The 50,943-nt window shown below is 45.0% G+C and overlaps 2 protein-coding genes across 10 annotated transcripts; one reads left to right on the top strand and one right to left on the bottom strand.

Moving 5' to 3' along the window:
* Positions 1-6,157: 6,157 nt before the first annotated feature.
* LOC119919730 lies at positions 6,158-27,330 on the top strand. Of its 9 annotated transcripts, none has more exons than XM_038740391.1 (4): positions 6,158-6,197; positions 25,741-25,802; positions 26,126-26,226; positions 26,479-27,330. In XM_038740391.1, exons 2-4 carry the CDS (start codon positions 25,784-25,786, stop codon positions 26,926-26,928), a joined length of 570 nt encoding a protein of 189 aa, XP_038596319.1. In that variant the 5' UTR covers positions 6,158-6,197; positions 25,741-25,783; the 3' UTR covers positions 26,929-27,330. The 9 variants fall into 9 exon arrangements, with proteins under 9 accessions (XP_038596319.1, XP_038596318.1, XP_038596316.1 ...); XM_038740390.1 differs by lacking the exon at positions 6,158-6,197 and adding an exon at positions 6,743-6,827; XM_038740388.1 differs by lacking the exon at positions 6,158-6,197 and adding an exon at positions 15,166-15,209.
* Positions 27,331-30,631: 3,301 nt separating this feature from the next.
* Positions 30,632-44,751, bottom strand: LOC119919816 (nuclear pore complex protein Nup214-like). Its single transcript, XM_038740560.1, has 5 exons — positions 44,732-44,751; positions 38,985-40,451; positions 38,739-38,794; positions 31,761-31,825; positions 30,632-31,324 (listed from the first exon to the last, which is right to left on the bottom strand). The coding sequence occupies exons 1-5, from the start codon at positions 44,749-44,751 to the stop codon at positions 30,956-30,958; spliced, it is 1,977 nt and encodes a 658-aa protein (XP_038596488.1). The 3' UTR covers positions 30,632-30,955.
* Positions 44,752-50,943: the final 6,192 nt, after the last annotated feature.

Below are 50,943 nucleotides of genomic sequence, written 5' to 3'. Positions count from 1 at the left end.
TTTGCCCAGAGTGGCTTGCCCAAGGTCCCACAGCTTGACGAGTGGCGGAGCCAGGATTCAAACCCATGACCTCTGACTCCAAAACCCGTGCTCTTTCCACTGAGCCACGCTGCTTCTCGATAGTCGATAGAGCACGGGCCTTGGAGTCAGAAGGATCTGGGTTATAATCTCTGCTCTGCCACCTGTCCGTTGTGTGACTTTGGGTGAATCACTTAACTTTTCTGTGCCTCAGTTACCTCATCTGTAAAATGGGGATTAAGACTGTGAGTCCCATGTGGAACAAGGACTGTTTCCAACCTGATTAACTTGTATCTATCCCAGCGCTTAGTACAGTGCCTGGTACATAGTAAGCATTTAACAAATGCCATAAAAAAGAGTGCAAAGGTGACACAGAAGGGAGTAGGAGAAGATAAAATGAGGGTTTAGAAGGAGAAGGCCTCTTGGGGAAGATGTCATTTTTAATAAGGCTTTGAAGGTGGGGAGTTGATATGAAGAGAGGGTGTTCCAGGCCAGAGGCAAGATGTGCGTGAGACAGACAAGATCAAGGTATCCCATCCCTCCATCACTCACACATTTCCAACTCCCACTGTCCACTTCAGTCCTGCATTTATGCAACTGAGTTTTGCTGGCAGAAATCCAGAACCAGACCAACTTCTGACACTTCAAATTCAGCCCTCACTTTGATTCAGCAACAGTACCAAGCCTTCTTCATTGATTCTCATGACTGCAGTTCACATCAACTCTTCTTGGCTTGTTAACTCCTCCTGAAGCCTCTGAAGTCTTTACTTCCTCTCACTAATTTCTGCCAACCTCACATACGACTGTGTTGGAAACATAGAAACAATCATCTTTCTCTTTCCTGCTTATCCTCTCTCTTCTTCCACTACACCTCAGCTCATACTCTTCATTCCTCTCAAACTAGTCTATTTACCATGTCCCATTCTTGTCTCTCCTACTTCCAACCTCATTGCTTCCCCCGGAACCAGGCCTGGAGCTCCCATCCTCTTATATTCAACAGTCTACAGTTCTCTCCATCTTCAAAGTTCTTCTGAAATCATATCTCCTCCAGGAGGCCTTCCCTGATTAATCAGTCAATCAATGGCATTTACTGAGTGCTTACTGTGTGCAGAGCACTGAACTAAGAATTTGGGAGCATACAATATCACAGAATAGGTGGTCACAATCCCTGCCCTGAAGGATCTAACAATCTAGCAAGGGAGATAGACATTTAAATAAATTACAGGTAGAGGAAGCAACAGAATATAAGGATGTAAGCAGCGTGGCTCAGTGGAAATAGCACGGGCTTTGGAGTCAGAGGTCAGGGGTTCAAATTCCGGCTCTGCCAATTGTCAGCTGTGTGACTTTGGGCAAGTCACTTAACTTCTCTGTGCCTCAGTTACCTCATCTGTAAAATGGGGATTAAGACTGTGAGCCCCCTGTGGGACAACCTGATCACCTTGTAACCACCCCAGTGCTTAGAACAGTGCTTTGCGCATAGTAAGTGCTTAATAAATTCCATTATTATTATTATTATTATGTGTACTTAAGTGTTGTGGGAGTGGGACAGGGTGGGTATCAAATAATTTAGAGGGTATGGACTTAATTTGATTAATCAGTCAATCATGCTTATTTAGTGCTTACTGTGTGCACAGCACTGCACTACGTGCTTGGAAGAGTACAATATAACAGAGTTGGTAGACACTTCCTTGGCCAAAACGAATTTACAGTCTATGGGGATTAATTTCAAATCTCCCTACTTAACACTTCCCCCCGACACAAGTCACTCCAGCTATTCTGCAACTCTTAGGTACTTTCAAACTCTAGTAGTACTTGTATACATACTTTACACACCCCATTACTTAAACACTAATTCATGCAGCTATCCCCTTTCCTTTCTTCCTCCTATCGGTAGTTTATTATGTGTCTGTGTCATCCACCAAATTGTAAACTTCTAGAGGGCAGGGATTATGTTTACCAGTTCTATTATACTCTGTCAAATGTACAATAAGCTCTCAATAAATACCAGTCTTTGAATGAAGTACCACACTCACCTCCTCACCTAGCTACTGCTTCCATATCCACTTTCTTCTTCCTTCCCAGGTGTTTTTGAAGAGATCTCCTACCTGCCCTTAAAGTCGGACCCCATCCCTCTCACCTCTTAAAAACACTTGTTTACCACCCACCCTTCCCTCCACACTTTCATTCTGCACTGCCTCCTTCCCCATGTATTCAAGACTCTCTGTACTAAAAACAAAAAAATCCACAGTCATTTCTACTATAACTCGTTTTTTCATCAGGAAGACTAGGTTAGGCTAATTGGTTATAATGAGGTGGGGCTAAGCCAGAAATATTGTTTCAGGTTGAATTGTGGAAGCCCTATTACCCGTCATTAGCGTTTCAAAGGTATCCAATTGCTAGCATTTAAAACTCATTGTTCACTAGTAAATTGAGCTGCTAATGACGACCGATAAGCATCAGAAAAGTGGTAAAGTACAATAGCTCACTTTAAGTGATATTAGCCATGCACTAGTTCACTTGTTTTCCACCCTTCTAATGCCAACCTCTTATTTCCTACGGAAACAATTGTTTGACAATACGATTTGGGGATAACAGGGAACCCAGCTACTTTATGGAAGTAGACGGTTTGGAATATTGGTCTATGATGGCCAAAGAGGCAGCAGCACCCTGGCTATCTTGGTAGCCCTAGTTAGGGGAGTGCACTGTTCTCCTTACGTGGAAGATGGGACTAGAAAAGATGTCCCTAAAACTTGCCTGTGTCATCCAAAATGATCTGGCTCACTGGGCTCGCCATTCATCCCCAATTCATTTCTATTTTTTCTAACTTTATTGTCTCCCCCTTTTAGACTGTGAGCCCACTGTTGAGTAGGGACTGTCTCTATATGTTGCCAACTAGTACTTCCCAAGCGCTTAGTACAGTGCTCTGCACACAGTAAGCGCTCAATAAATACGATTGATTGATTGATTGATTCCAACTCTTATGTCAGTACATCGATCAATCAGTGGAATTTATTGAGCACTTACTGTGAGCAGCGCACTGTACCAAGCGCTTCAGAGAATTCAAAAGAGTTGGTAGACATGTTCCTTGTCCACAAGCGGCTCACTTCTATTTTTTCTAACTTTATTCCTCCAACTCTTATGTCAGTACACCGATCAATCAATGGGATTTATTGAGCACTTACTGTGAGCAGAGCACTGTACCAAGCGCTTCAGAGAATGCAAAAGAGTTGGTAGACATGATCCTTGTCCACAAGCAGCTCACTGCCGTCCATACTTCTTTCTGCTGCCCGGATCACTTTTCTGAAAAAACATCCAGTCCACACCTCCCCAGTCCGCCCATCCACCTCCACATCAAACAGAAGCTCCTCACCATTGGCTTGAAAGCACTCAATCACCTTGCAGCCTCCTACCTCACCTCCACATCAAACAGAAGCTCCTCACCATTGGCTTGAAAGCACTCAATCACCTTGCAGCCTCCTACCTCATCTCACTACTCTCCTACTACAACCTGCAGCCCACACGCTTCTCTCCTCAAGCGCCATCTTGCTCACTGTACCGCAATCTCATCTATCTCGCCGCCAACCCCTCGCTCACATCTTCCTTCTGGCCTGGAACTCCCCCCACACTCATATACGACAGACCACCACTCTCCCCACCTCCAAAGCCTTATTAAAATCACATCTCCTCCAAGAGGCCTGCTCGATTCCCTCGTTTCCCTTACTCCCTCTCTCCCTTCTGCCTCTCCTATGCACTTGGATCTCTGACTTTTTAGCGCTCGCTATTCACCCCACCCTCAGCCCCATAGCACTTACATCCATATCCGTAATTTACTCATTTATATTAATGTTTTTCTCATTCATTCATTCAATCGTATTAAGTGCTTACTTTGTGCAGAGCACTGTACTAAGCGCTTGGGAAAGTACAATGCACCAATAAAAAGTGACAATTCCTGCCCACAATGAGCTCACAGTCTAGAGGGGAGAGAGAGAGACACCAGGAATATGTTTACCAACTTTATTGTACTTTCCCAAGTGCTAAGTATGGTGCTCTGCATACAGTGAGCACTCAATAAATATCATTGATTGATTGATCGGTTGAGCACTTACTGTGGGCAGAGCATTAGACTAATAATTAAGTGTTTACTATGTGCAAAGCACTGTTCTAAGCGCTGGGGAGGTAACAAGGTGTCCCGTGGGGCAACCTTCCCAGACTGAGCCTCCTTTTTCCTCTCCTCCTCCCCATCCCCCCTGCCCTACCTCCTTCCCCTTCCCACAGCACCTGTATATATGTTTGTACAGATTTATTACTCTATTTTACTTGTACATATTTACTTTTCTATTTATTTTGTTAATAATGTGCATTTAGCTTTAATTCTATTTGTTCTGACGACTTGAAACCTGTCCACATGTTTTGTTCTGTTGCCTGTCTCCCCCTTCTAGACTGTGAGCCCGTTGTTAGGTAGGGACCATCTTTATATGTTGCCAACTTGTACTTCCCAAGCGCTTAGTACAGTGCTCTGCACACAGTAAATGCTCAATAAATACGATTGAATGAATGACTATGGAACACAGATGCCACAAAAACTTGAAAATGCTACCATCATCACGAAAAGAGATTGCGGCTGGCAATTACTGAAGCATCTCACTGCCATTTTTTTAATGGTATTTGTTAAGCATTTACTATGTACCAGGCACTGTACTAAATGCCAGGATAATACAAGCTAATCAGGTTGGACACAATCCGTGTCTCATGCGGGGCTCACAATCTTAATCCCCATTTTAGAGATGAGGTTACTGAGGCACAAAGAAGTTAAGTGACTTGCCCAAGGTTACACAGCAGACAAGAGGCAGAGGCAGGATTAGAACCCAGGTCCTTCTGGCTCCCAAGCCTCTGCTCTATCTACTAGGCCATGCTACACTTCTGGTAAGATTCTAGCCAGGGTTCTCTTGGATCGACTACTGAAGAGTATCACTGAGTGAAAGCTTTTGGAATCACAGCGTGGTGCGGTGGTTGTGAACTTTGCAGCATGTCAGATCCAGGAAAACCACAAGGGAGTAGCACCAAGACTTGTGAACTTTACGGCATGTCAGATACAGGAAAACCACAAGGGAGTAGCACCAAGACTTGTGAACTTTCCAGCATGTCAGATACAGGAAAACCACAAGGGAGTAGCACCAAGACTTGTGAACTTTACGGCATGTCAGATACAGGAAAACCACAAGGGAGTAGCACCAAGACTTGTGAACTTTCCAGCATGTCAGATACAGGAAAACCACAAGGGAGTAGCACTAAGACTTGTGAACTTTAGGGCATGTCAGATACAGGAAAACCACAAGGGAGTAGCACCAAGACTTGTGAACTTTCCAGCATGTCAGATACAGGGAAACCACAAGGGAGTAGCAACAAGACCTCAATACCCTACTACCCTGGAAATTGCTTAGAATATTTAATAATAATGATGATGGCATTTGTTAAGCACTTACTATGTGCAAAGCACTGTTCTAAGTGCTGGGGAGGATACAAGGTGATCAGGTTGTCCCACGTGGGGCGCTCAGTCTTCATCCCTGTTTTACAGATGAGGTAACTGAGGCACACAGAAGCTAAGTGACTTGCCCAAGGTCACACAGCTGACAATTGGCGGAGCAGGAATTTGAACCCATGACCTCTGACTCCCAAGCCCGTGCTCTTTCCACCGAGCCACACTGCCTCTCTAGAATATTTGTCTGCCCTGGAAAGTTAATTAAGATTCTGGGCTATCTCATGGTGGCATGTCTTGGCTGTGTTGAAGCAAGGTTTGTGTGGCGGCGGGGGTGTGGGGGGAGGAATTCCTGTTTAAATATGTTTCCATTGCCAATAGGGTAAAGCAGGGATGGGGAGGGAGCCTGATCCTCTCCAATTTCTTCTCTGTTGCCATGGTGGAAGACGCAACAAGAGCTCTGGATTCAGGTGCTGGAATGCACTTCTCTTCCGAGAAACCTCCAACTCAACAGACATCGACCATCAACCTGACAAAGTCTGAGAGACATTCAAGTTATTCAAGAATGGTTTTACACATATGAGTGTTCCCCAGGAACACGCAGCCAAGAAGACCACTTTCCTGCTCCCGACAGTTTTACCAATTTCAAAGAGAACCATTCAATCAAAAAGTGTTTATTGGGCACCTAGGAAAACCATTAGATGTAAGAGAACTGAGCCGCGTTAACCACAACCCCCTACCGCTCATTTTTGTTGACCACATCCGTCTTTCTCTTCTACTTTGTTTGGGTGCTTTTGTTGTTTCTTGTCTACTTGGGTGAACTTGTTTCCTGTCTCAGATGTCTGTGGTCAGGCCCTCCATTACCGCCAGGGACCGAGAGAGAGAGGGGAAGGGAAGTTAGCCGAGTAGCTGATGAGGGTCCGGGGGGAGTTGGAAAGTCAAAGAGGAGGGACAAAAAATGAGATCAATAATGGCATTTATTACCATGATGCATTTATTATCATATTATCATAATATCATAATTTATAATAATTATTTATTATTTATTATGGAGATCAATCCATCAATCGTATTTATTGAGCGCTTCCTGTGTGCAGAACACTGGACTAAGCGCGTGGGAAGTACCAGTTGGCAACACATGGACATAGAGAGAGTGCGCGCGAGACAGCGCGAGGGCTCCACCCTATCGCCATCACGGGGTGCCAGCCCCGCCTCCTACAGGTGAAAAGGAGCCATTACAAGCGCCTCAGTGCCAAGTGCCATAGACAGCGGGCCGGTCGTTGTGCCGCTTCGACACCAGCTCGGCGCGGGGCCTGAGAAGAATTACTCTGAGGTATCTTTTTAGAATTCTGAGGGGAATTATCTCCTAGCCCCCATCGATTTTTGTCCCCTTCTCTTTCTACTCGTCCATCCGCCCTCCCTTCCTTGACCCGCAGGCTGTAAGGGCCCGCGGACTGGATCTGACCTAAGTTTGTTTATTTTTCTTCGACATTTCGAGGGAAATGGGTTTATTTTTCCATTCTGAGGGGCTTATCTCCTAGCTCCCATCGATTTTTGTCCCCTTCTCCTTCTACTCGCCCATCCGCCCTCCCTTCCATGGCGTGGGGACTGTAACGGGCCGCGGACTGGATCTGAGGTAATTTTTTTTATTTTTCTTCTATATTTCTGAGGGAAATGGGTTTTTTTTAATTCTGAGGGGTTTATCTCCTAGCTCCCATCGACTTTTTGTCCCCTTCTCTTTCTACTGGGCCATCCGTCCTCCCTTTCTTGGTGCGCGAACTGTGTAATGGTACACGGGCTGAATCTGAGGTAATATTTTTTATTTTTCTTGTATATTTCTGAGGGAAATGGTTTTTTTTTTATAAATTCTGAGGGGTGTATCTCCTAGCTCCCATCGATTTTTGTCCCCTTCTCCTTCTACTTGGCCATCCGTCCTCCCTTTCTTGATGCGCGAACTGTGTAATGGTACACGGACTGAATCTGAGGTAATATTTTTTTATTTTTCTTCTATATTTCTGAGGGAAATATTTTTTTTATAAATTCTAAGGGGTTTATTTCCTAGCTCCCATCGATTTTTGTCCCCTTCTCTTTCTTCTTTGCCATCCGTCCTCCCTTTCTTGGTGCGCGGACTGTGTAATGGTACACGGACTGAATCTGAGGTAATATTTTTTATTTTTCTTCTATATTTCTAAGGGAAATGGTTTTTTTTAAATTCTGCGGGGTTTATCTCTTAGCTCGCATCGATTTTTGTCCCCTTCTCTTTCTACTTCGCCATCCGTCCTCCCTTTCTTGGTGCGCGGACCGTGTAACGGTACACGGACTGAATCTGAGGTAATTTTTTTTATTTTTCTTCTATATTTTTGAGGAAAACTTTTTTTTTTAAATTCTGAGGGGTTTATCTCCTAGCTCCCATCGATTTTTGTCCCCTTCTCTTTCTACTTTCACATCCCTCCTCCCTTTTGTGGTGCACGAACTGTGTAATTGTACACGGCCTGGATCTGAGGTAATATTTTTTATTTTTCTTATATATTTCTGAGGGAAATGGGTTTTTTTTTATTCTGAGGGGTTTATCTCCTAGCTCCCATCGATTTTTGTCCCCTTCTCTTTCTACTTGGCCATCCGTCCTCCCTTTCTTGGTGCGCGGACTGTGTAATGGTACACGGACTGAATCTGAGGTAATTTTTTTAATTTTTCTTCTATATTTCTGAGGGAAATGGGGTTTTTTTTAATTCTGAAGGGTTTATCTCCTAGCTCCCATCGATTTTTGTCGCCTTCTCCTTCTACTTGGACATGCGTCCTCCCTTTCTTGGTGCGCGGACTGTGTAATGGTACACGGACTGAATCTGAGGTAATTTTTTTTATTTTTCTTCTATATTTCTGAGGGAAATGGTTTTTTTTTTAATTCTGAGGGGTTTATCTCCTAACTCCCATCGATTTTTGTCGCCTTCTCCTTCTACTTGGCCATCCGTCCTCCCTTTCTTGGTGCGTGGACTGTGTAAAGGTACACGGACTGAATCTGAGGTAATTTTTTTAATTTTTCTTCTATATTTCTGAGGGAAATGGGGTTTTTTTTAATTCTGAGGGGTTTATCTCCTAGCTCCCATCGACTTTTGTCCTCTTCTCCTTCTACTTAGCCATCAGTCCTCCCTTTCTTGGTGCACGGACTGTGTAATGGTACACGGACTGAATCTGAGGTAATATTTTTTATTTTTCTTCCATATTTCTGAGGGAAATGGTTTTTTTTTTTAATTCTGAGGGGTTTATCTCCTAGCTCCCATCGAGATTTGCCCCCTTCTCTTTCTACATGGCCATCTGTCCTCCCTTTCTTGGTGTGCGGACTGTGTAATGGTACATGGACTGAATCTGAGGTATTTTTTTTATTTTTCTTCTATATTTCTGAGGGAAATGGGTTTTTTTAATTCTGAGGGGTTTATCTCCTAGCTCCCATCGATTTTTGTCACCTTCTCCTTCTACTTGGCCATGCGGCCTCCCTTTCTTGGTGCGCGGACTGTGTAATGGTACACAGACTGAATCTGAGGTAATTTTTTTAATTTTTCTTCTATATTTCTGAGGGAAATGGTTTTTTTTTTTATTCTGAGGGGTTTATCTCCTAGCTCCCATCGATTTTTGTCGCCTTCTCCTTCTACTTGGCCATGTGTCCTCCCTTTTTTGGTGCGTGGACTGTGTAATGGTACACGGACTGAATCTGAGGTAATTTTTTTTTATTTTTCTTCTATGTTTCTGAGGGAAATGTTTTTTTTAAAAAAATTCTGAGGGGTTTATCTCCTAGCCCCCATCGAGTTTTGTCCCCTTCTCATTCTACTTGGCCATCTGTCCTCCCTTTGTTGGTGCGCAGACTGTGTACTGGTATACAGACTGAATCTGAGGTAATTTTTTAAATTTTTCTTCTATATTTCTGAGGGAAATGTTTTTTTTTTTTATTCTGAGGGGTTTATCTCTTAGGTCCCATCGATTTTTGTCCCCTTCTCCTTCTACTTGGCCATCAGTCCTCCCTTTCTTGGTGTGCAGACTGTGTAATGGTACACGGACTTAATCTGAGGAAATTTTTTTTAGTTTTCTGCTATATTTCTGAGGGAAATGGTTTTTTTTTAATTCTGAGGGGTTTATCTCCTAGCTCTCATTGAATTTTGTCCCCTTCTCTTTCTACTTGGCCATCCATCCTCCCTTTCTTGGTGCACGGACTGTGTAATGGTACATGGACTGAATCTGAGGTAATATTTTTTATTTTTCTTCTATATTTCTGAGGGAAATGTTTTTTTAAAAAAATTCTGAGGGGTTTATCTCCTAGCCCCCATCGAGTTTTGTCCCCTTCTCCTTCTACTTGGCCATGCGTCCTCCCTTTCTTGGTGCGCAGACTGTGTACTGGTATACAGACTGAATCTGAGGTAATTTTTTAAATTTTTCTTCTATATTTCTGAGGGAAATGGTTTTTTTTTTTAATTCTGAGGGGTTTATCTCCTAGCTCCCATCGATTTTTGTCCCCTTCTCTTTCTATTTGGCCATCCATCCTCCCTTTTGTGGTGCGCGAACTGTGTAATTGTACACGGACTGGACCTGAGGTAATATTTTATATTTTTCTTGTATATTTCTGAGGGAAATGGGTTTTTTTTAAGAAATTCTGAGGGGTTTATCTCCTAGATCCCAAAGATTTTTGTCCCCTCTTTCTACTTGACCATGCGGCCTCCCTTTCTTGGTGCGCGGACTCTGTAATGGTACATGGACTGAATCTGAGGTAATATTTTTTATTTTTCTTCTATATTTCTGAGGGAAATGGGTTTTTTTTTAATTCTGAGGGGTTTATCCCCTAGCTCACATCGAGTTTTGTCCCCTTCTCTTTGTACTTGGCCATCCTGCCTCCCTTTCTTGGTGCGCGGACTGTGTAATGGTACACGGACTGAATCTGAGGTAATATTTTTTATTTTTCTTCCATATTTCTGAGGGAAATGGTTTTTTTTTAATTCTGAGGGGATTATCTCCTAGCTCCCATTGAGTTTTGTCCCCTTCTTTTTCTACTTGGCCATCCGTCCTCCCTTTCTTGGTGCGCGAACAGTGTAATGGTACTCGAACTAAATCTGAGGAAATTTTTTTTATTTTTCTTCTCTATTTGTGAGGGAAATGGGTTTTTTAAAAAATTCTGAGGGGTTTATCTCCTAGCCCCCATCGAGTTTTGTCCCCTTGTCTTTCTCCTTGGCCATCCGTCCTCCCTTTCTTGGTGTGCAGACTGTGTACTGGTATACAGACTGAATCTGAGGTAATTTTTTTTAACTTTTCTTCTATATTTCTGAGGGAAATGGGTTTTTTTTAATTCTGAGGGGATTATCTCCTAGCTCCCATCGATTTTTGTCCCCTTCTCTTTCTACTTGGCCCTCCATCCTCCCTTTTGTGGTGCGCGAACTGTGTAATTGTACACGGACTGGATCTGAGGTAATATTTTTTATTTTTCTTCTATATTTCTGAGGGAAATGGGTTTTTTTAATTCTGAGGGCATTATCTCCTAGCTCCCATCGATTTTTGTCCCCTTCTCCTTCTACTTGGCCATCAGTATTCCCTTTCTTGATGCGCGGACTGTGTAATGGTACACGGACTGAATCTGAGGTAATTTTTTTAATTTTTCTTCTATATTTCTGAGGGAAATGGGTTTTTTTAATTCTGAGGGGTTTATCTCCTGGCTCCCATCAAATTTTTGTCCCCTTCTCTTTCTACTTGGCCATCCGTCCTCCCTTTCGTGGTGCGCGAACTGTGTAATGGTACATGGACTGAATCTGAGGTAATTTTTTTTATTTTTCTTCTATATTTATGAGGGAAATGGTTTTTTTTTTTAATTCTGAGGGGTTTATTTCCTAGCTCCCATCTATTTTTGTCCCCTTCTCTTTCTACTTGGCCATCCGTCCTCCCTTTCTTGGTGCGCGGACTGTACACGGACTGAATCTGAGGTAATATTTTTTATTTTTCTTCTATATTTCTGAAGGAAATGGGTTTTTTCTTTAATTCTGAGGGGTTTATCTCCTAGCTCCCATCGTTTTTTGTCCCCTTCTCCTTCTACTTGGCCATCAGTCCTCCCTTTCTTGGTGCGCGGACTGTGTAATGGTACATGGACTGAATCTGAGGTAAGTTTTTTTATTTTTCTTCTATATTTCTGAGGGAAATGGGTTTTTTTAATTCTGAGGGGTTTATCTCCTGGCTCCCATCAAATTTTTGTCCCCTTCTCTTTCTACTTGGCCATCCGTCCTCCCTTTCGTGGTGCGCGAACTGTGTAATGGTACATGGACTGAATCTGAGGTAATTTTTTTTATTTTTCTTCTATATTTATGAGGGAAATTGTTTTTTTTTTAATTCTGAGGGGTTTATTTCCTAGCTCCCATCTATTTTTGTCCCCTTCTCTTTCTACTTGGCCATCCGTCCTCCCTTTCTTGGTGCGCGGACTGTACACGGACTGAATCTGAGGTAATATTTTTTATTTTTCTTCTATATTTCTGAAGGAAATGGGTTTTTTCTTTAATTCTGAGGGGTTTATCTCCTAGCTCCCATCGTTTTTTGTCCCCTTCTCCTTCTACTTGGCCATCAGTCCTCCCTTTCTTGGTGCGCGGACTGTGTAATGGTACATGGACTGAATCTGAGGTAAGTTTTTTTAATTTTTCTTCTATATTTCTGAGGGAAATGTTTTTTTTTATTCTGAGGGGTTTATCTCCTAGCTCCCATCAATTTTTGTCCCCTTCTCCTTCTACTTGGCCATCAGTCCTCCCTTTCTTGGTGTACGGACTGAATCTGAGGTACTTTTTTAAATTTTTCTTCTATATTTCTGAGGGAAATGGGCTTTTTAATTCTGAGGGGTTTATCTCCTAGCTCCCATCGATTTTTGTCGCCTTCTCCTTCTTCTCGGCCATCCGTCCTCCCTTTCTTGGTGCGCGGACTGTGTAATGGTACACGGACTGAATCTGAGGTAATTTTTTTTATTTTTCTTCTATATTTATGAGGTAAATGGTTTTTTTTTTAATTCTGAGGGGTTTATCTCCTAGCTCCCATCGATTTTTGTCCCCTTCTCTTTCTACTTGGCCATTGGTCCTCCCTTTCTTGGTGCGCTGACTGTGTAATGGTTCACGGACTGAATCTGAGGTAATATTTTTTATTTTTCTTCTATATTTCTGAGGGAAATTGGTTTTTTTTAATTCTGAGGGGTTTATCTCCTAGCTCCCATCGATTTTTGTCCCCTTCTCCTTCTACTTGGCCATCCGTCCTCCCTTTCTTGGTGCGCGGACTGTGTAATGGTACATGGACTGAATCTGAGGTAAGTTTTTTTAATTTTTCTTCTATATTTCTGGGGGAAATGGGTATTTTTTAATTCTGAGGAGTTTATCTCCTAGCTCCCATCAATATTTGTCCCCTTCTACTTGGCCATCCATCCTCCCTTTTGTGGTGCGCAAACTGTGTAATTGTACACAGACTGGATCTGAGGTAATTTTTTTATTTTTCTTCTATATTTCTGAGGGAAATGGGTTTTTTAAATTCTGAGGGGTTTATCTCCTAGCTCCCATCGATTTTTGTCCCCTTCTCTTTCTACTTGGCCATCCGTCCTCCCTTTCTTGGTGCGCGGATTGTGTAATGTTACACGGACTGAATCTGAGGTATATTTTTTTATTTTTCTTCTATATTTCTGAGGGAAATGGGTTTTTTTTTTATTCTGAGGGGTTTATCCCCTAACTCCCTTCGATTTTTGCCCCCTTCTCTTTCTACTTGGCCATCAGTCCTCTCTTTCTTGGTGCACTGACTGTGTAATGGTTCACGGACTGAATCTGAGGTAATTTTTTTTATTTTTCTTATATATTTCTGAGGGAAATTGGTTTTTTTTAATTCTGAGGGGTTTATCTCCTAGCTCCCATCGATTTTTGTCCCCTTCTCTTTCTACTTGGCCATCCATCCTCCCTTTCTTGGTGCGCAGACCGTGTACTGGTATACAGACTGAATCTGAGGTAATTTTTTTAATTTTTCTTCTTTATTTCTGAGGGAAATGGTTTTTTTTTTAATTCTGAGGAGTTTATCTCCTAGCTCCCATCGATTTTTGTCCCCTTCTCCTTCTACTTGGCCATCTGTCCTCCCTTTCTTGGTGCGCGGACTTTATAATGGTACACGGACTGAATCTGAGGTAATTTTTTTTAGTTTTCTTCCATATTTCTGAGGGAAATGGGTTTTTTTTTTAATTCTGAGGGGTTTATCTCCTAGCTCCCATCGATTTTTGTACCCTTCTCTTTCTACTTGGCCATTGGTCCTCCCTTTCTTGGTGCGCTGACTGTGTAATGGTTCACGGACTGAATCTGAGGTAATATTTTTTATTTTTCTTCTATATTTCTGAGGGATATTGGTTTTTTTTAATTCTGATGGGTTTATTTCCTAGCTCCCATCGATTTTTGTCCCCTTCTCCTTCTACTTGGCCATCCGTCCTCCCTTTCTTGGTGCGCGGACTGTGTAATGGTACATGGACTGAATCTGAGGTACGTTTTTTTAATTTTTCTTCTATATTTCTGGGGGAAATGGGTTTTTTTTAATTCTGAGGAGTTTATCTCCTAGCTCCCCTCGATTTTTGTCGCCTTCTTCTCCTTCTACTTGGCCATCTGTCCTCCCTTTCTGGGTGCGCGGACTGTGTAATGGTACACGGACTGAATCTGAGGTAATATTTTTTATTTTTCTTCCATATTTCTGAGGGAAATGAGTTTTTTTTTAATTCTGAGGGGTTTATCTCCTAGCTCCCATCAATTTTTGTCCCCTTCTCTTTCTACTTGGCCATCCACCCTCCTTTTTGTGGTGCGCAAACTGTGTAATTGTACACGGACTGGATCTGAGGTAATATTTTTTATTTTTCTTCTATATTTCTGACGGAAATGGTTTTTTTTTTTAATTCTGAGGGGTTTATCTCCTAGATCCCATCGATTTTTGTCCCCTTCTCTTTCTACTTGGCCATCCATCCTCCGTTTCTTGGTGCGCGGAGTCTGTAATGGTACACGGACTGAATCTGAGGTAATATTTTTTTTTTCTTGTATATTTTGGAGGGAAATGGTTTTTTTTTTAATTCTGAGGGGTTTATCCCCTAGCTCACATCGAGTTTTGTACCCTTCTGTTTCTACTTGGCCATCAATCCTCCCTTTCTTGGTGCGCGGACTGTGTAATGGTACACGGACTGAATCTGAGGTAATATTTTTTATTTTTCTTCCATATTTCTGAGGGAAATGGGTTTTTTTTTAAATTCTGAGGGGATTATCTCCTAGCTCCCATCTATTTTTGTCCCCTTCTCCTTCTACTTGGCCATCCGTCCTCCCTTTCGTGGTGCGCAGAACTGTGTAAAGTTGCATGGACTGAATCTGAGGTAATTTTTTTTATTTTTCTTCTATATTTATAAGGGAAATGGGTTTTTTTTTAATTCTGAGGGGTTTATTTCCTAGCTCCCATCTATTTTTGTCCCCTTCTCTTTCTACTTGGCCATCCGTCCTCCCTTTCTTGGTGCGCGGACTGTACACGGACTGAATCTGAGGTAATATTTTTTATTTTTCTTCTATATTTCTGAAGGAAATGGGTTTTTTCTTTAATTCTGAGGGGTTTATCTCCTAGCTCCCATCGATTTTTGTACCCTTCTCTTTCTACTTGGCCATTGGTCCTCCCTTTCTTGGTGCGCTGACTGTGTAATGGTTCACGGACTGAATCTGAGGTAATATTTTTTATTTTTCTTCTATATTTCTGAGGGAAATTGGTTTTTTTTAATTCTGAGGGGTTTATCTCCTAGCTCCCATCGATTTTTGTCCCCTTCTCCTTCTACTTGGCCATCCGTCCTCCCTTTCTTGGTGTGCAGACTTTATAATGGTACACGGACTGAATCTGAGGTAATTTTTTTTAGTTTTCTTCCATATTTCTGAGGGAAATGGTTTTTTTTTAATTCTGAGGGGTTTATCTCCTAGCTCCCCTCGATTTTTGTCGCCTTCTTCTCCTTCTACTTGGCCATCTGTCCTCCCTTTCTGGGTGCGCGGACTGTGTAATGGTACACGGACCGAATCTGAGGTAATATTTTTATTTTTCTTCCATATTTCTGAGGATAATGGGTTTTTTTTAAATTCTGAGGTGTTTATCTCCTAGCTCCCATCGAGTTTTGTCCCCTTCTCTTTCTACTTGGCCATCCGTCCTCCCTTTCTTGGTGCACGGACTGTGTAATGGTACACGGACTGAATCTGAGGTAATTTTTTTTATTTTTCTTCTATATTTCTGAGGGAAGTGGGTTTTTTTTTAATTCTGAGGGCATTATCTCCTAGCTCCCATCGATTTTTGTCCCCTTCTCTTTCTACTTGGCCATCCGTCCTCCCTTTCGTGGTGCGCGAACTGTGTAATGGTACACGGACTGAATCTGAGGTAATTTTTTTAATTTTTCTTCTATATTTCTGAGGGAAATTTTTTTTCAATTCTGAGGGGTTTATCTCCTAGCTCCCATCGATTTTTGTCCCCTTCTCTTTCTACTTGGCCATCCGTCCTCCCTTTCTTGGTGCGCGGACTGTACACGGACTGAATCTGAGGTAATATTTTTTATTTTTCTTCTATATTTCTGAATGAAATGGGTTTTTTTTTATTCTGAGGGCATTATCTCCTAGCTCCCATTGAGTTTTGTCCCCTTCTCTTTCTACTTGGCCATCCGTCCTCCCTTTCTTGGTGCGCGGACTGTGTACTGGTATACAGACTGAATCTGAGGTAATTTTTTAAATTTTTCTTCTATATTTCTGAGGGAAATGGTTTTTTTTTTTAATTCTGAGGGGTTTATCTCCTAGCTCCCATCGATTTTTGTCCCCTTCTCTTTCTACTTGGCCATTCGTCCTCCCTTTCTTGGTGCGCGGACTCTGTAATGGTACATGGACTGAATCTGAGGTAATATTTTTTATTTTTCTTCTATATTTCTGAGGGAAATGGTTTTTTTTTTATTCTGAGGGGTTTATCCCCTAGCTCCCATCGACTTTTGTCCCCTTCTCTTTCTACTTGGCCATCCATCTGCCCTTTCTTGGTGCGCGGACTGTGTAATGGTACACGGACTGAATCTGAGGTAATATTTTTTATTTTTCTTCTATATTTCTGAGGGAAATGTTTTTTTTTTTAATTCTGAGGGGTTTATCTTCTAGCTCCCATCGATTTTTGTCCCCTTCTCCTTCTACTGGGCCATCAGTCCTCCCTTTCTTGGTGCACGGACTGTGTAATGGTACACGGACTGAATCTGAGGTAATATTTTTATTTTTCTTCCATATTTCTGAGGATAATGGGTTTTTTTTTTTATTCTGAGGTGTTATCTCCTAGATCCCATCGAGTTTTGTCCCCTTCTCTTTCTACTTGGCCATCCGTCCTCCCTTTCTTGGTGCACGGACTGTGTAATGGTACACGGACTGAATCTGAGGTAATTTTTTTTATTTTTTCTTCTATATTTCTGAGGGAAGTGGGTTTTTTTTTTAATTCTGAGGGGCTTTATCTCCTAGCTCCCATCGATTTTTGTCCCCTTCTCTTTCTACTTGGCCATCCGTCCTCCCTTTCGTGGTGCGCGAACTGTGTAATGGTACACGGACTGAATCTGAGGTAATTTTTTTAATTTTTCTTCTATATTTCTGAGGGAAGTGGGTTTTTTTTAATTCTGAGGGCATTATCTCCTAGCTCCCATCGATTTTTGTCCCCTTCTCCTTCTACTTGGCCATCAGTCCTCCCTTTCTTGGTGCGTTGGACTGTGTAATGGTACACGGACTGAATCTGAGGTAATTTTTTGAATTTTTCTTCTATATTTCTGAGGGAAATGGGTTTTTTTAATTCTGAGGGCTTTATCTCCTAGCTCCCATCGATATTTGTCCCTTTCTCTTTCTGCTTGGCCATCCATCCTCCCTTTCTTGGTGTGCAGACTGTGTACTGGTATACAGACTAAATCTGAGGTAATTTTTTTAATTTTTCTTCTATATTTCTGAGGAAAATGTTTTTTTTTTAATTCTGAGGAGTTTATCTCCTAGCTCCCATCAATTTTTGTCCCCTTCTCCTTCTACTTGGCCATCAGTCCTCCCTTTCTTGGTGCGCGGACTGTGTAATGGTACACGGACTGAATCTGAGGTAATTTTTTTTAATTTTTCTTCTATATTTCTGAGGGAAATGGGTTTTTTTTTTTATTCTGAGGGGATTATCTCCTAGCTCCATCGATATTTGTCCCCTTCTCTTTCTACTTGGCCATCCGTCCTCCCTTTCGTGGTGCGCGAACTGTGTAATGGTACATGGACTGAATCTGAGGTAATTTTTTTTATTTTTCTTCTATATTTATGTGGGAAATGGTTTTTTTTTTAATTCTGAAGGGTTTATCCCCCAGCTCCCATCTATTTTTGTCCCCTTCTCTTTCTACTTGGCCATCCGTCCTCCCTTTCTTGGTGCGCGGACTGTACACGGACTGAATCTGAGGTAATATTTTTTATTTTTCTTCTATATTTCTGAAGGAAATGGGTTTTTTTAAAATTCTGAGGGGTTTATCTCCTAGCTCCCATCGATTTTTGTCCCCTTCTCTTTCTACTTGGCCATCAGTCCTCCCTTTCTTGGTGCACGGACTGTGTAATGGTACATGGACTGAATCTGAGGTAAGTTTTTTAATTTTTCTTCTATATTTCTGAGGGAAATGGGTTTTTTTATTCTGAGGGGTTTATCTCCCAGCTCCCATCAATTTTTGTCCCCTTCTCCTTCTACTTGGTCATCAGTCCTCCCTTTCTTGGTGTGCGGACTGTGTAATGGTACACGGACTGAATCTGAGGTACTTTTTTAAATTTTTCTTCTATATTTCTGAGGGAATTGGGTTTTTTTTAATTCTAAGGAGTTTATCTCCTAGCTCCCATCAATATTTGTCCCCTTCTCCTTCTACTTGGCCATCCATCCTCCCTTTTGTGGTGCACGAACTGTGTAATTGTACACAGACTGGATCTGAGGTAATATTTTTTATTTTTCTTCTATATTTCTGAGGGAAATGGGTTTTTTTTTTAATTCTGAGGGGTTTATCCCCTAGCTCCCATCGATTTTTGTCCCCTTCTCCTTCTACTTGGCCATCAGTCCTCCCTTTCTTGGTGCACGGACTGTGTAATGGTACACGGACTGAATCTAAGGTAATGTTTTTTATTTTTCTTCCCTTTTTCTGAGGGAAATGGGTTTTTTTTTAATCTGAGGGGTTTATAGCTCCCATCGTTTTTTGTCCCCTTCTCTTTCTACTTGGCCATCCGTCCTCCCTTTCTTGTTACGCACACTGTGTACTGGTATACAGACTGAATCTGAGGTAATTTTTTAATTTTTCTTCTATATTTCTGAGGGAAATGGGTTTTTTTTTTTTAATTCTGAGGGGTTTATCTCCTAGCTCCCATCGATTTTTGTCCCCTTCTCCTTCTACTTGGCCATCCGTCCTCTCTTTCTTGGTGCGCGGACTGTGTAATGGTACATGGACTGAATCTGAGGTAAGTTTTTTAAATTTTTCTTCTATATTTCTGAGGGAAATGTTTTTTTTTTAATTCTGAGGGGTTTATCTCCTAGCTCCCATCAAATTTTGTCCCCTTCTCTTTCTACTTGGCCATCCGTCCTCCCTTTCTTGGTGCACGGACTGTAATGGTACACGGACTGAATCTGAGGTAATTTTTTTTATTTTTCTTCTATATGTCTGAGGGAAATGTTTTTTTTTAATTCTGATGGGTTTATCTCCTAGCTCCCATCGATTTTTGTCCCCTTCTCCTTCTACTTGGCCATCCGTCCTCCCTTTCTTGGTGTGCAGACTTTATAATGGTACACGGACTGAATCTGAGGTAATTTTTTTTAGTTTTCTTCCATATTTCTGAGGGAAATGGTTTTTTTTTAATTCTGAGGGGTTTATCTCCTAGCTCCCCTCGATTTTTGTCGCCTTCTTCTCCTTCTACTTGGCCATCTGTCCTCCCTTTCTGGGTGCGCGGACTGTGTAATGGTACACGGACCGAATCTGAGGTAATATTTTTATTTTTCTTCCATATTTCTGAGGATAATGGGTTTTTTTTTAAATTCTGAGGTGTTTATCTCCTAGCTCCCATCGAGTTTTGTCCCCTTCTCTTTCTACTTGGCCATCCGTCCTCCCTTTCTTGGTGCACGGACTGTGTAATGGTACACGGACTGAATCTGAGGTAATTTTTTTTATTTTTCTTCTATATTTCTGAGGGAAGTGGGTTTTTTTTTAATTCTGAGGGCATTATCTCCTAGCTCCCATCGATTTTTGTCCCCTTCTCTTTCTACTTGGCCATCCGTCCTCCCTTTCGTGGTGCGCGAACTGTGTAATGGTACACGGACTGAATCTGAGGTAATTTTTTTAATTTTTCTTCTATATTTCTGAGGGAAATTTTTTTTCAATTCTGAGGGGTTTATTTCCTAGCTCCCATCGATTTTTGTCCCCTTCTCTTTCTACTTGGCCATCCGTCCTCCCTTTCTTGGTGCGCGGACTGTACACGGACTGAATCTGAGGTAATATTTTTTATTTTTCTTCTATATTTCTGAATGAAATGGGTTTTTTTTATTCTGAGGGCATTATCTCCTAGCTCCCATTGAGTTTTGTCCCCTTCTCTTTCTACTTGGCCATCCGTCCTCCCTTTCTTGGTGCGCGGACTGTGTACTGGTCGACAGACTGAATCTGAGGTAAATGTATAAATTTTTCTTCTATATTTCTGAGGGAAATGGTTTTTTTTTTAATTCTGAGGGGTTTATCTCCTAGCTCCCATCGATTTTTGTCCCCTTCTCTTTCTACTTGGCCATTCGTCCTCCCTTTCTTGGTGCGCGGACTCTGTAATGGTACATGGACTGAATCTGAGGTAATATTTTTTATTTTTCTTCTATATTTCTGAGGGAAATGGTTTTTTTTTTATTCTGAGGGGTTTATCCCCTAGCTCCCATCGACTTTTGTCCCCTTCTCTTTCTACTTGGCCATCCATCTGCCCTTTCTTGGTGTGCGGACTGTGTAATGGTACACGGACTGAATCTGAGGTAATATTTTTTATTTTTCTTCTATATTTCTGAGGGAAATGTTTTTTTTTTTAATTCTGAGGGGTTTATCTTCTAGCTCCCATCGATTTTTGTCCCCTTCTCCTTCTACTGGGCCATCAGTCCTCCCTTTCTTGGTGCACGGACTGTGTAATGGTACACGGACTGAATCTGAGGTAATATTTTTATTTTTCTTCCATATTTCTGAGGATAATGGGTTTTTTTTTTATTCTGAGGTGTTTATCTCCTAGCTCCCATCGAGTTTTGTCCCCTTCTCTTTCTACTTGGCCATCCGTCCTCCCTTTCTTGGTGCACGGACTGTGTAATGGTACACGGACTGAATCTGAGGTAATTTTTTTTATTTTTCTTCTATATTTCTGAGGGAAGTGGGTTTTTTTTTAATTCTGAGGGCTTTATCTCCTAGCTCCCATCGATTTTTGTCCCCTTCTCTTTCTACTTGGCCATCCGTCCTCCCTTTCGTGGTGCGCGAACTGTGTAATGGTACACGGACTGAATCTGAGGTAATTTTTTTAATTTTTCTTCTATATTTCTGAGGGAAGTGGGTTTTTTTTAATTCTGAGGGCATTATCTCCTAGCTCCCATCGATTTTTGTCCCCTTCTCCTTCTACTTGGCCATCAGTCCTCCCTTTCTTGGTGCGTGGACTGTGTAATGGTACACGGACTGAATCTGAGGTAATTTTTTGAATTTTTCTTCTATATTTCTGAGGGAAATGGGTTTTTTAATTCTGAGGGGTTTATCTCCTAGCTCCCATCGATATTTGTCCCTTTCTCTTTCTGCTTGGCCATCCATCCTCCCTTTCTTGGTGTGCAGACTGTGTACTGGTATACAGACTAAATCTGAGGTAATTTTTTTAATTTTTCTTCTATATTTCTGAGGAAAATGTTTTTTTTTTTAATTCTGAGGAGTTTATCTCCTAGCTCCCATCAATTTTTGTCCCCTTCTCCTTCTACTTGGCCATCAGTCCTCCCTTTCTTGGTGCGCGGACTGTGTAATGGTACACGGACTGAATCTGAGGTAGTTTTTTTTAATTTTTCTTCTATATTTCTGAGGGAAATGGGTTTTTTTTTATTCTGAGGGGATTATCTCCTAGCTCCCATCGATATTTGTCCCCTTCTCTTTCTACTTGGCCATCCGTCCTCCCTTTCGTGGTGCGCGAACTGTGTAATGGTACATGGACTGAATCTGAGGTAATTTTTTTTATTTTTCTTCTATATTTATGTGGGAAATGGTTTTTTTTTTTAATTCTGAAGGGTTTATCCCCCAGCTCCCATCTATTTTTGTCCCCTTCTCTTTCTACTTGGCCATCCGTCCTCCCTTTCTTGGTGCGCGGACTGTACACGGACTGAATCTGAGGTAATATTTTTTATTTTTCTTCTATATTTCTGAAGGAAATGGGTTTTTTTAAAATTCTGAGGGGTTTATCTCCTAGCTCCCATCGATTTTTGTCCCCTTCTCTTTCTACTTGGCCATCAGTCCCTCCCTTTCTTGTGCACGGACTGTGTAATGGTACATGGACTGAATCTGAGGTAAGTTTTTTAATTTTTCTTCTATATTTCTGAGGGAAATGGGTTTTTTTATTCTGAGGGGTTTATCTCCCAGCTCCCATCAATTTTTGTCCCCTTCTCCTTCTACTTGGTCATCAGTCCTCCCTTTCTTGGTGTGCGGACTGTGTAATGGTACACGGACTGAATCTGAGGTACTTTTTTAAATTTTTCTTCTATATTTCTGAGGGAATTGGGTTTTTTTTAATTCTAAGGAGTTTATCTCCTAGCTCCCATCAATATTTGTCCCCTTCTCCTTCTACTTGGCCATCCATCCTCCCTTTTGTGGTGCACGAACTGTGTAATTGTACACAGACTGGATCTGAGGTAATATTTTTTATTTTTCTTCTATATTTCTGAGGGAAATGGGTTTTTTTTTTTAATTCTGAGGGGTTTATCCCCTAGCTCCCATCGATTTTTGTCCCCTTCTCCTTCTACTTGGCCATCAGTCCTCCCTTTCTTGGTGCACGGACTGTGTAATGGTACACGGACTGAATCTAAGGTAATGTTTTTTTATTTTTCTTCCCTTTTTCTGAGGGAAATGGGTTTTTTTTTAATCTGAGGGGTTTATAGCTCCCATCGTTTTTTGTCCCCTTCTCTTTCTACTTGGCCATCCGTCCTCCCTTTCTTGTTACGCACACTGTGTACTGGTATACAGACTGAATCTGAGGTAATTTTTTTAATTTTTCTTCTATATTTCTGAGGGAAATGGGTTTTTTTTTTAATTCTGAGGGGTTTATCTCCTAGCTCCCATCGATTTTTGTCCCCTTCTCCTTCTACTTGGCCATCCGTCCTCTCTTTCTTGGTGCGCGGACTGTGTAATGGTACATGGACTGAATCTGAGGTAAGTTTTTTAAATTTTTCTTCTATATTTCTGAGGGAAATGGTTTTTTTTTAATTCTGAGGGGTTTATCTCCTAGCTCCCATCAAATTTTGTCCCCTTCTCTTTCTACTTGGCCATCCGTCCTCCCTTTCTTGGTGCACGGACTGTAATGGTACACGGACTGAATCTGAGGTAATTTTTTTTATTTTTCTTCTATATGTCTGAGGGAAATGTTTTTTTTTAATTCTGATGGGTTTATCTACTAGCTCCCATCCATTTTTGTCCCCTTTTCTTTCTACTTGTCCGTCCGTCATCCCTTTCTCGGTGTGCGGACTGTATAATGGGACACGGACTGGATCTGAAGTAATTTTTTTATTTTTCTTCGATATTTTTGAAGGAATTTTTATTTTAAGTCTGAGGTGTTTATCTCGTAACCTCCATCGAATTTCGTCCCCGTCTTTTTCTCTGCGCACGGACCGCAATGGTACATGGACTGGATCTGAAGTATTTCTTTGCATTTGCTTCAGCATTTCTGAGGGAAAAGAGGGTGGTGAAGTTGGACATTCGGCATTTCTGAGGGAAAAGAGGGCGGTGAAGGTGGACATTTGCCATTTCTGAGGGAAAAGAGGGCTGTGAAGGTGGACATTCGGCATTTCTGAGGGAAAAGAGGATGGTGAAGTTGGACATTTGGCATTTCTGAGGGAAAAGAGGGCGGTGAAGGTGGACATTCTGCATTTCTGAGGGAAAAGAGGGCGGTGAAGGTGGACATTCTGCATTTCTGAGGGAAAAGAGGGCGGTGAAGGTGGACATTCTGCATTTCTGAGGGAAAAGAGGGCGGTGAAGGTGGAGTGGATGGGGAATCGATTCAATGGAGTGGCAAGGAGCCGGGCTAAGTGGGGTGGGTCCGCTGTTATGGCGGTCATCTTGTGTCGTGAGCGGGAGAAGCTTAGTAATAATAATGATGGCATTTGTTAAACGCTTACTATGTGCTAAGCACTGTTCTAAGCGCTGGGGAGGTTACAAGGTGATCTGGTTGTCCCACAGGGGGTTCATAGTCTTCATCCCCATTTTACAGATGAGGTAACTGAGGCCCAAAGAAGTGAAGTGACTTGCCCAAAGTCATACAACTGACAGTTGGCGGAGCTGGAATTTGAACCCATGACCTCTGACTCCCAAGCACGTGCCCTTTCCACTGAGCCACGCTGCTTCTCTGCTGCACGCTCAGGCATGCTGCTTAGTACAGTGCTCTGCACACAGTAAGCGCTCAATAAATACGATTGAATGAGTAATGGAGAGTCAGCCGATGGTTGGGATTCGGATATCTTGAGTTAGGAGATCCCAACCCCCATTAGACGCTTTTCCACGGATTTTTATTTATTTATTTATTCATTTATTTTCATTTCATCAGTTGCTGGGGGCATCCGTTGTTTGGGGGCGGGCAGGAGGGGGAGGCAGGTTTCGGGCTTTCGTTTCACGTCCGCAGCACTTTTTGCTTTTTCCCCGGATGGGCGCGGCCCGATCTTCCCACTTTTGGAGGGCACCATTCAGTCCCGGGGACTCGGGCTCCGGCTCCAGCGACCGACAGGGACGGACGAGGCCCGGGAAGTTCCAGAATCCCGGAACCGGGCTCAGCCGTGTGGTTCTCCGGGTTTCTTTCGCCCCTCCCCACCCCTTCGCAGGACGATGCACCTTCGCAAATTCAGTTCGCCTGAAGGCAGTTGGGCCAAATTCGCCGAAAGCAGGCCCCGGGGCCGGTCGGGGGTTGGTAACGGGGTGAGGGGGGCCGGGAGAGGGGAGGAGAGCATTGAAAGGGAGCAAGGTCGGAAGGCGTTTCTGAAACTATGTTGCAGCGTTTGGGCGGGAAGCGGCACCACGTGATTCCCCGGGCACGGGATCTGATGCTCGTTTCCCCGGGGAGGAAGGGGAAAGCGCACCACGTGGTCTCCGCCAGGCACCCTTGTGCTGGAAAGGGAACGGTGGTCGGGTGCCAGGCTCATGGATAGCCGTCAGGGAGCGCAAGATCGGCCATCCACCCCAGGATTTTGCCACCGACGGGGAACTGCAGTGTTTATGTTTGCCGGAATAATCAACTCCAAACGGGTGAAGTTTGGAGAAGCAAGAGACGGCACTTTAGCAGTGGCGGGGCAGAGGGTGGGGGAGGTTGGAGGAGAGCCTTTTTAATTTCACCCCACTGTTAGAAATCATAGGTTATGATTTTTTCACGATCCTAAATATTTTCTCTTATGCTTGGACTAAAGTCTACCAATACAAAGCCTCTTGGGAATGTACAGTATAATCAAGAGTTGAGTACAGTGCTCTGCACACATTAAACGCTCAATAAGTGCCACATCGATTCTCTAATAATAATGATGGTAATATAATAATAATATATTATATAATATATTAGACATAATATATTTTAATATTATTATTATATAATTATTATATTATTATAATATATAATAATGATAATGGTAATAACTGTGGTATTTGTTATGCACTTCTCTGAACCCCGTCAGCTGAAACCTCCCGACCTGCATTCCTGGTGTAATTCTCCCCCTCCCTGAATTCTCGTGCGATTAGCAGTGTATTTAGTCCAGTTTTTTTTCATTGTTTTCTTACTGTTGTTACAATTGTGTCTATGTTTTCCACTGTGTTTCTCTTATTCTTATGCAGTCGGAACTGTGTCTGCCTGCTTCCCCTCATCAGATTGTAAGGTCTTTGAAGATCAGAACAATTTCTTCTATTTTTCTCCTTACCTTAATCAGCATGCAGTAGAAACTTAAAAAAGAGAAGAAGTGCATGGTTGGTATCTTTATCTTCTTCACAGCTTGTGCAACCTGAATATCAGCCCGATTCCCAAACGCTTCCACATGGAGCCGTCAAGCGAAGGTAAGCGGAACGCCCCCAGCCACTCCTGGCAATCAGCTGCTTTGCGTTGCTGTGGTCTGTTGTTTGAACCCGTAACTTTACATCTTTTACCCTGCCAGCCTCTCAACATAGCAATCCCTCTTTTTTTTTTGTCTCCCCCTTTTAGACTGTGAGCCCACTGTTGGGTAGGGACTGTCTCTATATGTTGCCAACTTGTACTTCCCAAGTGCTTAGTTCAGTGCTCTGCACACAGTAAGCGCTCAATAAATACGATTGATGATGATGATGATGATGATCATCCCTGTCCCCAGCCTCCCTCACTCTCAGCCCCTGTCTCTTACCAGATACCAAGGATTCGGGCTCTTCTCTTCCCACTATGTTTCCTCATGAGGAAGGGCATTTCCGTAGAGGTGCGGAGGACACTATCACCCCCGAGAGACTGCAGGTACACCCCACCCAAATCCAGATCAGGGGGTGGAGGAGGAGGAGGGTGAAATTCAGAAATGTAGAGGCGGCCTGGAAGAAGAATGTGACTGTTAAATGCTGGGACAGTTTTTATGGAAAAGCTTGCTTTATTCGCCTTTGTGATGAAAGAATCGTAAAAAGAGGTTTCAAGGACCCCCAAGACCACACACATTTTTAATGGACTTTGTTCTGGCTTTTCCCTACCCTGATGCTCAAAAAAATCTTTTTGCAGGAGATTGCGGGCACCGAGCACCTCTCCATAAGTGAGATTCAGGCCCTGTTGGCCCTTGTCAGTCTCTCCAGTTCCTGCCCAGAAAGGGGTGGGAATCAGGGCAACAGCCGTGGTAACCCCACTCAACTGGCCCAGGAAGAGGTAGCCCCAACCAGCTCGACCAACTCAATCAACTTACTCGTCGATGCCTGCTCTCTTAGCGCCGAGGAGCCGGTTTACATGCCTTCCAATGAAGCTGTCCAGCCAGTTCCGCCTCTGCCCCGTGTTTCGCATCGGATCAGGAGGCAGCACCGTTACAGCAGTGTGAATCGAAACATCTCTTCAAATTCTGCTCACAGCTCCCAGGCTGAAAATGGTATTGTCCGAGGCTCCCTACGGGAGATGTCCTCCAGGTCCACCCAGCGGCCCTACTATACTCGTGGGGCACGTCGCCGCCTTTCCTGGAACTAGGGCAGCACATATAGTTGACCTAGTAAAGCTCTTTAGCTAGTTATTGTGGCCTAAGGAAATACATTTCAGGCTGGGAGGCCCAAGTTCTTGTTCTAGTTTTGCTAATAATCTGCTGTGACCTTGGTCAAAGCACATAATTCTTCTGGGTTTTATTTCTTCATTTGAAAAATCGGGGTGCTACCCCCTCCCCCTACACACAGACATCTCAGGTATGTGTGTTATTTGGGCAGGGGGATTTAATGGGAAAGTATTGTAGAATGGAGGTAGCTGCTGATAATCATTCCTTGTGTCTAGGTTTTGCTGTAAAGACCCAGGTGGAACCCATAAGCCCTTTCACACTCTGTATTTATTGTCCAAATATAAATAGTTGCAGCACTTGACCCTTTCTGTAAGGATCTGATTCTAAGTTAGGTGGTCTTTCCAAAGCAAATATGGTCACACATTTGTCTTCTAATGTATTTGAAGTTGTTGGAAAAAAATAAATGAAAAATACAAAAATTCAAAGTCTCATTTTTTGTCATAAAGGAACGACAAAAAGCCCATCAAAGCCACTAGTCCCTCATCCATTTGGTAAGCCTTGGTCCAAGAATACCCTACCCACACGGGAGTGCCATTTTGGCTAGGAGGTCTGGGAATGGACTTGGAACTTCATTACTGTCCACCCACTGAGGAAGCATAGCTTTCCCTAGGAAGTGAAGTCCCCATACCCATTGGGGTTTTTTATGGTATTTGTTAAGCACTCAACTGTGTGCTAGGTACTGTTCTAAGCTCTGAGGTAGATACAAGGTAATCAGGCTGGACACAGTCCCTGTCCCACATGGGGATCACAGTCTTAATCCCCATTTTACAGTTGAGGTAACTGAGGCACAGAGAAGTGAAGTGACTTGCCCAGCTTGGGTCATAGTTCTCCCACTTGCCTGTCGCCTTTCCCCCCATCCCTGAGCTCAGGCAGCGAGGTCCGCTATTTCATGTGCAAAATAAGCCACAGGAAACACTCCTCACGAAGTGGGTGGTAAAGCTAATGGAAGTTGGGCAGACTAAAAAGCAACTGTATGTCCAAGAGAGAGGTTTGGATAAAAACGGAAGGAAAGTTAGGGACGCTAGGTGGTCCATTCCTGGGAGTTTCCCTAGGTGGGTGGGGGCCCCCCTTCTCCGACTCCATCGGTATGTGGGATGGGGGTGTGAAAGCAGAAGTTTGGTCCCTAAATCCCACCCCACCTCCCTTGGTTAATGTCCTGCCACCTCCACCTGGTAGAACTCCAGACAGCCCCTGCTCCCTGTGGTTTAAGGATCTCCATTCGACCAGCTGATGTTGATGCTTAGAGTCACATGGTGGTTGGGCAGGGTGACAGTGACATGGTTTCAGATGGGTTACTGTTTTCCCCCTGCCCTTATGGCAGTTTTCACAGGAAAACACACACACACACACACACACACACACACACACACACACACACACACACACCCCACACCCCACCTCCCACCAAAATGTCTGTTTTCCAATCTCACCTGAGCCCATCTGTCCCGAGGTGACCCTTTGGGTACCAGCCATCTCAAGGTCAAAAGCTATCTCGTGACCACCTGAGCCAGCAGGCGGAACTCGGAAGTGAGGGTGGGATACCACCCCCACGACCAAATCTGCTAGATTGACAGCCCAAGCTGGGAATACAGAAGGTGTCCCTCGCCCCCGTGCCAATCAAATTAGGTATGGAGGAGGCAGGGAGGGCAGAGATTGGATAGACTGAGGCGGGAAGCTGGAATGGCCTAGGGGCACAGGCAATAAATACCTGTCGCCTCTGACCTTCGGGGTCAGAACACCAGGACACGCAGCAGCAGCCCACGTGTCTCTCCCTGCCCAGAAGGCCAGATGCCCGCTCTACAACCAGAACCAACACACTGAGGCAAGGGCCGCGGGATGTGTGAGTGTCTCGTGGGTGGGACCCAGGTACCCCGCTGCTGATGGGAATTATGAGTGGATTCCTCCCATGTAGGGAGAGCACATTGTGAGAGCTAGCCGCCCACCACGTGCGCGGGTAATGTAATGAATTCTTCCCATGTGGGAAAGTAAATGGATTCTTCCCGAGTGGGAAATGCACATGGGTGAAAGTTAGCCAACTCACCCACGCGCGATTAACGGATGATCGTGTTCCTCCCATGTAGGGAAGCTCTAATATTGCTAATTGATTATATTCCTCTCCCCCTCGTCCCCCTCTCCATCCCCCCCTTCTTTCCTCCTTCCCTTCCCCACAGCACTTGTATATATGTATATATGTTTGTACATATTTATCATCATCATCATCATCAATCGTATTTATTGAGCACTTACTATGTGCAGAGCACTGTACTAAGCGCTTGGGAAGTACAAATTGGCAACATATAGAGACAGTCCCTACCCAACAGTGGGCTCACAGTCTAAAAGGGGGAGACAGAGAACAAAACCAAACATACTAACAAAATAAAATAAATAGAATAGATATGTACAAATAAAATAAATAAATAAATAGAGTAATAAATATGTACAAACATATATACATATATACAGGTGCTGTGGGGAAGGGAAGGAGGTAAGATGGGGGGATGGAGAGGGGGACGAGGGGGAGAGGAAGGAAGGGGCTCAATTACTCTATTTATTTATTTATTTATTTTACTTGTACATATCCTATTTATTTTATTTTATTAGTATGTTTGGTTTTGTTCTCTGTCTCCCCCTTTTAGACTGTGAGCCCACTGTTGGGGAGGGACTGTCTCTATATGTTGCCAATTTGTACTTCCCAAGCGCTTAGTACAGTGCTCTGCATATAATAAGCGCTCAGTAAATATGATTGATGATGATTCCTCCCGAAAGGGAAGCTCAATCCATTGCGCCTAAACAATTACATAAATTCAATTCACCTCGCAGAATAAATTTTATATAAAACTTAGGCTTTCCGTCCCCGGCCTCTCTCTCTCTCTCGCTTTGCCGATCACTGAACGAACCCGTCCCCGGACGACGGGTGACACCATCCTCTAGTGGATTGAGTACAGCCTGTCATTCATTTTGAATGTATGAAAAAGGCAAACCAGCAGAATCATTAACTGAGTTCATAACAAGAAGTTTAATGTTTTGAGAGTATATTGAAATCAAAACACAGGACAGAACAAGGGTCGTAATATTTAAAAACTGTATGATTTTTGTTCAAACTTTCCCAGTTCTCTCAACCCTGATGAAGGTGTAGCTGCCTTGAAAGGCTAGGTGCTTAAAAGGCTTAGATGTTTGAAAGTGGAAGGAGAGGTTCTGGTAGATGACTCTTGCAGGAGCGACATTTATTTCTTTGATGGCCCTAAAGGCAGTCCCTGCCTTTTTCCCTTTAGAACAACCTTTCTAAGTCATCTTGACCACCCCCCGCATCGGAGGTACGGTATGGTTGGAGTTGAAGAGGCTTTCGCTTACTTCCCTGGGTCAGCTAAGGGGCAGAATCTGCTTTTCCTTGTCCTCTAGATCACTACAAGTAAGGAAGAAGATTTGTAACTGAATCTGTAACTATCTGTAATAGCGAGGTCCGCTATTTCAAGTGCAAAATAAGCCACAGGAACCACTCGTTACGGAGTGAGTGGTAAAGCTATTGGAAGTTGGGCAGACTAAAAAGCAACTGTATGTCCAAGAGAGAGGTTTGGATAAAAACGGAAGGAAAGTTAGAGACGCTTGGTGGTCCATTCCTGGGACCTCGCTGTTCGTAGCTATTTCCTCGCTATTTGTAACTGAATTTGAATCTATTTTGGTGCTGGGCTGAGCGTCTAGAAAGGGGGGTTGCTAAGCTAGAGGGGCTGAGCCTGGCCCTAAAGGCATCTAAGAGCTAGGAATCCGTGCACTATTGGGGTTTTGGGGCTGGGGGCTGCCCACGTGCGCAAAAGAGGAGGATACGTGCCCCAAAGGGGCAAAAAGAAAGGTGGTGGAAAATGTGAATTGTGTGGAAGGGAGTATCTGGATGTGAGGGTGTACAGAGAAAGAAGAGGGTGACCCACACATCAGCTCTCTGACTCTATAGCTTTAAGAATCCCAGCACAGGCGGCGACAGACATTCTGCTGGGGATGATCCGCACCTTGTCCAGGGGCCTGAGGGAACTGTTGCTCGGCCCTGAAGCTTTCTGGAGCCATGTTGCCCTTGAATTTGAATGTGGAGGGTGAAGAGTCAGCCTCCAGAGATTGATTCCTGCTCAGGACTCTTATTCTGGGCCTAGGCTGGTTGGTGGAGAAGGGGGAGGAGGAGAAGAGACCCAGCTGGGACCTCTGACCTGAGTACTGATTGGCATTGTTGACCCCGCCCATTTCCGAGGCCCCCCGAATTTGCTCCTGGAATAATCTGTGGAAAGTTGATTCCATCCCACTCAGAGTGATGGGATCAGGGTTTGTGGTCCCCTAGAAGAAGAAAACCAGGGGAAAAAATGAGTTCCTTGAGGCTTAAGAAAGAGAAAGCAACATGTTTATCTATAAATCCGGGACCCATACAGCAGCATTCTCCAATCCAACAATCAATCACATTTATTGAGTGCTTACTGGGTGCAAAGCACTGTATTAGGAGCTTGGAACCGAACGATATGACAAGAGTTGGTAGACATGATCCCGGCCCAGAGGGAAATGGTTGGACAGATGTGGGAGTTGGGGGAGAATTCCAGTGTGTTGGAAAATGGGAGAGTTGAGAACGAAGCACCATTCAGAGGTTAGTTTGGGAGGTGCAAATGGTACAGACTGGGCCATAGCAAGAGAAGAGTGTGGAAAGGTAGAGGCAGCTGATGGAGAGCCTTGAATTGAGCAGTTAAGAGTTTCTGTTTACTGCTGAGAAAAATGGACTGACCTGGAATGGCACTGGATTCCTACTGGCTTCATAAGCTGGAATAATCGAATCAGTGGGCCGGTTGCCTGTGGGAGGAGACATAAGGGAAGGAGTGGTGAGATAGGAGATCTTGGACTGAAACAGAAATATGAATATATAGACTCGTTGCAAGAATGAGGTGAGAAACGGGGGAGAGCAGGGGGAGCTAATACAGGAGAGCAGGCCTCTCGGAGGAGGTAGGCATCAGGCTGCAAGAGAAAGGTGAAGAAAGAGGAAGGATGGGGGAACAAGACTAGAGAGGCTGCCCCCCTACCCCATGCCTAAAGGACAAATTGGGCACAGACCTGGAGGAGATGTTTGGGCAAAGGCAGCTTGGACAGAACAGAAGTTGAAGCTGGAGATTAAGGGGAGATGAAAGCGCTCAAAGCAAAGGAGAGACATGCAGCCAGGGAATTAGTGGGAACTGCTCTCCTCCGCTCCTTCCCAGTTTGGTTTTGTTTTGTTTTGTTTGTGGTATTTGCTAAGTGATTATTACGTGCCAGGCACTGTTCTTCTTCCACAACCTTTCCTGGGTATGCCTCTTCTACTCTAAATAGCCAGCCTCCTCGTTCAACCAAAGGGCTTCCCAATTGTCTTCAAGACTTTCCACTAGCTCTTCTCGTGGTTCATAGCTCTTCCTTTCATCCTGAATTCCCCAGCTAGCATTCTTCACTCCTCCCAAACTCGCCTTCTTATTGTACTTCGCTCTTAACTTTCCCACCTCTAACTCCTCTCTCACCCTGTTCCTCCCGAACCTCAAGTCTCACTTCCCCCCGGTCTTACCTCCTTCCCTTCCCCACAGCATCATCATCATCAATCGTATTTATTGAGCGCTTACTATGTGCAGAGCACTGTACTAAGCGCTTGGGAAGTACAAAGTGGCAACATATAGAGACGGTCCCTACCCAACAGTGGGCTCACAGTCTAAAAGGGGGAGACATCATCATCATCAATCGTATTTATTGAGCGCTTACTATGTGCAGAGCACTGTACTAAGCGCTTGGGAAGTACAAATTGGCAACATCTAGAGACGGTCCCTACCCAGCAGTGGGCTCACAGTCTAAAAGGGGGAGACAGAGAACAAAACCAAACATACTAACGAAATAAAATAAATAGGATAGATATGTACAAGTAAAATAGAGTAACAAATATGTACAAACATATATACAGGTGCTGTGGGGAAGGGAAGGAGGTAAGATGGGGGGGATGGAGAGGGGGACGAGGGGGAGAGGAAGGAAGGGGCTCAGTCTGGGAAGGCCTTCTGGAGGAGGTGAGCTCTCAGCAGGGCCTTGAAGAGAGGAGTCAAATGGTGGAAATCCCGCTTTGAAGGAGGGCAAGCGGCGAGGCTGCACCTGAGGCTAATGTATATAGGTTTGTACATATTTATTACTCAACATGTCGAAGACTGAACTCCTTGTCTTCCCTCCCAAACCTTGTCCTCTCCCTGACTTTCCCATCTCTGTTGATGGCACTACCATCCTTCCCGTCTCACAAGCCCGCAACCTTGGTGTCATCCTCGACTCCGCTCTCTCATTCACCCCTCACATCCAAGCCATCACAAAAACCTGCCGGTCTCAGCTCCGCAACATTGCCAAGATCCGCCCTTTCCTCTCCATCCATACCGCTACCCTGCTCGTTCAAGCTCTCATCCTATCCCGTCTGGACTACTGCATCAGCCTTCTCTCTGATCTCCCATCCTCATGTCTCTCTCCACTTCAATCCATACTTCATGCTGCTGCCCGCATCATCTTTGTCCAGAAACGCTCTGGGCATATTACTCCCCTCCTCAAAAGTCTCCAGTGGCTACCAATCAATCTGCGCATCAGGCAGAAACCCCTCACCCTGGGCTTCAAGGCTGTCCATCACCTCGCCCCCTCCTACCTCACCTCCCTTCTCTCCTTCTCCAGCCCAGCCCGCACCCTCCACTCCTCCGCCGCTAATCTCCTCACCGTACCTCGTTCTCGCCTGTCCCGCCATTGACCCCCGCCCCACGTCATCCCCCGGGCCTGGAATGCCCTCCCTCTGCCCATCCGCCAAGCTAGCTCTCTTCCTCCCTTCAAGGCCCTGCTGAGAGCTCACCTCCTCCAGGAGGCCTTCCCAGACTGAGCCCCTTCCTTCCTCTTCCCCTCGTCCCCCTCTCCATCCCCCCATCTTACCTCCTTCCCTTCCCCACAGCACCTGTATATATGTTTGTACATATTTATTACTCTATTTATTTATTTATTTATTTATTTTACCTGTACATATCTATTCTATTTATTTTATTTTGTTAGTATGTTTGGTTTTGTTCTCTGTCTCCCCCTTTTAGACTGTGAGCCCACTGTTGGGTAGGGACTGTCTCTATATGTTGCCAATTTGTACTTCCCAAGTGCTTAGTACAGTGCTCTGCACATAGTAAGCGCTCAATAAATACGATTGATGATGATGATGATTACTCTATTAATGTATTTATTTTACTTGTACATATCTATTCTATTTATTTTATTTTGTTAATATGTTTGGTTTTATTCTCTGTCTCCCCCTTCTAGACTGTGAGCCCACTGTTGGGTAGGGACTGTATATGTTGCCAACTTGTACTTCCCAAGCGCTTAGTACAGTGCTCTGCACACAGTAAGCGCTCAATAAATACGATTGATGATGATGATGATGCAGCCAGGGAATTAGTGGGAACTGCTCTCCTCCGCTCCTTCCCAGTTTGGTTTGGCTTTGTTTTGTTTGTGGTATTTGCTAAGTGATTACTACGTGCCAGGCACTGTTCTTCTTCCACAACCTTTCCTGGGTATGCCTCTTCTGCTCTAGATAAACAGCCAGCCTCCTTGTTCAACCAAAGTGCTTCCCAATTGTCTTCAAGACTTTCCACTAGCTCTTCTCGTGGTTCATAGCTCCTTTCATCCTGAATTCCCCAGCTAGCATTCTTCACTCCTCCCAAACTCGCCTTCTTATTGTACTTCGCTCTTAACTTTCCCACCTCTAACTCCTCTCTCACCCTGTGCCTCCCGAACCTCAGGTCTCACTTCCTACGGTAAACAAGACCAGCAGTCGCTACTTCAGGATTGCAAGTGATCTCAAATTCCTTCTTGACTCTCCCAAGATGGCCACCATTTGGGGCGTTCACGATGATTCCCTGACCTCATCAAGATGGCCACGGCACATGTGCAGGGTCCCCACCCAGCCCTTCACTCTGTCACAGGTGCGACAGTCATTTTTAATGTATTACAGGATCCTCTGCTTCCCCACCCACCCCTAACAACAGTCCCTCCCCCAATCCCTCGCAACCAGGCAGCTGTTTAATTCTGGGGGCTTAGAGTTGTGAGCAGCAGAGCAAGCAGACCTGAAGTAGCTATCCCCTGAGCTTCCTCCCCCCTCTTGTCCCTGGTTATTCCCTGGCTGTCGTCGTTGTGGAGATGCTCAGACTTTGTCCCGATGGCACAGGGCTGGTGGATTCTGCCCCTTCAGGGATAGTGCCGGCTTCAAATCAGTGCAGAAGACAGCTACTTTGGGCCTGCTTGCCGTGGAGATGCTCTGTGCTTACCCCACAGTAACAAGAGCCCCAAAGAGGGGATTCCACAAGCTGAATCTAGCCCCCTTCTAATAATAATGATGGCATTTGTTAGCTAGCTCTCTTCCTCCCTTCAAGGCCCTGCTGAGAGCTCACCTCCTCCAGGAGGCCTTCCCAGACTGAGCCCCTTCCTTCCTCTCCCCCTCGTCCCCCTCTCCATCCCCCCCATCTTACCTCCTTCCCTTCCCCACAGCACCTGTATATATGTATATATGTTTGTACATATTTATTACTCTATTTATTTATTTTATTTGTACATATCTATTCTATTTATTTTATTTTGTTAGTATGTTTGGTTTTGTTCTCTGTCTCCCCCCTTTTAGACTGTGAGCCCACTGTTGGGTAGGGACTGTCTCTATATGTTGCCAATTTGTACTTCCCAAGCGCTTAGTACAGTGCTCTGCACATAGTAAGCGCTCAATAAATACGATTGATGATGTTGATGATTTGTTAAGCGCTTACTATGTGCAAAGCACTGTTCTAAGCGCTGGGGAGGATACAAGGTGATTAAGTTGTCCCACGTGGGGCTCACAGTCAATCCCCATTTTACAGATGAGGTAACCGAGGCTCAGAGAAGTTAAGTGACTTGCCCAAGGTCACACAGCAGACATGTGGCAGAGCTGGGATTCGGACCCCTGACCTCTGACTCCAAAGCCCGTGCTCTTTCCACTGAGCCAAGCTGCTTCTAGCCTGTGAGCCCACTGTTGGGTAGGGACCATCTCTATATGTTGCCAACTTGGACTTCCCAAGCGCTTAGTACAGTGCTCTGCACACAGTAAGTGCTCAATAAATATGATTGAATGAATGAATGAATATATGTTTGTATGTATTTATTACTCTATTTTACTTGTACATATTTATTTTATTTTGTTAATGTGTTTTGTTTTGTGGTCTGTCTCCCCATTCTAGATTGTGAACCCGCTGTTGGGTAGGGACCGTCTCTAGATGTTGCCAATTTGGACTTCCCAAGCGCTTAGTACAGTGCTCTGCACACAGTAAGTGCTCAATAAATATGATTGAATGAATGAATGAATATATGTTTGTATGTATTTATTACTCTATTTTACTTGTACATATTTATTTTATTTTGTTAATGTGTTTTGTTTTGTGGTCTGTCTCCCCCTTCTAGATTGTGAACCCGCTGTTGGGTAGGGACCGTCTCTAGATGTTGCCAATTTGGACTTCCCAAGCGCTTAGTACAGTGCTCTGCACTCAGTAAGTGCTCAATAAATATGATTGAATGAATGAATGAATATATGTTTGTATGTATTTATTACTCTATCTTACTTGTACATATTTATTTTATTTTGTTAATGTGTTTTGTTTTGTGGTCTGTCTCCCCCTTCTAGATTGTGAACCCGCTGTTGGGTAGGGACCGTCTCTAGATGTTTCCAACTTGGACTTCCCAAGCGCTTAGTACAGTGCTCTGCACACAGTAAGTGCTCAATAAATATGATTGAATGAATGAATGAATATATGTTTGTATGTATTTATTACTCTATTTTACTTGTACATATTTATTTTATTTTGTTAATGTGTTTTGTTTTGTGGTCTGTCTCCCCATTCTAGATTGTGAACCCGCTGTTGGGTAGGGACCGTCTCTAGATGTTGCCAATTTGGACTTCCCAAGCGCTTAGTACAGTGCTCTGCACACAGTAAGTGCTCAATAAATATGATTGAATGAATGAATGAATATATGTTTGTATGTATTTATTACTCTATTTTACTTGTACATATTTATTTTATTTTGTTAATGTGTTTTGTTTTGTGGTCTGTCTCCCCCTTCTAGACTGTGAACCCTCTGTTGGGTAGGGACCATCTCTAGATGTTGCCAACTTGGACTTCCCAAGTGCTTAGTACAGTGCTGTGCACACAGTAAGCGCTCAATAAATACGATTGAATGAATGAATGAATGAATCAGAGCTATCACAGCAGGCCCCTCTCGTAGCCGGGATCCACAGACCTTGCCCCTGGTTGCTGTTGAAGCTCTGCAGCTTATCTCCCCACCGCAGCCCTGCAGCCACTTCCCAGCCCACGAACGGGCCCCCTTCAATTTGCGGGGCGATCTCCCCCGCCAGCTACAGGACTCTCTTGCCCGAGCTACCTCAAGGACCTGGCTGCTGCCACCATCTGCCTACTACCAGACCCTGGACCCAAGCAGCCAGGGTGGAGTAACCGCTACTAGGGTTCCTCAGTGGAAGATGTCTCGGGACAAAGCTGCCATGCCGTCTGAGAGCTTGTGCAGATCTCACCCATTACATCCCTCTCAAGGCCCATTGAAGTAAAAATGTCTCTGCAGTTTTTTGCTTAGTGTTTTTAAAACATCAACAAAATGTTCTGGCAGTCAGACCCCACTCTGCCTCTGCATCAGCTTTAAATTCCCCATTACAGCCCCTGCCAGAACCTTCTTCAGGCCCCATTAGCAACTCCACGTTAGTCATGACAGTGAGAGGCTGCCATCTTGGAAATGTCGCATCATGGCTCACGTGAGGGGCGGCACTAAAGACGCTTACCTCAGGGTGCCTGGCTTTCTGAGGGTGCCTGGCTTTCTGAAGGTGACCCTGCCCAGCCTGGGATTCCCTGCCAATCTGCCAGAGCACAGCAATCCCCATCTTCAAAGGCTTCCTAAAAGTCCACCTCCTTCAAGAAACTTGGCCACAACACCCCAGTTGTGTCAGCCCAACAGTTATCCTGAGCACTTATTTATTTTAACTCTATCCTCAGCACTTCTATTCATATGCATGCTCATTTGTGTACTCAATTACTTATTCGGCTCTTTCAAAGACTTCCTAAAAGTCCACCTCCTTCAAGAAACTTGGCCACAACACCCCAGTTGTGTCAGCCCAACAGTTATCCTGAGCACTTATTTATTTTAACTCTATCCTCAGCACTTCTATTCATATGCATGCTCATTTGTGTACTCAATTACTTATTCGGCTCTTTCATCCTGACAGACTTGTACTTCCTGTTGGATTCTGGTTCTTCCTCCTGCTCCCATTATTTGTAAACCATTTCTACTCGGTTGTCTTCAATCAGTCAATGGTATTTATCGAGCACTTACTGTGTGCGGAGCACTGTGCTAAGCAGTTGGGGGAGAACAATACAACAGATTCTTTCCCCATTAAGCTGCAAACTCTTTGAGGGCCGAGAATGTGTGTCTTACATCTGTTGAACTCTTCCAAAAACGGTAGTACCTGCGTGGCATTTGCGTGGCAGTGCTTTGCACTCAGTAGGGGCACAGTAAATACCATCGATAGGTTGATAGGGGTACAAAGAACAACAACCCAGGAAACAGCAAGTTTACCTAAAAGAGAGGCCAGAGTTGAACAGCCCACAGCTCCTGCTGTTGTTTTGTGGAATGAGAAGAGGAAAGGCCACAGGAGCTCAGCACTGAAACTTACCTGCAGCCATTGAAGGGAACGGGTTGTTGAAGTCCACGGTGGACTGAAATTCATCCCTGAAAGGAAGACACAATGGGCCAGTTCAATCTTTCTCAAGCCCAGCACAACCTGGAAGCCCCGCTTTCTGGGTCTCCTGGATCTAAGCCCAGCAGCCTCTGCCTGGACACCACCCGTTCTCACCCAAGTGGGGCATGTCCTAGCGTCATCCTGGAGGTATGGCCTCACCAGGCTCTCTGCTTTCCATACCTTGTTCCTTGGGGCGGAGACACCTCCATGTATTCCTGTTCAGGGCTGACATTGACGCCATAAGAGCTGAAGGCAGGGCTGGATCTGGGCCTGGGGGTGAAGTTGAACTTGGGGCTGGAGTTGACACTGGCGCCAAAGACGAACTGGGGGCTGGATTCGATGCCGGAATTGAAGCTGAACTTGGGCCCGGTGTTGACGTTGGAACCGAATTTGAACTGGGGGCTGGAGCCAAAGCCCGAGCCGATGTGGGGACCAGAACCGGTGCTGGGGCCAATGCTGAAGTGGGGTCTGGAGCCGAAGACAGGGCTGGAGCCAAATCCGGGGCCGGAGCCGATGTTGGGGTTGAAGCCAAATCTGGCGAAGGAGCCGATGCTGGGGTCGGGGCCAAATTTGGGCCTGGAGCCGGCGTTGGGGGCAAAGCTGAACTGAGGACCAGAGCCAACGTTGGTGCCAAAGCTAAACTGGGGGCTGGGCCCCATGCCGGTGCTGAAGCCGAAACTGGGACCCAAGTTGATGCTGGGGTTTGAGCTGAACTGGGGGCTGAAGCTGACCTTGTGGCCCACGCCGAACTGGGGGCCAGAACTGACACTGGGAGCCAACCTGAACTGAGGGTCAGATCTGATGACAGGGCTCAAGCTGGCACTGTGGCTGGGGCTGACCCTGCGGCCCAAGCTGAACTGGGAGGTAGAGCTGGTGTTGGGGCCGAAGCCGAACGGGGGTCCTGAGCTGACATTAGTGTTAGAGGTGACTTTGTGGCCCCAGCTGAACTGGACCCCAGAGCTGTTGCTGGGGGCCAAGCTGAACTGAGGGTCAGAGCTGGCGATGGGTCCCAAGCCGGCACTGCGGTTAGAGCTGACCCTGTGGCCCACGCTGAACTGGGAGGTAGAGCTGGTGTTGGGGCCGAAGCCGAACGGGGGTCCTGAGCTGACATTAGGGTTAGAGGTGACTTTGTGGCCCCAGCTGAACTGGACCCCAGAGCTGTTGCTGGGGGCCAAACTGAACTGAGGGTCAGAGCTGATGACGGGGCCCACGCTGGCACTGCGTCTGGAACTGACTTTGTGGTTCAAACTGAACTGGGAGCCCGAGCTGGGGCCAAAGTTGAACTGGGAGCCAGAGTTAACACCGGCTCCGAAGTAGAACTGGGAGCCAGAGTTGACACTGGCTCCAAAATGGAACTGAGAGCCAGAGCCGAAACCGGATCCAAACCTGAACTGGGAGTCAGAGCTGACTCTGGGAATAGAGCTAGCCTCGTGGCCCAAGCTACCCCTGGGGTCCAAGTTGAACTGGGGGCTGGAGCTCATGCTGGGGACAAAACCGAACTGGGGGGCAGAGTGCACGCTGGGACCAAAGTTGAACTGGGGGCCGGAGGTGATTCTGGGGCCCAAGGCGACCTGGGGGCCGGAGCTGACGCCGGGACCCAAGTTGAACCTGGGAACCGAGCTATAGCTGGGGCCAAGTCCGGGCATCCTGGAAGGAGAGAAAGAATGAGGCAAGTGAGACTGGGGCTGGTTGAAGTTCTTAAAGTGAACTGGATTGTGTCTTCCCTCTCATCTCATGAAATCTCTCGCTTCATCCCTTCTCCCCTCCTTAACTTCCATCTTCAACAGCTCACTCTCCACTGGTTCCTTCCCCTCTGCCTTCAAACATGTCCATGTCTCTTCCATCCTAAAAAAACCCCTCTCTTGACCCCACCTCACCTTCTAGTTATCGCCCCATATCCCTCCTACCATTCCTTTCCAAACTCCTTGAATGAGTTGTCTACACGTGCTGCCTCGAATTCCTCAACACCAACTCTCTCCTCAACCCCCTCCAGTCTGGCTTCCGTCCCCTACATTCCACGGAAACTGCCCTCTCAAAGGTCACCAATGACCTCCTGCTTGCCAAATCCAACGGCTCATACTCTGTCCTAATCCTCCTCGACCTCTCAGCTGCCTTTGACACTGTGGACCACCCCCTTCTCCTCAACACGCTATCCGACCTTAGCTTCACAGACTCCGTCCTCTCCTGGTTCTCCTCTTATCTCTCCAGTCATTCATTCTCAGTCTCTTTTGCAGGCTCCTCCTCCCCCGCCGATCCCCTTACTTTGGGGGTTCCCCAAGGTTCAGTTCTTGGTCCTCTTCTGTTCTCGATCTACACTCACTCCCTTGGTGACCTCATTCGCTCCCACAACTTCAACTATCATCTCTATGCTGATGACACCCAGATCTACACCTCTGCCCCTGCTCTCTCCCCCTCTCTCCAGGCTCGCATCCCCTCCTGCCTTCAGGACATCTCCATCTGGATGTCTGCCCACCACCTAAAACTCAACATGTCCAAGATTGAACTCCTTGTCTTCCCACCCAAACCCTGCCCTCTCCCTGACTTTTCCATCTCTGTCGACGGCACTACCATCCTTCCCGTCTCGCAAGCCCGCAACCTTGGTGTCATCCTCGACTCCGCTCTCTCATTCACCCCTCACATCCAAGCCGTCACCAAAACCTGCTGGTCTCAGCTCCACAACATTGCCAAGATCCGCCCTTTCCTCTCCATCCAAACCGCTACCCTGCTCGTTCAAGCTCTCATCCTATCCCGTCTGGACTACTGTATCAGCCTTCTCTCTGATCTCCCATCCTCGTGTCTCTCCCCACTTCAATCCATACTTCATGCTGCTGCCCGGATTGTCTTTGTCCAGAAACGCTCTGGGCATGTTACTCCCCTCCTCAAAAATCTCCAGTGGCTACCAATCAATCTGCGCATCAGGCAGAAACTCCTCACCCTGGGCTTCAAGGCTGTCCATCACCTCGCCCCCTCCTACCTCACCTCCCTTCTCTCCTTCTACAGCCCACCCCGCACCCTCCGCTCCTCTGCCGCTAATCTCCTCACCGTGCCTCGTTCTCGCCTGTCCCGCCATCGACCCCCGGCCCACGTAATCCCCCGGGCCTGGAATGCCCTCCCTCTGCCCATCCGCTAAGCTAGCTCTCTTCCTCCCTTCAAGGCCCTACTGAGAGCTCACCTCCTCCAGGAAGCCTTCCCAGACTAAGCCCCTTCCTTCCTCTTCTCCTCATCCCCCTCTCCATCCCCCCCATCTTACCTCCTTCCCTTCCCTACAGCACCTGTATATATGTATATATGTTTGTACATATTTATTACTCTATTTATTTATTTATTTTACTTGTACATATCTATTCTATTTATTTTATTTTGTTAGTATGTTTGGTTTTGTTCTCTGTCTCCCCCTTTTAGACTGCAAGCCCACTGTTGGGTAGGGACTGTCTCTATATGTTGTCAACTTGTACTTCCCAAGCGCTTAGTACAGTGCTCTGCACACAGTAAGCGCTCAATAAATACGATTGGTTGATTCAGGGCCTGGTGAGATGTGTGGAACAGGAAAGGCCCTGAAGTTAGGAGCCCTTTTAACCTCAGGATGTTGTGTCACCAAGATGCCTAACTGAAGCCACCTCCTCCAGCCATTGCCCTGAGCCCCTAGCCCCATCCAGGGTGGGTGGCCCCACCCAGTCTTAATTGTGCCCAGAGCTTGGACTGAAAAAGTGTGAACTGGACTGGAAATCGAGGGCAAGGCAATGGGAAGATTGGTGGGAAAGGGAGGCTTATTGTAGGAGGTGGGGCAAAGATCATCATCATCATCAATCGTATTTATTGAGCGCTTACTGTGTGCAGAGCACTGTACTAAGCGCTTGGGAAGTACAAAATTGGCAACATATAGAGACAGTCCCTACCCAACAGTGGGCTCACAGTCTAAAAGGGGGAGACAGAGAACAAAACCAAACATACCAACAAAATAAAATAAATAGGATAGAAATGTACAAGTAAAACAAATAAATAAATAGAGTAATAAATATGCACAAACATATATGCATATATACAGGTGCTGTGGGGAAGGGAAGGAGGTAAGATGGGGGGGATGGAGAGGGGGACGAGGGGGAGAGGAAGGAAGGGGGCTCAGTCTGGGAAGGCCTCCTGGAGGAGGTGAGCTCTCAGTAGGGCCTTGAAGGGAGGAAGAGAGCTAGCTTGGCGGATGGGCAGAGGGAGGGCATTCCAGGCCTGGGGGATGACGTGGGCCGAGGGTCGATGGCGGAACAGGCGAGAATGAGGTACGGTGAGGAGATTAGCGGCGGAGGAGCGGAGGGTGCGGGCTGGGCTGGAGAAGGAGAGAAGGGAGGTGAGGTAGGAGGGGGCGAGGTGATGGACAGCCTTGAAGCCCAGGGTGAGGAGATTCTGCCTGATGCGCAGATTGATTGGTAGCCACTGGAGATTTTTGAGGAGGGGAGTAATATGCCCAGAGCGTTTCTGGACAAAGATAATCCGGGCAGCAGCATGAAGTATGGATTGAAGTGGAGAGAGACACGAGGATGGGAGATCAGAGGGAAGGCTGATGCAGTAGTCCAGACGGGATAGGATGAGAGCTTGAATGAGCAGGGTAGCGGTATGGATGGAGAGGAAAGGGCGGATCTTGGCAATGTTGCGGAGCTGAGACCGGCAGGTTTTGGTGACGGCTTGGATGTGAGGGGTGAATGAGAGAGCGGAGTCGAGGATGACACCAAGGTTGCGGGCTTGCGAGACGGGAAGGATGGTAGTGCCATCAACAGAGATCAAGTTAATAGTGCTTAAGCAGCCCAGAGGTTCTTTCCTTCCTAAAACCATCCCATCCCTCGGAAGCCCACTCTCCCTGGGCCCCATGCTCATGCCCACATTGAGCTGAAAAGCAGAACTCTGTCCCAGTTCCTCTGTCCCCAACTTTCCAGACTCTGCAAAATTGGGATCCCTCTGAAATGCCTCAAATCCGCCACCCGGAAGGACCCAGACACTCCTGAGAAGGGACTAAAGTCGGTGGAGAATTTCAAATGTCATAAGTACAGGTGGGAGAAGAGGGAGCACTGCTAACTAACCCACTACATCTGATACTGGTCTCCCTGGTGGCCGGCTGCTGGGGCTTGATCTAATTGTTCTCCAGCTCATCCATATTTGGGTCTCATCTGTATTTCATTCTTTGAGTTTAAAGCTTGAAATGGAGCCCGGGGCAAGCGGGAATATGAGGGAAAGTCATTCTGGTATAATGACCACAACTAGATCAAATTTGTCATTTTTTTCCTAGGGCGCAAAAGCCAAAAGGATCACATGAGGATATTAAATTGTAGAAAAGGAAACTATGATAAAATGGAGCCCCTGGGAAGTTGTTAAAAGGAGTGGGTTAAAAAACAGTAACCCTCTGGAAGCTGTTATATCCCTGTGCCCCTCCAGCCCTCCCTTCCTCCTTCCCTCTCACATAATACACATATCAAAGGCCTGCATAAAAAAATAGACTCTACCAAATGTAAATCTGCCAGGTTAACTGGCAGGGTAAAAGAAGTGTCTAAAAGAATATAGCATCCGGAAAGCTGGTCAAGTATAAAGAGGCCATTACATGGGGTCAAAAAGGAGTGTGAAAAGTTCCTTGCCAAAGATGTCAGAGCAAATAAAGAATTTTCAAATATACAAAAAGCCAGAAGTTGGCCTGGGAATCAGTGAGGCCACTTGGTGATTGTGGCATAAAAGGTGCATACAGAGAAGAAAAGATGGCACAGAGGCTCAATTAATTCTTTAACATGGTCTTTACTGAGAGAGCTGTTAGATTCTCACACCCCAGTTTTTTTTTCTTTTGGTCTTTTGGGGTTTTTTGTGGCAGACAGGTCAAGAGGTAGTGAATCAAATTGCTGTGAATATACAGGAAGTTTTAAACCACACTGATAGATTGTATTTAAATAAATTACCTGGGACGGTTGGCATCCATTTGAAAGCAGTTGAAGGACCGCTCAGTGGGGACCTACAGTGTTTCTAGCAAGAGTGTGACCTGTAAGAAGAGAGACAAATTGGTCAAATCTACGTGAGCACTCAAAAAAATAAAACCTGTTGTTGGTGAAGTGGCCTACTGGGCTAAGCCTAAGCGGCCTGGGCTGTAGTCCCAACTCTACCACTGGGCTGCTATGTGACATCGGGCAAATCAGTTAACCTTTCTGAGCCTCAGTTTCCTTATCTGTGAAATAGGGATAAAATACCTGTTCTCCATCCCCCTTAGACTGAGCTCTATGAGCAGGGACTTTGTCCAACCCGATTACCTATCCCAGTGCTTAGTACAATGGTTGACACATAATTAGAGCTTAACAATGACCATAATTACTATTATACCTGCTCTCTTTCCCTCTTAGATTGTGAACCCCAGGTGGGGTAGAGACTATCCCTGATCTGATTATGTTGTATCTACCCAAGTGCTTAGAAAAGTATTGAGAGAAGGAAAATAACATTTCCTAATCTGCTCAAGTTCTTTAGAAGGGTCAATTAACATGCAAAGGAGAATCAGTGGGTGTAATATACTTAAATTTTCAAAAGTTTTTTAAGAATATTTCACATCTTTGACAAGGTTTTACACCCTCATCCTAATCTTCCTTAATCTTTCTGCTACTTTGGACATAGTTGTATCAAATCTCAAATCTCTCCCCATAGACACTGTTTACTCTTGGTTCTTATTTTACCCTTTCAACCACTACTCAATTTCCTTTGCTGACTCTTCTTCCTCTCCTCACTCATTTACTTTGGGCATCTTCAGGGAGCTTTTCTGGGTCTTTCATCCTTCTCACTCTACACATCCTCTAGGAAGGCCCATTTACCCTCATGGTTTCAAATGCCACCTCAAAGTGTCCTGGATTCTCTCTCTTTCTCCTCACACACAAATCAAAGCCAGTGTCCGTTTCCCTCCACTTCTTCATACTACACTCCTGCTCAACTCGTCTCATCTGTTAGCATCTTTGGTTAGTGGGAAGTCACGCAACAATTTTTTCAATAATTCAGTGATAATTCTTCTCCCAACCGCTTTCTCAATGCTGCTTCCCCAGTTCCATGGAAATCCAAAGCCCACTTGTTGCCCTCTGCACTAATGCAATACGCCATACACCAGCCTGGAGGGCCCTCTGATGTAGTCAGGCTTTAAAGCAGCGTGGCTCAGTGGAAAGAGCACGGGCTTGGGAATCAGAGGTCATGGGTTCAAATCCCAGCTCTGCCAATTGTCAGCTGTGTGACTTTGGGCAAGTCACTTAACTTCTCTGTGCCTCAGTTACCTCATCTGTAAAATGGGGATGAAGACTGTGAGCCCCACGTGGGACAGTCTGATCACCTTGTATCCCCCCAGCGCTTAGAACAGTGCTTTGCACACAGTAAGCGCTTAACAAATGCCATCATTATTATTATAATTATGGTTTGACAGAGTACCAAAAAACCCCACTCACCCTGGCAACCCATCTGGTTCCAGACTGGCTGGTCTTGATGAGCAGTGTGATTTAGGATGTTTCAGGAGAATCGGTCTAGTATAGAGCCCCCCAACCCAAGTCAGAACTGGTTCTAAGGCCACCCCCAGGGCTTAGGGTCACTTCAGGGCTGCCTAGGATCCTGGGAACCCCTATAGGGGCATGCTCTGGATCTGAATCCATATCCATGGCCAGTGGAAGGGGGAAGCAATATCAGTTAGAAGAAAGCAACGTGGCTCAGAGAAGCAACATGGCTCAGTGGAAAGAGCATGGGCTTGGGAGACAGAGGATGTGGGTTCTAATCCCAGCTTTGCCAGTTGTCTGCTGTGTGACCTTGGGCAAGCCACTTAACTTCTCTGTGCCTTAGTTACCTCATCTGTAAAATGGGGATTAAACTGTGAGCATCACCTGGGACAGCCTGATTACTTTGTATCTACCCCAGTGCTTAGAACAGTGCTCGGCACATAGTAAGTGCTTAACAAATATTATTATTATTATTTTATTATTATTAGTTAGGAAATTTACCCTGGATCATTCAACTCCATGTCAGACTTCTAGGGGACCCTGAAAAAGAGCCAACAAAGTAAAGGAAATACCGGAGTAGTAGACTGCAGTGGAGATCCCAAGGCACAGCTCGCACAAATTTAACTGCTCCTGCGCAACTTCCCTTCCCCTCAATCCCCTCGCCCCTGCACCAGCCAAAGAGGTCAGGGGTCAGGGAGTAACTGAAGCTCTACCATGGATTTAGAATGTTGAGGAGAAGAGTCAGTTGGGACCCCTTGGAGAATTTGATCACTTAACTTCTCTGTGCCTCAGTTCCCTCATCCGTAGAATGGGGATTAAGACTGTGAGCCCCATGTGGGAGAATGACAACCTGATTACCTTGTATCTACCCCAGTGCTTAGAACAGTGCTTGGCACATAGAAGCACTTAAATGCCATCATTATTATTATGATCTACCCCAGCACTTGGTAAAGTGAATGACACATAGCAAGTTCTTAATAAATACCATAATGATGGTGATGATGATGCTTGTATTTATTGAGTACTTACTGTGTGCAGGGCACTGTTCTAAGCACCCGAGAGAGTACAACAGAGTCGGTAGGCACGATCTCTGCCAACAGTGAGTTTACAGTCTAGGCTGAGGATACTCTAATGCTTCACCCTACCTGTAATTTACTTCAGTGTCTCTTCTCCAGCTAGATTGTAAGCTCCTCAAGGTCAGGGATCATGTCTACTTACTCTGTCATACTCTCCCAAGCATTTGGTACAGTGCTCTGCATAATAATAATAATAATAATAGTGATGGTATTTGTTAAGTGCTTACTATGTGCCAAGTGCTGTTCTAAGCACTGGAGTAGATACAAGGTAATCAGGTTGTCCCACTTGGGACTCACAGCCTTAATTCCCTTTTTACAGATGAGGTAACTGAGGCACAGAGAAATGGAGTGACTTGCCCAAAGTCACACAGCAGACAAGTGGCGGGGCCGGGATTAGAACCTATGACCTCTGACTCCCAAGCCCATGCTCTTTCCCACTAAGCCACGCTGCTTCTCTAGAATGGGTCCTCAAATAGTATCAATGGAAATTATAAATATCAAACAATTTATGACATCCCTTCAACTAAAAGGAAAGGGCCGGGCGTTGAAAGGAAGAATCCTGTCCAGTAGACTCCCTTTTCAAATTTTCTTTCCAAATAAAATGTTCAATAACTTTATATGTCAAATAATGCTTCTTTGACATTTACAGGTAGGAAACATTCATATCATACATCCTTTTGCTACATTCGAAGAAAATCTTTTTCCTCCCTTTCGCCTGTGTGCTGACCACATCAGCTTCTCTGAACCAGAATGTGATACCACATCAACTGACCTAAGCAATAGACAGAAACAGATCACAAGAGTAGGGAAATGCAGATTTAAAGAGGGCATGACCTTAGGTAAGTAAAGCCAAAATGAGGTTCGAAATTGGAAAGCGGCAGATTACTTACTATCAAGTGCAGTTCTTTTAGCTCTGCCAAGAACTGGCAAAGGCCAGTTTCTCCATCTGCAAATAGGGGTGATACTTCACAAGGTGTTGCATAGACATTTTACTCATTTATGGTTACAAAGGTTGGCAGCAAGATCTAAGTGCTTAGAATTCTAGCCATGAAGTTGGGGGACTTGACCGAATGAAAATCCTTGAGTTTGTTTAGTGCTTGTAGTTTTTCTAAAGCACGTTCATCTCAGTTATCTCTTTTTCTCAGCAGAATTTTTTGAGTGCTAGACCGTTCACTTGGGAATGTACAATAAAAGTAAAAGACAGTCCTTTCCTTGAGGAAGCTTACAATCTAATGGGGGAAAATATGCAAGCACAAATTGCAAACATACGGTAGATTAAGGAGCAATGTGTAATAAGGAGCAGAATGGGCCATTGGGAAAAGCACAGGCTTGGGAGTCAGAGAATCTGGCTTCTAATATCAGCTCTGCTGTGTGACCTTGGACAACTCCTCACTCTCGGCTTCAAGGCTGTCCATCACCTTGCCCTCTCGTACCTCACCTCCCTTCTCTCCTTCTCCAGCCCAGCCCTCACCCTCCGCTACTCTGCCGCTAACCTCCTCACTGTACCTCGTTCTCGCCTGTCCCGCCGTCGACCCCCGGCCCACGTCATCCCCCTGGCCTGGAATTCCCTCCTTCCACACATCCGCCAAGCTAGCTCTCTTCCTCCCTTTAAAGCCCTACTGAAAGCTCACCTCCTCCAAGAGGCCTTCCCAGATTGAGCCCCCTTTTTCCTCTCCTCCTCCCCACCCCCCCCACCTCCTTCCCCTCCCCACAGCACCTGTATATATGATTGTACAGATTTATTACTCTATTTATTTTACTTGTATGTATTTACTATTCTATTAATTTTGTTAATGATACGCATCTAGCTTTAATTCTATTTGTTCTGACGACTTGACACCTGTCCACATGTTTTGTTTTGTTGTCTGTCTCCCCCTTCTAGACTGTGAGTCCGTTGTTGGGTAGGGACCGTCTCTATATGTTGCCAACTTGTACTTCCCAAGCGCTTAGTACAGTGCTCTGCACACAGTACGCGCTCAATAAATACGATTGACTGAATGAATGAAAAGTCGCTTCACTTCTTTGTTCCTCGGTTCCCTCATCTGCAAAATGGGGATTCAAAGCCTGCTCTTCCTCCTACTTAGATGGTGAGCCTCATGTGGAACCTGATTATCTTGTATCTTCCCAAGTGCTTAGTATAGTGCTCGGAACATAGTAAGTGCTTAAATGCTACAATTATTATTTTTTAAAAGGCAGTTAGTATAAACTGATACATCTTTCCGTGGTAAGGTTAGCTGTTGAGTTGGCATGATAGGAAGGTGGTCATTCATCCGGGAAGGCCTCTTGGAAGAGGTAGCTGTTTAGGAAGACTTTGGAGGAGGGAAGATATGTTCTCTCACAAGTTTGCGGGGGGTGGGTTGGGGGCGGGGAGTTCCTCACAAGAGGAACAGCATGAATTGTTGTCTTTTTCCCCTTCTAGACTGTGAGCCCGTTCTTGGGTAGGGACCGCCATAATATGTTGCCGACTTGTACTTCCCAAGTACTTGAGAAGCAGCGTGGCTCAGTGGAAAGAGCCCGGGCTTTGGAGTCAGAGGGCATGGGTTCGAATCTGTACTAAGCACTTCCAGCAGGGACCCGATCTCCTTGCATTCATTCAAACATATTTATTGAGCGCTTACTGTGTGCAGAGCACTGGACTAAGTGCTTCGTCCCCCTCCTCCTCTTTCTCCTCTTCCTTCCTTCTTCTCTTCCTCCACTCTTTCCCCCTTCTCTTCTCTCTCCTCCTTCTCTTCTCTTCTCTTCTCTTCTCTTCTCTTCTCTTCTCTTCTCTTCTCTTCTCTTCTCTTCTCTTCTCTTCTCTTCTCTTCTCTTCTCTTCTCTTCTCTCTCCCCCTTTTAGACTGTGAGCCCACTGTTGGGTAGGGACTGTCTCTATATGTTGCCAACTTGTACTTCTCAAGCACTTAGTACAGTGCTCTGCACACAGTAAGTGCTCAATAAATATGATTGATTGATTGATTGAATCCTGCCTCCACCACGTGTCTGCTGTGTGACCTTGGGCAAGTCACTTAACTTCTCTGAGCCTCCGTTACCTCATCTGTGAAAAAGGGGATTAAGACTGTGAGCCCCACATGGGACAACTTGATCACATTCTATCCTCCCAGTGCTTAGAACAATGCTTTGCACATAGTAAGTGCTTAACAAATGCCATTATTATTAGTAGTAGTACAGTGCTCTGCACACAGTAAGCACTCAATAAATACGATTGAATGAGTGAATAAGCAAACCAGACACTTTCTATTCCATTTCATTTTGACTTCACCATAAGTTTAAGGGGAAAAAAGTATTTTTAATAAGTTGGAGAAAGTTCTAACACAACTGTATAAATACGATTGAATGAATGAATAAGCAAACCAGACACTTTCTATTCCGTTTCATTTTGACTTCACCATAAGTTTAAGGGAAAAAAGTATTTTTCACAAGTTGGAGGAAGAAAGTTCTAACACGACTGTATAAATACGATTGAATGAATGAATAAGCAAACCAGATACTTTCTACTCCATTTCATTTTGACTTCACCATAAGTTTACGGGGAAAAAGTATTTTTAATAAGTTGGAGAAAGAAAGCTCTAACACAACTGTATGA

The sequence above is a fragment of the Tachyglossus aculeatus genome, chromosome X1 (assembly GCF_015852505.1).
Source record: "Tachyglossus aculeatus isolate mTacAcu1 chromosome X1, mTacAcu1.pri, whole genome shotgun sequence".
NCBI lineage: Eukaryota > Metazoa > Chordata > Mammalia > Monotremata > Tachyglossidae > Tachyglossus > Tachyglossus aculeatus.
Note: the sequence above shows the minus strand (reverse complement) of the source record. Positions and strands in the feature narration are given on the sequence as shown.

Coding starts and splice junctions, on each gene's coding strand:
- LOC119919816 (XM_038740560.1), bottom strand. CDS start 44,751: ATGGATGCCAACCGTCCCAG. Junction 38,795..38,984: donor TCTCCGCCCCAAGGAACAAG/GTATGGAAAGCA, acceptor TCTTCCTTTCAG/GGATGAATTTCAGTCCACCG. Junction 31,826..38,738: donor GTTCCCTTCAATGGCTGCAG/GTAAGTTTCAGT, acceptor CTCCTCCCACAG/GCAACCGGCCCACTGATTCG.
- LOC119919730 (XM_038740388.1), top strand. CDS start 15,187: ATGGTTCACGGACTGAATCTGAG. Junction 25,803..26,125: donor CATGGAGCCGTCAAGCGAAG/GTAAGCGGAACG, acceptor GTCTCTTACCAG/ATACCAAGGATTCGGGCTCT. Junction 26,227..26,478: donor TCACCCCCGAGAGACTGCAG/GTACACCCCACC, acceptor ATCTTTTTGCAG/GAGATTGCGGGCACCGAGCA.